Source organism: Sarcophilus harrisii, chromosome X, assembly GCF_902635505.1.
Source record: "Sarcophilus harrisii chromosome X, mSarHar1.11, whole genome shotgun sequence".
In the NCBI taxonomy this organism is placed as follows: Eukaryota; Metazoa; Chordata; class Mammalia; order Dasyuromorphia; family Dasyuridae; genus Sarcophilus; species Sarcophilus harrisii.
This window is the reverse complement of record NC_045432.1, coordinates 23,198,855-23,270,943: the sequence shown is the minus strand read 5'-3', so window position 1 is coordinate 23,270,943 and position 72,089 is coordinate 23,198,855. Positions and strand designations below refer to the sequence as shown.

Genomic DNA, 72,089 nt, shown 5'->3' with positions numbered 1-72,089 from the left:
TCTTTTACCAATTTTTCTTTAACTTCTCTTATTTTATTTTTAAATTCTTTTGTTTTCCAGCTCTTCCAGGAGGACTTTTTGTGCCTGAAACTAACTCATATTTCTCTTTGAGATTTTGGTGTTTTGACATTGTTGTTCTCTTCTGAGTTTATGTCTTGATCTCTGTTGTTGCCATAGCAGTTTTTTTTGGTTTTATGGACAGGGTTCTGCTCCCCCCCTTTTTTCATTTCCAGCCTATTTTGTGACTTTTAAAATTTAACTCTGTGCTTTAGGTATAGAAAGCATTGTCCCAATCTTATTACACCTAGGGCTAGGTCCACTATGCTGAAGATTCTGGGGCTGACAAGTTGCCTGTTGCACTGGGGAATATTTAGGGGTAGCAAATCACCTACTACAGTTTGGAGATGGAGGCCTCATAGCTGGCTCACTGTGTTCTGGTCTGCTGGGCCTGTACCAAGAAGCACAAGTCACTGATCTGTGCTCAGGCTAGGAGCTTCCTACTGGCTTCCCTAAATATTGCCCACACTAGCTCATGCTCTCTTTTTATCCATGTTAGGTAAACCTTCCCTGAAGTTATTCTAAGTTATCTTGATCTGAAAAAGTCTTTGGCTCTATCTTTTTGTGGATTATGTCCCTCCTAAATTCACTTAGAGCCTTGATTTAAACTTGTTTCTAGGGAAGATGGGAGAGCTCAGGCAAGTTCCTGCTTTTTCCACTTCTATATAAATACTATTGACTATGAATGAAAGAAATTTAGCATTTATTCCTATTATTTTCTTCTTCTTCTTCTTCTTCTCCTTCATCTTCTTTTTTTTCATAAAAATATTGTATATTTTTCTCAAATTCCTTATGATTTTCAAAAATTTGGAAGCATAACAGATTATTTCCAATAAGGCTAAGGATAAAACAAGGATATTTTTGATAACACTATTATTTAATTGAGTAATAGAAATGCTAGGTGTATCTATTAGACAAGAGGTAAGAAAGAGGAAATGAGCATAGGTAAAGAAGAAACAAAATTATTACTTTTACAGTTGATGCAGTTGATGTGATATTTTTTAGACCACTAGTCAACTGAAATAGTAAAGGAAATAAGTAAAATCTTTGGTAAAGTAGCAAAACCCAGCAGAGATGCAACAAACAAACCCATTCAAAACAATGAATTAGAAAAGATGTGGACATCTATCGACAAAGCAATACTCAGGAATTATATTAATACAACCATAAAACCTGAATTAAAAAAATAAAGGATGACTCAAATAATTTTAGACAAAGAAATTGTTCAAGATTTTGATATGCTAAGGACATACTAGAGACTGTACCTGTGATTTCATTGTTATAGAGAAAGTAAGAATTATTGCTTCTAGGTCTGTCACCTTCTCTGAAATGTAGACTCTTAGTAAAGATTTCAGTGACTTGTTCAGGGTTATACAGTCAATGAGAGTCAAGAGAAAGGATTTTAACTTGGCTGGGTCTTCAGACCTTTAAAGCTGGATCTTTATTCACTAAGCTATATGACTTCCCACGGACCAAGCTTATCTAATAAAAATGACATGACAACATTAAATAAGTCGTAAATTTAGCACCATATCAAAGACCTACTAAAATTCATCTAGAAGTTCACATAATCAAAAATCTCTAGGGAAAAATGGGAAGTAAGTGGGGTAGCCATATCACATCTCAAATGATCTTACAAAGCAATAATAATTGAAGCAATTTATCACTAGTTTTTTAAAAAAGAAAAGTTGATCAGTGCAACAGATTAAGTATATAAAATCCCAAAGTCATTGAATGTAATAGCACAGGATTTGAGAAACTGAAGACCACTGGGTATCTAACATATAATGGGAGAAGTTAAACTTGGATGAATAGATCACATTATATAAAACAATAAACTTCAAATGATTGTGTCTCAGAATGAAATGTCAGATCATTAAGAAATTAGAGAATCAAAGGAAATACCTTTACAGCTGAAGAAGGAATGATTTTTTTAACCTAACAACTGTTAGGCTTACAGGTGATATCCCTGATTATATAAAACTGAAAAGCCTTTGTACAAACAAGATCAAAGAGCTCAGAATCAAACATAAAACAGTGAACTGAGGGTGGAAGGGGATGTCTGCAGTAAATTTTTCTAATAAAGATCTAGTGCCCAACACATATAGGGAATTAACATATAAAACACAAAAAAGAATCATTCCCTAAATTGGACAAATGAAATGAACAGGAAGAAGAAGAAGAAGAAGAAGAAGAAGAACAACAACAACAACAACAAGGAGAACAAGAACAAGAACAAGAACAAGAACAAGAAGGACAAGAACAAGAAGAACAAGAAGAAGGACAAGAACAAGAAAACGAACAAAAACAAGAAGCACAAGAACAAGAGCAAGAAGAACAAGAGCAAGAAGAAGAAACAAAAAGAAAAGAAGATGAAGAAGAGAAGAAAAGAAAAAAGAAACAAAGAAGAAAAGAAGAAACAAAGAAGAAAAAGAAGAAACAAATAATAAGAAGAAAAGAAGACAAAGAAAAGAAGAAGAAGCAAAGAAGAAATGAAGAAGAAGAAAAACAAGAACAAGAAGGAATGAGAACTGGAAGTTACTAAAGAGGACATTCTCAGCTACACTGATGGGAAATCTGGTTCTGAAGCAGAAGAACAGAAACTCTGATGAGAACAGCTACACATCCTCCTAGCCAACTTACCTCTATTTCTCTGGAAAGCTGACATCATCTGAAACAAGTCCCATCACTTTGGTTCTGAAAATTCTGCTAGCTATTAGAGGCATCATGGAAACCTATTGTCATAATCTTAAAAATATGGGGAGATAGTGTCTCAAAATTTCTGATGCCCGTCTACATTTCACTTCTTCATTCTGAGTTAGTTTACCTGCCGGGAGGCCCCCATCTTAACTGGATAAAATAGCTCATCTAGAGTAAAGGGAACATCTACTACTTGGTTACAAGTTAACTGGTTCCCTGGGAGCTTTTGGAATCCACAGAATCATAAAAATATACCTCTTTTTTGTCTATAAATCAATGTATTTTCAACATTAATCATAAATATTTGTTAAATTCTTATTTTGTGACAGGCACTTATTTTTGTGACAGTGCTAGGTGCTAAAAATACAAAAAGGCACCACCCTCAAGGAGTTCACAACCGAATGTGGGGGATAGAGACACAGAGACAGAGAGACAGAGACAGAGAGGTAGAGAGGCAGAGAGAGACAGAGACAGAAACACAGAAAGACACTCAGAGAGACAGACAGAGACAGACAGAGAGACAGAGACAGAGAGAAAGACACTCAGAGAGACAGACAGACAGACAGACAGAGAGACAGAGAGAGAAGATTCAGAGAGGGAGAAGGAGAATCCCAGCAAGAGATAAATTCATATGGAAGCTAGCTGCAGAACAATATGTATAAAAGATATACAAGTCAGCTCTGGCTATAAGTGAGTCAGAAGGAAGAAGAATCATGACACATCACTGCATTCCAGGACAGAGTGAGGGCCTCCTAACCGTGTGCCCCCAGGAATGGTTTGATGCATATCACAAGTGCTTTCAGGATTATAATTCATTTTTCAATTGCACATTCAAATTCCATAAGCCACCCTGGAAGGTTCTCACCATAATTTTTGAGACCAACCAACATTCTTTCCAGCCAGGACATTTCCCTTCTCTGGGTCTCTATTCCTGGGCTATCTGGGCAACGAATATCATAATACTTGCACATTTTACTTCAAAATTATGGTGAGAACCTGCTGAGGAGTTGGGGGAGGAGTACTAAGTGTTTTAAATATTAATGTGCCCTTCTCTTGTCAATTGATTCTAATTTTACCATATCCTGATTATTTATATTTTTGTCCTGTAAAGATGGAGGGCAGGGGAATGATGGCAAAGTCTTTTGGAGTCCAAAATGGACTCTGGGCTGCAGCCCCTCCCTTCGGGCTGGGAGGCCCTGCTGAGGAACAATTGTGTTGTTGAAAGCTGCATCAGCTGGGCCCCATCTCTGGTTGCCATAGCGACTTGTCTGTTACCAAGGAAATCTGATATCCTGAGTTGTGGGCTCTGATAATAGCTCCTTATTAGGCTGGTATTATCATGATCCCTCAGCCAAGAGAAGGGGGCTTTCTTTCCCACTTTACCCTGAACAGCCAACAGGGCACAGCCCTAAATCCCTGGCTACTACAGCCCAATAGGAACTAACAAATAGATCTTAAGTCTTAGATTGCATACGTACATACATATATATATATATATATATCTATATATGCACTTGTGTGCACGCGCACACACACACACACACACATGCGCATGTGTGTTTTACAGAGAGGGGAGGGCTAATAGAAGAGGCTATGCAGACTAGGTGTGGCTACCAGAAGTGAGGGAGGAGAAGGAACAAACATGGAATCCATTATTTCCTTCTAGGGCTCAAGGATCACCTCCTAGCCAGGTGCCCAGAAGTCTGTCCCGAGACCAAATATATGCCTGAAATCTTGAATTTCCCAAGAGAATCTCTGAATATTAAGGAATACTCTGTAGATCACATGGGCTTCAAGAGTTACAAAGAACCTTTCCCATGCCCCTTTTGATCTTCACAAGACTCCTGTAAGAGCTCTCACTCGAATTCCACAATGGAGAGTGCAAGTCTTGTGATGCTCTTTGTGAGATGGAGAAAAAGAGGCCCAGAGAAGGGAAATGACCTGCCTGGAAAGGGAGTTGCTATGGGGATGGCCTTTGGGGTGGGGTTAAGTCACCCAGCTAACAAATGCTTCTCTTCCCCCATCTCAGCACTCACTCCCCTAAACTCCACAGAAAATACCTTCGAAGACTTCATCCTTACCCTGTTAGAACCCTTCTCCCTGCCCAGCCTCCTGGGTGAGTAAGCACAAATTCACCTAATCCACCACATTTAGCCAGCCCCGTACAGCCATGCTGCTCCTCCTCTGCAGGCAGATCATTTAGCCATCACATTGACGGCTTTTCTGGGAAGATAGCAGCCAAAGTTGAGGACCTTTCCCCTGAGATCCTTACATAGTTCTCTGCCAACTAAGTATTCACAGGAAATGCTAAAATTTTCAGTTACATTTATTATTTGGTTGATTGTCTAACGTTAAAGAACTGATGTAAAAATCTTAATTTAAAAAATGAAACCAAAACATGTTTGACAGGTTTCACACATATACCACACACACACACACACACACACACACACAGTCAGTTGATAACTATATAGCAGCACACCTCAAAAGTCATTTCATCTCTCCACCTTCTGAACTGTAAAATGGGCTAAAGAAAAGTGCACTAAGGCTGTTGTGAGTAAAGTGATTCCCAATCCTTATTCCTCTAGGACACCGATTGATATGATTTAGCTCTTTACAACTAGTAAAAACATCCTTTATATGTAATACTAAATGTGGATTACATCGGTCAAGTAATCTCTCTATCCCATACAATCCATCAGGTAAGAATTCATGTAAATTGAATGAGAAATCCAGAAGTGGGAGCTAGATGGGAACCAGACCTGGGCATTATCTCTGGCACTTTTACTGAGTGTGGCAGGAGTGCATCCAGATTGGATGAAGGACATGGTCAAGTCCCTGGCAGGTTTGAGAAACCCAGAGCCAGTTTTGTCTCAGGGCAATTCATTTTCCAGCAATTCGTTGGTAGAAGCCTCTAGCCAAGTCCTTCAGAAGGAATCACTTGAGGAGGGGGTTAAAAGGAGCATCCTCTCAGTCTCATCTCTTCTCTTAAACAAAATAGAACCTTGTAAACTGTATAGGACCAGAAGATTTGGGTTTTTCAGTAGTATCCTAGCAGTGTCCCCACAGAGATCAGGGAGTGATCATATAGTAGGAGAGGGCAGATTACACATAATGAAGACAAGCAGAAGTAAAACTTTATTAGGAGCCCAGCAGAAAAGCGACACCTTAAGTAGAATATCTTGAGGACTCCAGCAAAAGAACTTCAGGGAACTAGGTGTTAACCCTTTTCTACCTGCGTTCTCTACTCTTGAATTCACTTTCTCCTGGCCTTTATGGGTACTAGAAGGTGACTCTGGGGGTTGGAGTTTGTTTTGTACCAATTCTACCTCTGCATTAAATACACATCTCTAAAAACTAAGATCAGGTAGGCTAAATGATATCACCTGATGTTCATGGGAAAAAACCTGTTTTTTAAAGTCATGACACAATCCTTAAGCCCTTGGGGCTAAATTCAGTGACATATCCCCTGCTGCTCAGAGATGGGATTTGAACCCATGTTTCCTCAAACCTCATATGGTCATTTATCACTTTCAACTATAACATATTATACCTTTCCTTTTCCTTAAACAGTATTTTTCTGTCAATCATTTTATAATATTCTCCTACTAAATTCGACTATTAGAATGACTGAAAATTTGCTCAAGCATGGTGGCCCAGCACCCCTGCAAGCCTTGCTGCGTCATCTTGAGTTCTGAGCTCCAATGAGCTGCACTAACTTAGTGTCTGAACAAGGTAACAATTTTGGAAAGTATAATTGTGCAGACATTTTTATGACTGAAATTTCTCCCAATATCTCTTTTTTCTCCTCCTCAAAGGGAGACATCCCATATAACAACATTTTTATATTAAAAAAGAAGAAAAGGTCACAATATTCATCAATACATCCAAAATGTCTGATAATATGTGCACTGTCCCACAATAATGGACCTGCCATGTCTGTAGAAGATGACTGGGAGAATGTCTTATTGTATCTCTTCTCTGGAACTGTACCAGGATTATATAATATTACAATATTCCCTTTTGATTGCTTTGTGATTATTCTTTATGTTTACATAATAAGAGTCACTTTCTTTCTGTTTTTAGATGAAAGTTAATTGTTACTGTTCCACTGCTCTTTAATCTTTACCTTCATCATGTCATCTGTGGAAGGATCAAGAGGTAAGAGATGATTTTGATAGTGAAGCTTTAGCCTGTACTCCTATTTATAGTGAAGGAATCCATTACTTGTTTTACTTCATAAATGGAGTATTTCATTTAGAGATCTTCTGCCTCCCTTAAATAACTAGTGAATTATTTCATGTGTTAAAATCTTATCAAAAGATACTTTGGAAGAAATCTGAATGGAATACTACCATTTGGAAGGTGTTAATGACAAACTGTAATGTCTGAGTTTGCTCCAAGAAGAAAAGATGTGGTCAAAATTTTCAATAATCTGCAGCATTCTTTGTGGACTCTAGATGTCAATGAAGACCATGCTATTTTCATAAAAGACCCCCCTTTTTGCTTTCTGTAAGTACCTAGGAATGGTCAGACATTGCTCTGAGTGTTGGGGATACAAAAACAAATTGAAAAAGGCTCTCAAGCTGAAAAAACTTTAATCATATTGGCAGAAAGAGCTGCAATTGATGCCAATTTTTTCACAATAACAAATAATATCTATGCAGGAGCTGATTGAACTGTGCACTGGCTTTGTTGAGTAATCAGAACTCAGAAATTCCTGAAAACTTAGTAATTAGCTCTTGGAAGCCTGTGCGAGGCTGAGAAAACTTTTGCACCACTGCCTCATTTGGGTGTTTATTACAGAAAATGTCTTCCAAGTTGATATATCAGCCATTTTCTTGTATTTCTTTCCTCCAAATTTTGCTTTTGTGAATGGACATTAATACTTCACTCAGGAACCAGGTACACTGTTGTGTGGAGCTTGCTCAATGCTGCCCCCACTGCTATGATGCCTTAACCTGCATCATATCCCCCATTTTAGGATTAAAATGAGAAGAGGCCATTTTAATGATGATGATTTTAGTCTGAATTCCAATTTAAGCTGCAGGATGTGTTATTTGCTTCACTTCACAGATGGAAGATGTTCTTTAATCTGTTCTGCCTTCCCTAACAACAAGTGAGTTCTTACATGTGCCAAAATACAGTACAAAAAGGGTATGGAAAGGACCAGACCAGAATCCAAACTGGAGACACAAAGACAAAGATGAAAGTAGAACTTGAATTTCTATCTTGATATATCCTATTGTATATTATAGATATTATATTATCTATCTATTTACCTACCTACATATATCTGTATATACAGTATATCAACAAAAAGCAAGGTATTGGAGTAGTGTTTTTAATAAGTAGAGAGGGAGCTGGAAAGGGTTCAAGTAAGAAACTCTGAAAGAAATTAAGGTTTTAACTTGTAGCTCTGAGGAGGTAATTCATTCCAGGAATAGGAAACAGACTTTGCAAAGGCATCAAAGTGAGGAAGTATTATGGGTGAAGGGCAACAAGAAGACAAATTTATTTGGACCATAGACCCCCCCAGAAGGGGAATCATACATGATAAGGCAAGAAAGATGGATTATAGCCAGCTTATAAATATAATTCAATAACCAAAAGAGTTTGTATTTTATTCCAAAAGTTCAAAGTGGAGTCAGGGGGCAGGTGAACTACAATTTATTGGACATGGGATTCACAAAAGCAGACATGAAATCTAGGATGTTTTGAAAAGCTGAGGGAGGTGTGTGGATTACAGATCCCTCCTTTAGTCAAGGAGACTAATTAAATGGAAGTCTATTTCCCAGGTGGGAAAAGATGGGGTTGTATGAGTCAATCAATAAGTCCTAATTAAGTACTTCCTGTTCTGTTAGAAGTGTGCTAATCATGGGATTATAAATGCAAGTAGAAAAAACCAGTCCCTTCTAAGGGAGATGACAGCACAAAAAAGGAAGTTGAAAAGCTATAGAAATGGGGGAGAGAGAAAGGGATAGGTTGTTATAAAAATGGAAGTCTGCAGAATAGTCCATGGCTTGTCTGAATCCCTTCTTCAATGTAGGTTCTGGGAGAACCCATTCAAGCAGAAGGGAGGGTACTTCCAAGGTAGGAATTCAGGATGAAGAGCTCAAGGAAGCATAGTAGTCCAAAATGAAAAGAACACTGGGCAACCAATTACATGACATCTGGGGGCTGAGAGAGAATGAGGAACGTTAGATAGACAGAAAGACAATCAACAAGCATTCATTACCTACCAACTATTTGCCAAGCACAGGTTAAGTGGTTGAGATGCAAAGAAAGCTACCTGCTCTCAAATACCTTACAGTCTAATTTCAGAGAGAATTAGCAAAAAAAAGAAAGTATGCACAAACAAGATATTACAGAGATAATTCAGAGGGTAAAGGGCAATCAAAGGTAGATGAAGCAGGAATAGTCTCTTATTGAAGATGGGATTTTGATTGAGACTTCAAGGAAGCCAGGAAAGCTAGGAAGTAGAGATGAGGAGGGACAAAGTTCCAGGTATAAGGGGTAGCAAATGAAAATGACTAGATTTGGGAGATGGAGCATCTAGTCCAAGGGCATCAGGGAAGGCAGTTTTACTGGATCAAAGAGTCCAAGTAGTAAGGAGGAGGGTGGGATGGGAGGGGGGGAGGAGGAGAGATACAGAGAGAGACAGAGCGAACAAAGACAGAGAGAGAGAGAGAGAGAGAAGAAGAAGAAGAAGAAGAAGAAGAAGAAGAAGAAGAAGAAGAAGAAGAAGAAGAAGAAGAAGAAGAAGAGGGATTGAGGGAGAGGGAGAGAAAGAGACAAAGAAAAGAACACTTAATAATTTGTCTACTAAGTACCAGGAACTGCAAGAAACAAGACAGTTCTTGCCTTCAATGAGCTTCCATTTGAATGGGAGGGAAATCACATAAATGGGAGTTGGAAGAGATGAAGAAATGGTTTAAAGCTAGTAGTCCTCACTTACTGAGTAGTGAAAAAGTAGATAAAATATGTGGTGATTAGTCTATCAAAGATCACAATATAAATGAACAGATTCAGTGAATTTTTATGTCCCATGTTGATAAACCTGAAAACATAAATTATTTGGGAATTTAGTTTCTATTTGATAAATACTATTGGGATAACTAGAAAGCAGTCTGGTAGAAATTTGGCTTAGAACAACATATGAATGTGTGGAGAGGTGAGTCTCCTTTAGAGGGCAGATTTTTATCCTATTTCCTATAGATAAAAACAGCACCAAGGAGATGCTCCTTCCTTGGGATATAAATGTGAAGTACCAAAAAGAGTCTTCAAAATATGCCTCCCTGAATCAATCATTAAATAAAGGGATTACCCCAATGCCACCTGGTTCAGAAGCTTCAATATTTCAATGCCTTAGGTGAGCCCAAACCTTGTTTGAGTAAATGGGTCAAAAAATGGATTCCCTGCACCAGCTGGAATGTCGAGGCTTAATGCCAGTTGATATAAAAATTGTGGGAAAGGTGTTTCTAGGTCTTTTTAAAAATACTTAAATTCTTCTATAAAATGCTTAAATAAAATTGATGTAAGATTGTGTACTCTCTTATTTAAACATTTCTTATTATTGGATTCTCTGCTTCATGGTGCTTTTGCCTCCAAAGAAATGTTTACCGCTAATTTGATCAGGTCCTCCTCCTTCCTGAGGGGCCTGTCCTGTGCTGAATGCCTTTGTCTATTGGTTAATTTCAAATTTCTCTTGGTCTGAGCCATCAATGAGAAGGAGTTCAGAGATAGTACTTCCTGCTTTCAAAGGTCTTTTATATGAATTTTTGTTAATATTTTTAAATGTATAAAATAATTTACTGGTAGTTTGAATGGTATGGCACTGAATAAGTAAAGTAAACTTAGGTAGAATTGTCCTTTTTATTATATTGGCTTGGCCTATCCATGAGCAACAAATATTTTTCTAACTTTTTAGGTCTGTCTTTATGTAAAAAGTGTTTTGTTTTGTAATTGAGTTCACATAGTTCCTAGGTTTGTTTTGCAAATACATTCCCAAATATTTTGAATTGAATTATTATTTTAAGTGGTATTTCTATTTCTATTTATTCCAGCTGATTTTTTGGGTGTTTGTGTGAGGGAGTAAAATATATAAATGCTTATGATTTATGTGGATTTATTTTGTATTCTGAAACACTGCTAAAGTTGTTCATTGTTTCAACTAGTTTTTGAGTTGATTATCTAAGATTCTCTGAGTGTACCATCAGATCTTCTACAAAGAATGATAGTTTAGTTTTTCTCATCACCTACACCTATTTAATTTCTTTTTATTGTCTGCTGTTATCTGGCATATATAGTATAATATTGAATGATAGTGATGATAATGGATATGCTTGCTTCACCCCTGATCTTATTATTGGGCATGCTTCTAGCTTATCCCAATTAGATACAATGCTTGCTGATGGTTTTAGATAAATGCTACTTATTATTTTAAGGAAAACTCCATTTATTCTATGATCTCTAGTGTTTTTAAAAGAAATATGTGTTGTATTTTTATCAAATGCTTTTTCTGCATCTATTCAGATGACTTCTGTTAGTTTGGTTCTTTATGTGATAAATATGTATGTATCTATCTGCTTCAAATGCGTTTGAAGTAAACAACATATTGTTGGATTCTGGTTTTTAATCCACTCTTCTATCTATTTACATTTTATGGGAGAGTTCATCAAATTCCCATTCACAGTTAAGATTACTTACCTCATCTGTTAATCTGGGCACTCTATTTTTTGGAATATTTTATATTTTTATGTAAAATTATATTTATATATTTTAATTTTATATTTTTATAATATAGATAAGTTAGGATCACCTCTGGTTATCTTTGAGCTAGGGGCCAGGTGACCCTCCTTCCCAGGACCTTCTACCCTTGTGGGGCATGAGACCTTCCCACTTCCCCTAGTCCAAGCTCACTCCTCACTCACATGGGAGTTTGGTTTTTTTTTTTGCCTCCCTGAGTAGATGGAAGAACTCTGCACCCTGTGCCCCTTTCACTCCAACAATGAGTTCATCCAGAGTGGTGAGTTGAGCTGCCAAAACTTGTTTCTGTGAAATTTTCCCAAATTATTACTTCCCTTCTAATCTTGTCTGCACTAGTTTTGTTTGTACAAAAGCTTTTTAACTTAATATAATCAAAATTGTCTATTTTGTGATCAATAATGATCTCTAGTTCTTCTTTGGGCACAAATTCCTTCCTCCTCTATAAGTCTGAGAGGTAAACTATCCTATATTCTTCTAATTTATTTATAATCTCGTTCTTTATGCCTAAATCATGAACCCATTTTGATCTTATCTTGGTGTATGGTGTTAAATGTGGGTCCATGCCTAGTTTCTGCCATACTAATTTCCAGTTTTCCCAGCAGTTTTTGTCAAATAGTGAATTCTTATCCCAAAATTGGGGTCTTTGGGTTCGTCAAACACTAAATTGCTATAGTTATTGACTATTTTGTCCTGTGAACCTAACTTATTCCACTGATCAACTAGTCTATTTCTTAGCCAATACCAAATGGTTTTGGTGACCGCTGCTTTATAATATAGTTTTAGATCAGGTACAGCTAGGTCACCTTCAATTGATTTTTTTTTATTAGTTCCCTTGACATTCTTGACCTTTTGTTCTTCCATATGAATTTTGTTGTTATTTTTTCTAGGTCATTAAGATAGTTTCTTTGGAATCTGATTGGTATAGCACTAAATAAATAGATTAGTTTAGGTAGTATTGATATTTTTATTATATTTGCTCAATCTATCCAAGAGCACTTAATATATTAATTAATATAATGGAAATATATTTAAAGCATGAATTTGATGTCATACAAGCATTTACTTAAACCTATGTAGTCTAGTTTTTGTGTAAGAAAATGTATATTTGAATAATTTGTAGTGGCCAAAATTTTTGAGAGGGATAGCCAAAATTTGGGGGTTAGTTGGAACTTGAGTAGCAAATAAATCCCACTCCTTACCATTCTGTATTTTTAACCCTAGATTATAGTGGTTCCTATTAATCTTTTTTTTTTTGCCATGATCACACAAGCAACATCAATATTTATTTTTTCTTCTTGTTATCTTCATATTTTGGTAGTCATCTCCTTTATTTCAGCTTTCTCATATTTTGCCCATCTTTTTTTCCTGGGTATAAGCAGCATAACAATGCCAGCTACAAGTGCTACAACTACAACTACTATGACACCAATAACACTAGCTTTTAGTCCTTCCATTGAAAAATTCAGTTAAAAACTCAAACACTAAACTTAAATTTCTAAAAATAAAAGGAAAGATTAATATAGGTGAAAGTAAAAAAAAACTATTGAATTAATAAATAAAACTAAGAGTTGGTTCTATGGGGGAAAAAACCAACAAAACAGATAAACCTTTGGTAAATTTGATTAGAAAAAGGAAAGAAGAAAATAAAATTGTTAAGTCTTAAAAATGAAAAGGGAGAACTTGCCACTAATGAAGAAGAAATTAGCACAATAATTAGGACTTACTTTGCCCAACTTTATGCCAATAAATTCGATAACTTAAATGAAATGGAAGAATACCTTCAAAAATACAGCTTGCCCAGATTAACAGAAGAAGAAGTAAATTGGTTAAATAGTCCCGTTTTAAAAAAAGAAATACAACAAGCTATTAATCAACTCCCTAAGAAAAAATCCCCAGGACCAGATGGATTTACATGTGAATTCTACCAAACCTTTAAAGAATAATTAACTCCAATGCTCTATAAACTATTTGAAAAAATAGGGAATGAAGGAATCCTACCAAATTCCTTTTATGACACAGACATGGTACTGATACCTAAACCAGGTAAGTTGAAAACAGAGAAAGAAAATTATAGACCAATCTCCCGAATGAATATTGATGCTAAAATCTTAAATAAGATATTAGCAAAAAGATTACAGAAAATCATCCCCAGGATAATACGCCATGACCACATAGGGTTTATACCAGGAATGCAGGGCTGGTCCAATATTAGGAAAACTATTACCATAATTGATTATATCAATAATTCAAATTAACAAAAACCATATGATCATCTCAATAGATGCAGAAAAAGCATTTAATAAAATCCAACACCCATTCCTATTAACAACACTAGAGATTATAGGAATAAATGGACTTTTCCTTAAAATAATCAGTAGCATCTATTTAAAACCATCAGTAAGCATCATATGTAATGGGGATAAACTGGAATCATTCCCAGTAAGATCAGGAGTGAAATAAGGTTGCCCACTATCACCATTATTATTCAGTATTGTATTAGAAATGCTAGCTTCGGCAAAAAGAGTTGAGAAAGAGATTAAAGGAATTAGAGTAGGTAATGAGGAAACCAAATTATCACTCTTTGCAGATGATAGAATGGTATACTTAGAGAACCCCAGAGATTCTTCTAAAAACTATTAGAAATAATCCACACCTTTAGCAAAGTTGCAAGATACAGAATAAACCCACATAAGTCATCAGCATTCTTATATATCACTAACAAAATCTAACAGTTAGAGTTACAAAGAGAAATTCCATTTAAAGTAACTACCGATAGTATAAAATATTTGGGAATCTACATGACAAGGGAAAATCAGGAACTATATGAGCAAAACTACAAAACACTTTCCACACAGATAAAGTTAGATCTAACCAAATGGAAAAATATTGGGAAAATATTTTTACAGTTAAAGGGTCTGATAAAGGCCTCATTTCCAAAATATATAGAGAATTAACTCTAATTTATAAGAAATCAAGCCATTCTCCAATTGATAAATGGTCAAAGTATATGAACAGACAATTTTCAGATGATGAAATTGAAACTATTTCTACTCATATGAAAGGGTGTTCCAAATCACTACTGATCAGAGAAATGCAAATTAAGACCACTCTGAGATACCACTACACACCTGTCAGAGTAGCTAAGATGACAGGAAAAGATAATAATGAATGTTGGGGGGGATGCTGGAAAACTGGGACACTGATGCATTGCTGGTGGAGTTGTGAACAAATCCAACCATTCTGGAAAGTAATTTGGAACTATACTCAAAAGTTATGAAACTGTGCATACTCTTTGATCCAGCAGTGATACTACTGGGCTTATATCCCAAAGAGATTTTAAAGAAGGGAAAGGGATCTGTATGTGCCAAAATATTTGTGGCAGCCCTTTTTGTAGTGGCTAGAAACTGGAAATTGAATGGATGCCCATCAATTGGAGAATGGCTGAACAAATTGTGGTATATGAATGTTATGGAATATTGTTCTGTAGGAACAATCAACAGGATGAACAGAGAGGCTTGGAGAGACTTACATGAACTGATGCTAAGTGATATGAGCAGGACCAGGAGACCATTATACACTTCAACAAAATTACTGTATGAGGATCAATTCTGATGGAAGTGGGTATCTTCGACAATGAGAAGATACAATTTAGTTCCAATTGATCAGTGATGAACAGAACCAGCTACACCCAGAGAAAGAACACTGGGAAATGAATGTGGACTGCTTGCATTTTTGATTTTCTTCCCAGGTTATTTTTACCTTTTTAAACCCAATTTTTCTTGTGCAACAAGAGAACTTTATAAATATGTACATATATATTGTATTTAAGATATACTTTAACATGTTTAACATGTATCAGACTGCATGTCATTTAGGGGAAGGGGTGGAGGGAAGGAGGGGAAAAGTTGGAACAGAAATGATTGCAAGGGACAATGTTGAAAAATTACCCATGCATATGTTCTGTCAATAAAAAGCTATAATAAAAAAATTCAGGTGGTTTTTCATCCAGATATTAGATTAAAGTTTGAGTAGGATCCACATTAAGCATTTCTCTGTTTATTTTAAGATTAAATTTACTGATATAAAAGATAGATTCCTCTTTTATATCTTTCTCAAAATAATAAACCACATCAGCTATGTCCATGTCATTATCATTAAGATTCTTCCTGATATCATTTTGCATCAGTTCAATAGTGATAACATCATCCTCATACATAATTCTTTTGATGTATTTCTGGTTCAGTTGATAACTATGCTCAAATTTTTGCTTGAGGACATTTTAAAAGATAATATTATTAAAAAGGCTTTTCTCTTGTTTCATGTTTCACTTCAATGCCAATCCAATATGTTCTTATTAGTTTACCGCATGAACTTCCAATATCCTTATCTGTTCTTACTCCAGTTGTATTCACACACTAACTGGTGAGGTTTAAAGTAACCATGTACATCACAATCAGGATCATATATTCCATCATTATTTCAAAAAACTCCTTCAGGTTTCTTTCTCCACAAACTCTTTGAATTAATCATTTCTGCTTTCATCATCAAACATTTTGTAGCCAGTTTTGAAGAGGTGACTATATTTGGTGAAGCCAGAGCCTGACATTGGCACTCATTGGGTGATATTTCAGTGCAGTTTTTAACTTATTTGTTTCACCGAAAAGACAAGTTGTCAAGAATAACAAGAAAAGCATTTTTTAATGTGAAGAAAGGCTCTACAAATGTTCACAGAAAATAAAATTTAAAATTTTTTATTGAATAAAATTGAAAAGGCTTTTGCAGAAATAAATCTAATGCAAATAAAATTAGAAGGGAAACATTAATAGAAAAAGTTGTAGCAAATTTCTCTATTAATGGATATATATGTATATACATATATATGTAATTGATTCAAATCCATCAGTCTAAGAACCATTTTCCATTAAATAGCCAAAAGTTATGAAGAAGAGATTGGCTTCAAAGGAAAAAATCCCAGCAAACAACCACCATATTATAAAAAGCTCCAAGTTACTAATAATTAGAGAAATATGAATTAAAGTGACTTTTAAGTTCCATCTCCCACCCATGCGACTGTCTGACAAGAATGAAAAATAAAAATAAAATCATGCACATTTGCATACATTTACCTCCTACACATACAGGACTACCAAGAGGGATCAAGCAGGCAGAAGATCTGGGGGCTGGAAGTGGACAGAGCTTGAGCTCCTGGCAGATCCTTTCAGCTGAATGTGCAAAATCTCAGCCCAGGTGAACACCACAGAAAGAGGACATGATTCTGCCAAGAACTGAAAATAAGAAATATATAGGACAAATCAGAAAAAGAAGATATCATCTCTTAGAATAAACTGATTAAATGACAAAACATACCAAAATTTTCAGAATTCTAGCAAAGCAATCCTTATAAACAATTTATCTTTTCAAATACATTAATGAATTTTAAAAAACTGAAAAATTTAAAAGAAAAAACATGGAAAAGAAACAAATAGGAGAAATAACTGCTCATAAAGAAAACTTCTGAAAATAAAAGAAGAAATGAACAAAATTTGGGCAAAAAAGAGAAAAACAACTATTGATTCCCTTTTAAAGAATATCCAAATTGCCAGGATCTTTTTAATAGAAAAAAGGATGAAGATCAGTCAATTAACTTTTAAAAAGTGTCTACTATATGTCAGATACTGTGCTAAGTACTGGAGATTTGAATAGGGGCAGAATATAGCTCCTGCCCTGCCCCCAAGAGGCTCACAGTCTGAAGGGGAAAGGAGACAATAACAAACAGGCCGTCTATAGGATGAATAGGAAATAATTAACAGAAGAAAAGAATTCAGAATGGTTCCTGTAAAAGATTGGATTTTCGATGGGATTTTAAGGAAGCCAGGGAAGCCAAGAAGCAAAAATGAGGAGGGAGAGCATTTCAGGCATGGAGGAAAGTGAGACAAAATGCTCAAATCCAGAGATAGAATGTCTTGGTGGTGGAACAGTCAGGAGAACAATGTCACTGAAGAATACATGGAAGAGAGTAAGGTGTAAGAAGAATGGAAAGGTAGTAGGGGTGAATTTATAAATGCCAAACAAAGGATTTTGTGTTTGATCCTGAAGGCAATAGGGAGTCATTGAAATTTATAAGTGTATGTGTGTATATGAGGCAGAGGAGGCCAGTGGTTAGGAGAGGCCAGGTTGGTATAGTCAGACCTGTGCTTTAGGATAATCATTGGTGGCTTAATGGAGGATGGATTAGCATGGGGAGAGACTTGAGTGCTTTGTAACTGTTCATATAGTTACTGAGTTTGTCTGGGCAGGCAGACTCTTAAGTGTTTTATATTGTCTACAGTGATAAGGGAATTTCTCTGTCTCTTGATATTGAACTTAACTGGTAATATATAGAAATGATGATGATTTCTGTGGGTTAATTTTGCATCCTGTAATAGAAGAGGAAATAAATTACTTAAATAGTCCCATTTTACAAAAAGCAATTAAACAAGCCATTAATGAACTCCCTAAGAAAAAATCTCTAGGGCAAGATGGATTCACAAGTGAATTCTACCAAACATTTAAACAATTTACTCCAATACTATGTAAACTATTTGGAAAATAGGTAAAGAAGGAGTCCTGCCAAATTCTTCTATGACACAAATATGGTACTGATACCTAAACCAGGAAGAGTGAAAACAGAGAAAAAATTACAGCCCAATCTTCCTAATGAATATTGATGCAAAAATTTTAAATAAAACATTAGCAAAGAGATTACAGCAATTTATTAGCAAGATAATACATTATGACCAAGTGGAATTTATACCAGGAATTCGGAGCTGGTTCAGTATTAGGAAAACTATTACTATAATCAACCAGATCAATAACAAAACCAACAGAAATCATATGGTAATCTCAATAGATGCAGAAAAAGCTTCTGACAAAATACAGCACTTATTCCCATTAAAAACACTAGAGAGCATAGGGACAAAGGAGCTTTCTTTAAAATAATAAGCAGTATCTATCTAAAACCAATAGCAAGCATTATTTGTGATGGATAGAAGCTGGATGTATTCCTAATAAGATCAGGGGTGAAACAAAGATGCCCATTATCACCACTATTCAACACTGTATTAGAAATGTTGGTTTTAGCAATAAAAAAAGAAAAAAGAAATGAAAGGAATTAGAATAGGCAATGAAGAAATAAAACTATCAGTCTTTGCAGATGATATGATGATATACTTAGAGAATCCTAGAAAATCCTCAAAAAACCTACTCAAAACAATTCACAGCTTTAGCAAAGTTGCAGGATACAAAACAAAACCACACAAGTCATCAACATTTCTGTGTATCACTTACAAAGCCCATCAGCCAGAGATAGAAAGAGAATTTCTATTTAAAATAACTGTAGACAAAATCAAATATTTGGGAGTCTACTTGCTAAGACAAACCTAAGAACTATATGAACACAACTACAAAACATTCTCACACAAATAAAGTCAGATCTAAACAATTGGAAAAATATCAATTGCTCATGGGTAGGTAGAGCTAAATTAATAAAAATGACAATTCTGACTAAATTGGTCTACTTGTTCACTTCCATACCAATCAAATTGCCAAAAATTATTTTACAGAACTAGAAAAAATAATAACAAAATTCATTTGGAAGATCAAAAAGTCAAGAATATCAAGGGAATTAATGAAAAAAATACAAAGGATGGTGGCTTACCAGTACCAAACCTAAAACTACATTATAAAGCAGCAATCAAAACCATTTGGTATTGGCTAAGAAATAGAGAGGTGGATCAGTGGAATAGACTAGATACACACAACACAATAATCAAGGCCTATAGTAATCTAATACTTGATGAATCTTGAACTACAGCTTCTGGAATGAGAACTCAGTATTTCACAAAAAATTGCTGGGAAAACTGGAAAATAATATGTCAGAAACTCAGCATAGACCTACATCTCACACCCCGTACCAAAATAAGGTCAAAATGAGTATATGATTTGGGCATAAAGGATGATACCATAAACAAATTAGAAGAACAAGGGATAATTTAGCTATCAGATCTTTGGATAAGGGAGGAATGTATGATGAAAGAAGATCTATAGAACATTATGAAAGGCAAAATGGACAATTTTGATTACAATAAATTTAAAAAGGGTTTTGCACAAACAAAACCAACAGAAACGAGATTAAAATGGAAGTACAAAGCTGGGAAAAAATCTCTACAGCCAATGTTTCTGATAAAGTTCTCATTTCTAAAATATATAAAGACCTGTCAAATTCTTGAACTGTGTCAAATTTATATATAAATTATAAAGAACTGTGTCAAATCTATAAGAATACAAGTCATTCCCCAATTGAAAAATGGTCAAAGGATATGAACAATGATTTTTAGATGACAAAATTAAAGCCATCTGTAGAAAAAATGCTTTAAATCATTGGTTGGAGAAATGCAAATTAAAACAATTCTGAGGTACCATCTCACACCTCTTAGATTGGCAAGATGACAGGAAAAGATAATGTTGGAGGGAATGTGGGAAAACTGGGACACATGCATTGTTGGTGAAGTTGTGAAATGATCCAACCAGTCTAGAGAGCAATTTGGAACTATGCTCAAAGGGCTATCAAACTTGCATACCCTTTGATCCAGCAGTGTCTCTACTGAGGTGTAAACCAAAGAAATAATCAAGAAGTGAAAAGGACCCATATGTGCAAAAATGGTTGTAGCAGTTCTTTTTCTGGTAGTAAAAAATTGGGAAATGAATAGATGCCCACCAATTGGAGATTGACTAAATAAATTAAGGTATAGGAAGATAATGAATATTATTGTTGATCTATAAAAATGATGAATAAGCTGATTTTAGAAAGACTTGCAAAAATTTACACAAAAATTGATTCTGAGCAAAGCAAGCAAAACCAGGAATACAATGTATACAACAATAACCAGAATGTGTGATGATCAGCTATCAAAGACTTGGTTCATCTCAATGGATCAGTAATCCAAAACAATTCCAATAGGCTTTGGGCAGAAAATGCCATCTGCAGCCAGGAAAGGAACTATGGAGATTAAATATAAATCAACACATATTATGCTCACTTCTTTTTTCTGTTTGTTTGTAATTTTTTGCCTCTCCCATGGTTTTTCCCCTTTGCTCTGATTTTCTCTCCCAACATGATTTATAAAACAATGTATATTTTTAAAAAATAAATTTTTAAAATAAAAAAATTGTCCTACAACTTTACTAAAATTATTAATCATTTTAAAGTAGTTTTTAGTTAATTCTTTAGGATGCTCTATGTATACCATCATATCATCTGTAAAGAGTGATAGTTTACATGAACTGATGCTGAGTGAAATGAGTAGGACCAGGAGATCATTATATACTTCAACAACAATACTATATGATGATCAATTCTGATGGACATGGCCCTCTTCGACAATGAGATGAGCCAAATCCGTTTCAATAGAGCAGTAATGAATTGAGCCAGCTACACCCAGAAAAAGAACTTTGGAAAATGAGTGTGAACTACTACATAGAATTCCAAATCCCTCTATTTTTGTCCACCTGCATTTTTTATTTCCTTCACAGGTTAATTGTACATTATTTCAAAGTCCAATTCTTCTTGTGCAGCAAAATAACCATATGGGCATGTAGACATATATTGTACTTAACATATACTTTAACATATTTAATATGTATTGGTCTACCTGCCATCTGGGGGAGGGGGTGGGGGGAAGGAGGGGAAAAATTGGAACAAAAGATTTTGCAATTTGTTTCCTCATTACCAGTTCTAATAACTTCAATTTCACTTTCCTCTATTATTGCCCTACCTAACATTTCTAGTACAACATTGAATAATAATATCTAGTATAATAGGCATCCTTGCTTAATCCCTTAGTAACAAGGCTTCTTCTTAATCTCTATTATACATAATGCCTGCTGATGGTTTTACATAAATATTATTTCATCATTTTAAGGTAAGTTCCATTTATTCTTGTGATTTCTAATGTTTTTGATAATAGAAATGGGTGCTGTATTTTGTCAAAACTTTTTTCTGCATCTATTAAGATAATCATATAATTTCTGTTGGTTTTGTTATTTATATGGTCATTTGTATTGATTCTTTTCCTAGTATTGAACCAGCCCTACATTACTTGTCTAAATCCCACCTGGTCATACTGTATGATGCTGGTAATATATTCTGTAATTTCCTTGCTGGTACTGTATTTAAAGTTTTTGTATCAATATTTATGAGGGGATTTAGTTTATAGTTTTCTTTCTCTGTTTTGGTTCTTCCTTGTTTAAGTATAAGAATCATATTTGTATCATTTAAAAGAATTTGCTAAAACTCCTTCACCTATTTCTCTAAATAGTTTATATAGTATTGGAATGAATTGCTACTTAAAAGTTTGATATAAAAACTGTGCATCCACTTTGACCCAGATATGTTTCTATTGGGCTTATATCACAAAGAGATCTTAGAGAAGGAAAAAGGATCCACATGTGCAAGAATGTTTGTGGTAGCCCTCTTTGTAGTGGCAAGAAACTGGAAACTGAGTGGATGCCCAGCAGTTGGAGACTGGCTGAATAATTTATGGCATACAAATGTTATGGAATAGTATTGTTCTGTAAGAAAAGACAAGCAGAATGATTTCAGAAAGTCCTGGAGAGACTTACATGAACTGATGCTAAGTAAAATGAACAGAACCAGGAGATCATTTTACATGGCAACAAGATTATATGATGATCAATTCTGATGGACGTGGCTCTCTTCAATAATGAGATGATTCAGATCAGTTCCAATGATTTTGTGATGAAGAGAGTCATCTACACCCAGAGAGAGGACTGTAGGAACTAAATGTGGATCACAACATAACATTCTCACTCTTTTTGTTGTTGTTTGCTTGCAATTTGTTTTCTTAATCATTTACTTTCTTTTTTTAATCTGATTTCTCTTGTGCAGCAAGATAATTGTATAAATATGTATGCATATATTGGATTTAGCATATATTTCTACCATGTTTAACACATATTGAATTGTCTCATCTAGGAGAGATGGTGGGAGAAGGGGAGGGAAAATTGGAACACAAGGTTTTGCAAGGGTTAATGTTGAAAAATTATCCATGCATATGTTTTGAAAAATAAGAAGCTTTAATTTAAAAAAATAAAAGTTTGATTGAATTTACTTGTAAATCCATCTGACTTTGAGAATTTTTATTTCTCCTGTTGATATGTACAATTAACATTTTTGTAAATATTCATCCATTTAACTTAAACTATCAGATTTATTGACATACGATTGGGCAAAATATTTCCTAAATATTGCTTTAATTTGCTCATCATTGGTAGTGATTTCACCCCTTTCCCTTTTGATACTTTTGTTTTCTTCTTTTAAATCAAATTAACTATTGATTTATCTGCATCAATTTCCCCCTATAAAAGCAGCTGTTAGTTTTATTTCAATGGTACTCTGTCCTGGTTGCAAGTTGGTGATCTAGCAGATTTGCTATAAAAGGCAAATTGTAAACCACTGAGCCCCAGAAAGAACACTTTACCTAGCCACCAGTACCCAGAACTAGAAATCAATCACCAGAATTGCCTCAGGGCAAATTAAAGCAGCTGTCACTCCTTTGTATTGAGCAGACCTCAAGCCTCAAAAAATGAATAAAAAAACAAAAAGAAGTCTCAGGATAGACAGCTTTTATGGAGAGAGAGAACAGACCACAAATCCTGAGGTTCCTAAAGGAAAAGCAATTCCATATGAAGCCCCAAAAGGAGACATAATCCGGTCCCCATTTCACAAGTTTTCTTGAAAGATTGCATAAAAGATCTTAAAAGAGAGTTAGAAGAAAAATGGGGAAATCAAATGAGATCATTGCAAGAAGGAATGCAAAAATCATATAATGCCCTACAAAAGAGATATGAAAAAGACACCAATTCACTGAAAAAGAAAATTTGTGAAATGGAAAAAGAATGCAATGAACAAAACAATTCAATTGGCCAATTACAAAAGGAGCTAAAAAAGATAACTGAAGAAAATAATACACCAAAACAAATGGAAGTGAATAACTCAAGACTTCAAGAATCAAACAAAAACAAAAAAATGCAAAAAATAGGAGAAAATATGAAATATCTCCTAGGAAAAACAATTGAACTGGAAAATAGATCGAGAAGAGATAATCGAAGGATTATTAAACTTCTTAAAAGCCATGATGAAAAAAGAACCTAGACATTATTTTACAGGAAGTCATAAAAGAAAACTGCCCTGGTATTTTAGAATCATAAGGTAAAATAGCCATCAAAAGAATAAACTGATCACCTCCTGTAAGAGATCCAAAAATTAAATCCTCAAAGAATATCATGGTTAAATTTTAGAACTATTGCACCAAGGAAAAGATATTGCAAGCAGCCTGAAAGAAACAATTTAAATACTGAGGAGCCACAATTGGGATTATCCAGAATCTAGCAGCTTTCATCTTAAAGGTTTGAAGGGGTTGGAATCTGATATTACAAAAGGCAAAGGAACTTGGATTACAGCCAAGAATAAGCTATCTGGCTACACTGAACATTATCTTTCAGGGAAGAAGATGGACATTCAATAACACAGGTGAATTTCATTATTTCTAATGAAAAAACCAGAACTGAACAAACATTTGATCTCCAAACACAGAACTCAAGAGAAGCATAAAATGGTAAAAAGGAAAGAAATCTTGAGAATTATATTTCTGTTATGGGTATACTTAGAGAATGTGGGTATAATTTGATTTTATTATGATAACATGAAAAAACCTGGATTTGGAAAGGGGATTGTTATGGAAAAAGAGGGAAAAGATGGTAAAATAAGGGAAATTACATCTCATGAAGAGGCAAAGAAAACCTATTATAATTGAAGGAAAAAATGGAGGGGGATGAGCATTTTGTGTATCTTACTCTCATCAGATTTGGCTCTAAGAAAAAATGTCAGACAAATTTCTTTTCACAGAGAAACTTGTCTCACTTTATAGGGAAGTGGGAGGGAAAGGGAGAAAAGAAAGGGTAATAGAAGGGAAAACATAACTATTAGGGAAAAGGTGTAAAAGGGGGGAAGGGCTCTAAAGGGGGACAACTGTTTGCAGGAGGTGGTGATTAAAAGCAAAATACTGGGGAGGAGAGAAGGGGGAAAGGAAAGAGAAAATCATAACTCAGGATAAATAAGATGGCAGGAAATACAGAATTAGTTATTTTAACTGTGAATGTGAATGGGGTGAACTCTCCCATAAAATGGAAGCAGATACCAGACTGAATTAAAAGCCACAATATGTTGTTTACAAGGAACACATTTAAAGCATATATACAGAGTGAAGGTAAAGGTCTGGAGCAGAATCTATTATGCTTCAGGTGAAGTAACAAAAGCAGGGATAGCAATCTTGATCGCAGATCAAGCAAAAGCAAAGATTAATCTCATTAAAAGAGACAGGGAAGGAAACTCTATTTTACTAAAGGGTACCATAGATAATGAAGCAATATCAATACTAAACATATATGAACCAAGTAGTATAGCATCCAAATTCCTAGAGGAGAAGTTAAGAGAGATGCAAGAAGAAATAGAAAGGAAAACTATACTAGTGGGGGATCTCAACCTTGCTCTCTCAGAACTAGATAAATCAAACCACAAAAATAAATAAGAAAGAAGCTAAGAAGGCAAACAAAATGTTAGAAAAGTTAGGTATGATAGATCTTTGGAGAAAATTGAATGGATACAGAAAGGAGTTTATTTTTTTTTCAGAAGTTCATGGAGTTTACATAAAAAGTGACCATATGTAAGGGCATAAAAACCTCAAAATCAAATGCTGAAAGGCACAAATAGTAAATGCATTTTTTTTCAGATCATGATGCAATAAAAATCACATGTAATATAAAGCCAGGAGAAAATAGACCAAAAGCTAATTGGAAATTAAATAATATAATCCAAAAAAATGAATGGATGAAATAGCAAATCATAGACATAATCAATAATTTGTTCCAAGAGAATGACAATAATGAGACAATAAAACAAAATTTGTGGGATACAGTCAAAGCGGTAATAAGGGGAAATTTTATATCTGTAGATGCTTATTTGCATAAAACAGAGAAAGAGAAGATCATTGAATTGGGCTTACAACTAAAAAAGCTAGAAAAAGAACAAATTAAAATCCCTCAATTAAATACCAAATTTGAAATTCTGAAAACAAAAGGGGAAATTAATAAAATTGAAAATAAGAAAACTTTAAATTAATAAATAAAACTAAGAGTTGGTTTTATGAAAAAAAAAACAACAAAATAGATAAACCTTTAGTTAATTTGATTAGAAAAAGGAAAGAAGAAAATTAAATTGTTAGCCTCAAAAATGAAAAGGGAGAAATGTCCACCAATGAAGATGAAATTAGGGCAATAATTAGGAGTTATTCTGCCTAAATATATGCCAGTAAATTTGATAATCTAAATGAAATGAAGGAATATCTACAAAATATAGATTGCCCAGGTTAACAGATGAGGAAATAAATTATTTAAATAGTCCCATCTTAGAAAAAGAAATAGAGCAAGCTATTAATCAACTCCCTAAGAAAAAAATTTCCAGGGCCAGATGGATTTACATGTGAATTCTACCAAACATTTAAATGACAATTAATTCCAATACTATATAAACTATTTGAAAAAATAGGGAAATGTAATATTCTTCTCTAAAATGTAATCTTCACTTTGGGAGATGACTACAAACCACTACATAGAATTCCCAATACCTCTATTTTTGTCCACCTGCATTTTTGATTTCCTTCACAGGCTAACTGTACACTACTTCAAAGTCCAACTCTTTTTATAGCAAAATAACTGTTTGGACATGTATACATATATTGTATTTAACTTATACTTTAACATATTTAACATGTATCGGTCAACCTGCCATCTGGGGGAAGGGTGGGGAGAAGGAGGGAAAAAGTTGGAACAAAAGGATTTGCAACTGTCAATGCTAAAAAATTACCTATGCATATATCTTGTAAATAAAAAGCTATAATAATAAAAAAAATACTGTAGGAAAGTTGTAAAAAATAAAAATAAATGAAAAAAATAACCAAAAAAAATTTTAAAAATAAAATGTAATCTTCTCTGGGAGCAGGTTTCTTGGGGGCTTCTGAGGGCAGCCTTCCTTTTAGTTCAGTAATCACAAGTGCAGCCAGGGACTAAAGTCCAAATACTTTATTGTCTCCTTCAAAGTCTTGTCTCCTTCACTTAGGGCTCATCTAGTTTTTTCTTAGAGGCCTTCTGTAGTCTTGGTTTCGAGAGCTTAAGCTGCCTTCTCTGGCTTCTGAATCTCCTTGATTGAATCCTGGCTGAGGCTCCAAGAGCTTCTAGTGGTCTTGTCCTTTCTGGCCCTGACAGCTCCTCCTTATATATTCCACACTGAGTATACACCAATCATTATATGACTAGGAAAACATTATTTGTGGTAGGATTAAATCAACGCTAAACTAGATTTAACCACTGTCTCCTCAATTCCATTTACTTAGCACCTTGTTTCAAGTTCTGGCCCATAACAGGGAAAAGAGTTCTACCAAATTCCTTTTATGCCACAGATATATGGTGCTGATACCTAAACCACATAGGGTGGAAACAGAGAAAGAAAATGATAGGCCAGTACACCAAGATAAGGTCAAAATGGATTCATGACCTAGGCATAAAGAATAAAATTATTAATAAATTAGAGGAACATAGGATAGTTTACCTCTCAGACCTGTGGAAGGGGAAGGTCTTTATGACCAAAGTAGAACTAGAGGTCATTACTGATCACAAAATAGAAAATTTCGATTATACCAAACTGAAAAGTTTTTGCACAAACAAAACTAATGCAGACAAGATTAGAAGGGAAGCAATAAACTGGGAAAATATTTTTACAGTCAAAGGTTCTGATAAAGGCCTCATCTCCAAAATTTATAGAGAATTAACTCTAATTTATAAAAAATCAAGCCATTCTCCAATTGAAAAATGGTCAAAGGATATGAACAGACAATTCTCAGATGAAGAAATTGAAACTATTTCTAGTCATATGAAAAGATGCTCCAAGTCATTATTAATCAGAGAAATGCAAATTAAGACAACTCTAAGATACCACTACACACCTGTCAGATTGGCTAAGATGACAGGAAAAAATAATGATGATTGTTGGAGGGGATGTGGGAAAACTGGGACATTGATGCATTGTTGGTGGAGTTGTGAACGAATCCAACCATTTTGGAGAGTAGTTTGGAACTATGCTCAAAAAGTTATCAAACTGTGCATACCCTTTGATCCAGCAGTGTTACTACTGGGATTATATCCCAAAGAGATTATAAAGAAGGGAAAGGGACCTGTATGTGCACGAATGTTTGTGGCAGCCCTTTTTGTAGTGGCTAGAAACTGGAAACTGAATGGATGTCCATCAGTTGGAGAATGGCTGAATAAATTGTGGTATATGAAAATTATGGAATATTACTGTTCTGTAAGAAATGACCAACAGGATGATTTCAGAAAGGCCTGGAGAGACTTACACGAACTGATGCTGAGTGAAATGAGCAGGACCAGGAGATCATTATATACTTCAACAACAATACTATATGATGACCAGTTCTGATGGACCTGGCCATCCTCAGCAACGAGATCAACCAAATCATTTCTAATGGAGCAGTAATGAACTGAACTAGCTATACCCAGAAAAAGAACTCTGGGAGATGACTAAAAACCATTACATTGAATTCCCAATCCCTATATTTATGCACACCTGCATTTTTTTATTTCCTTCACAAGCTAATTGTACAATAATTCAGAGTCTGATTCTTTTTGTACAGCAAAATAATGTTTTGGTCATGTATACTTATTGTGTATCTAAGTTATATTTTAATATATTTAACATCTACTGGTCATCCTGCCATCTAGGGGAGGGGGGGGTAAGAGGTGAAAAATTGAAACAAGAGGTTTGGCAATTGTTAATCCTGTAAAGTTACCCATGCATATATCCTGTAAATAAAAGGCTATTAAATAAATAAAAAAAAGAAAAAAAAAAGAAAATGATAGGCCAATTTCCCTAATGAATATTGATGCTAAAATCTTAAATAAAATATTAGCAAAGAGATTATAGCAAGTTATCCCCAGGATAATACACTGTGACCAAGTAGGATTTATACCAGGAATGCAGAGCTGGTTCAATATTAGGAAAACTATTAGCATAATCAACTATATCAATAACCAAATAACAAAATTCATATGATTATCTCAATAGATGCAGAAAAGGCATTTGAAAAAAATCCAACACCCATTCCTATTAATAACACTAAAGAGTATAGGAATAAATGAACTTTTCCTTAAAATGATCAGTACCATCTGTTTAAAACCATCAGCAAGCATCATATGTAATGGAGACAAACTAGAACCATTTCCAGTAAGATCAGGAGTGAAACAAGGCTGCCCACAATCATCATTACTATTCAATATTGTATTAGATAGAAAAGAAAAAAGATTAAAGGAATTAGAGTAGGTCATGAAGAAACCAAATTATCACTCTTTGCAGATGATATGATGGCATACTTAGTGAACCATAGAGCTAAAACACTAGTAGAAACTATCCACAATTTTAGCAAACTTGCAGGATACAAAATAAATCCACGTAAGTCATCAGCATTTTTATACATCACTAACAAAATCCAACAGCAAGAGATACAAAGAGAAATTCCAGTTAAAATAACTCAATAGTACAAAATATTTGGGAGTCTATCTCCAAGGGAAAGTCAGGAACTATATGAACACAACTACAAAACACTTTTCACACAAATAATCAGATCTAATCAGTTGGAAAAATATCAAGTGCTCATGGGTAGGCCAAGTAAAAATAAGGAAAATGACCATACTAACTAAATTATTCTACTTATTTAGTGCCATACCAATCCAACTCCCAAGAAATTATTTTACAGATCTAGAAAAAAATAGTGACAAAGTTCATCTGTAAGAACAAAAGGTCAAGAATTTCAAGAGAATTAATGAAAAAAATGGTAATGAAAGTGGCCTAGCTGTACCAGACCTAAAACTATATTATAAAGTAGTAGTCATCAAAACCATTTGGTACTGGCTAAGAAATAGAGTAGTTGATCAGTGGAATAGGTTAGAATCATAGGACAAAACAAGCAATAACTATAGCAATCTAGTGTTTGACAAACCAAAAGACCCCAGATTTTGGGATCAGAACTCACTATTTGAGAAAAACAGCTGGGAAAATTGGAAACTAATATGGAAGAATTAGGGCTTGATCTACACCTAACATCACACAACAAGATAAGATCTAAATGGGGTCATGATTTAGACATAAAGAGTGATATTATAAGCAAATTAGAAGAGCATAGCCTCATTTGGAAACCATAAAGAGAATTGACTCAAATATATAAGAATCCAAGCCATTCTCCACTTGATTAGATGGTCCAAGGATATGGACAGACAATTTTCAGATAAAGAAATTAAAACTATTTCTAATCATATGAGAAGGTGCTCTAAATCATTATTGATCAGAGAAATGCAAATTAAGACAACTCTGAGGTACCACTACACACCTCTCAGATTGGCTAAGATGACAGGAAAGGACAAGGACAAATGTTCTAGGATGTGTGTGAAAACTGGGACATTAATTCATTGTTGATTGAGTTGTGAATGAATCCAGCCATTCTGGAGAGCAATTTGGAACTATGTTCAAAAAGTTATCAAACTGTGCATCCCCTTTGACCCAGCAGTGTTTCTATTGGGCTTATATCCCAAAGAGATCTTAAAAGAAAGGAAGGGACCCACATGTACCAAAAATGTTTATGACAGCCCTTTTCATAGTGGCAAGAAACGAAACTGAGTGGATACACATCAGTTGGAGAATGACTGAATAAGTTATGATATATGAATTTAGAGGGCCAGAACTCTGAAAAGGTATACTTGAATCAAGGACAGCAGGATGCTTATAGTTAACTGCCTACTCAGTGTGAGATAATAGTTCTCCAAACATATATTTAATGTGATATGGGGATGTAATGGTTGCACATGCTCAGTTGCTGTAGTGATGTAATCATACTGAAGTATTTAAGGGTTAGGAGGACTGGGAACAATCCTCTCAGCCACAGAGACAGAAGAGTCCCAGCCACAGACACAGAGAAGACTTGACCAGCCTTGTGGTTGCTCTCCTGTCTTCATCACTTCTCCACCTAAAAATCAAGTCCTGTCCAGAGATCCTCCAGAAAGCTAGCCCAGACATTACATATGAATATTATAGAATATTATTGTTCTATAAGAAATGATCAGAAGGATGATTTTAGAAAGACCTGGAGAGACTTATATGAACTGATAATGAGTGAAATGAGCAGAAATAAAAGTTCATTGTACATGACAACATCAATATCATATGATGATCAATTACAATAAATGTGACTTTTTCCAACGAGATGACTGATACCAGTTTCAATGATCTTGTGATGAAGACAGCCATCTACACCCAGAAGGAGGACTGTGGGAACTGAATGTGGATCACAACATAACATTCTCATTCTCATTCTTTTTGTTGTTGTTCACTTGCATTTTGTTTTATTACTCATTTTCTTTCCTTTTTTATCTGATTTTTCTTATGCAGTAACATAATTGTATAAATATGTTTACATATATTGGATTTAACATATATTTTAACATGTATAACATATATTGGATTGCTTGTCATGTAGCTGAGGGGTTGGGAGGAAGGAGGGAAAATTTTGGAACACAAGGCTATGCAAGAGTAAATGTTAAAAAAATTATCCATGCATATGTTTTGAAAATAAAATCTTAAAAAAAAACGGCCTGACTTTAGGCAAAGGAACCAAAAGACATGGGGCCACATCCACTGCCCAGCAAGTGAGAATTGCTACTGAACATAAAGCAGAGCCATAAGCTCTTTGGTAGCCCCAGAGGAAGAAAGGCAATGTATCACCTTGTGCTGAGCTCCTCAAGGTAAGCCCAGTTTGCTCCCTTTCCCGGCCTCAGCTTCCCTCTCTGCACAAAAGGCAACTAGATATAACAGCAGATAAGCTTGGTCTCAGAGCAATGGTGCAGTAATAAATATTTAACAACCGTATTTCTGGAAAAAAAATAAAGGAGTCAGTGGTGTACTTTAAAAATAAAGAATTGCAAATTAAAACTTTTGTGTAATGGCCTCATAGCCATGAGATTGGTAAAGAGGACAAAGGGATAAAAATAGCAATTGTTTTAAGTGGCTATGAGGACAAGAACCCTTGGCAGAAGTGAGAATTGATCCAAAATTACTGAATTGTGCATAACCTTTTTTTAATTAAACCTTTTTATTTTCAAAATATATACATGTATAATTTTCAACATTCACTGTTATAAAATCTTGTATTCTAATTTTTTCCTTCCCTTCCCTCCACTCCCTCCCCTAGATGGCAAATAATCTAATATATGATAAACATGTGCGATACTTCTATACATCTTTCCACAAATACCATGTTGCACAAGAAAATAAGATCAAAAAGGAAAAAGAAAACAAAATATAAGCAAACAATAACAAAAGAAGTGAAAATGCTATGTTGTAATCCACACTGAATCCCCAGAGCCCTCTCTCTGGGTGCAGATGGATCTCTTCATCACAAGACCACTGGAACTGGACTGAATCATCTTGTTGAAAAGTGCCACATCTATCAGAATTGATCATCATATAATCTTGCTGTTTTGTGTATAACCTTTGATCCAGTAATCCTACTACTAGGTGAATATTCCAAAAAGAACAAAGACAGAATAAAAAGACCCATATCTGAACATTTTGTTATAGTAAGGTTCTGGAAACAAAGTAGATACCCATCATTTGGGGGGAATGCCTAAATAAATGTTGGGATATGGATGTAATAGAATGTTATGGTACTATAAGAAATGAAAGATGTGTATGTTCATACACATTATTCAGAGAAAATTTGAACAAAAATAACTTAGATTTTTAAAATAGCTAATCAATACAATAATTAACAAAAATTCCATAGAATACTGTTCCCTGTGAGTAGCTAGATCATTTAAATGGTCCAACAAATACAATATATTCTTCAAAGACTCTATGTGCCAGTGTGACCAGTCATCAAGACTTTATAGAGAAAAAAAGACTGAGGACAATGAGGATCTTCAATTCTGGCATTGTGATTTACCATTATCACATGTGTTTCCTACATATATGTCTCACTATCAATATACTTGATTTGTATTTGTGCTCACATTTTCTCTTCCCAAATTCTGTGTGTATTTATTTAAGACTGACCCCGTGGTGTTAGAAAGAATACTTTGAAACTATTCTTATTGCCATCCCTTTCATTATCTTTGCTGTAGAATTGTGTCTACTGATTGATTGTTATAGGAAAACACAGTGATTGGGGCCAGTGAGATAGTATTGTAGAATGGCTATTCCTGAATACAGAAACAGGCACACTGGAGACCAACTGCCAGTGCCACTGTGAATTGGGCAAATGAGATCTATGAATGTTATGGTCTTCTGATTTCTGCATTATATTTGAGAGACAAGTGAGTCCATTGTAATTGGGAGACAAGTGGTTCATAAGTGACAGCTGCCTTTTCCCTTACTTGCCTGTTTTAATACTATACTAGATACAAACTCAGGCACAAAGCTTCAGGCTATCCATCTTTTTGTCTTTTATCTCCTATCAAAACAAGAGGACAGCAAATCCTTAGATTCACCAACTGAAGGATAAGAAAAAATCCTACTAGTGGTGAGGATGCTTGGGAACATGGAATAATTAGTTAAAGGTCCCAAGTCCAAAAAATAAAACTTGACTCAAGCTATGTGGATAAACTCTGCTTCCTCCCACCCCTTTATGATGTAGGAGTTGGTCTTCACAGGGAATTGTGGCTAAATACATACTACAGAGATAATATTGCAGAGTGGATAAAAAGTTGACTCACTTTCAGGTACGACTTCCGACACATATTGGCTGTATGATCCTGGGCAATTCACTTAAGTTCTTAGTACCCTAGACAAAACTTGAAGAAGTTCTTTATCACAATCTTGATGGCCATTGAAGTATAGGAGCAAAGGAAGACTGAATAGTGGTGTTGCCATGATGGTGTTCATGTTTATTGATAATTGTTAAGTTCATAGCAAAAAGAAAATATAAAAGAAGATATCACCCTTCCTGGGATCATGACAAATTCCTGTTCCTCATCACTGTGTCCTCACTTTTTCATGGCAAAACAATATTTTATCCTTGATTCATTAACCATTCTATTTTCCTAAGTGTATTTTTAAAATACTGGCCATTTTCTTTTCTCTTTTCTCGCTAAACCAGCTCCATTTCTCCTGTAGTACATCTCCCCTCAAACTCTCAACTAAGAACTTCGTCTCATACTTTTGAAGTAAATTGAGACCATTCCCTATGAGATTCCTCTTTTTCTACCTCAACATTCAATTGAATTCTTCTCTCTGAAATACCCAAGGATGAACAAAATCAAATTTACAAGAATAAGAGTAATTCCTCAATTGATAAATTCCTCAATTCACTAAAATTGGTGAAATACACATTAAAATAACCCAAAACACTTAGAAAGCAACCTTAAAACACCTCACTCCTGTCAACTTGGATAAAAAGACAAAAATGGAATAAAACAAATGCCAAATAGGATATGGAAAAATGAGCCCATCAATTGGGGAATGGCTGAACAAGTTATAGTAAATATATGTGAATACTATTGTGCTATAAGAAAAGATGAAAGAAATACTTACAGAAAATCTGGGAAGACTTGTATGAACCAATCCAAATTGATGTGGGGGAAATTGGAAACCAATCTACACAGCAAGAGCAGTATTGTTAAGATAATTAACTTTGATTATTTTTAAATGACCTTTGTTGCTTTGTATCCACTTAGGTAATACACATTATGGGTCCCCCACATGGGTCCTCTTCTTGCTCTATATAATCTCACTTGGTTAATTTTTCACCTCCCATGGTTCAATGATCATCTCTACAGATGATTTTCAAATCGATGTATTCAGCCCTAAAATCTTTCCTGACCTTCAGCCTCAAATCACAGGATTAGGTTCAACAAAGGACCAGTATTTCACAGATTATTGATACCTAATAAGATAGATAGGGATGTGAACCCACTTCACATATGGTCATTCAGAAATACACAAAATGGGGGTGAAAGAATAACTTAAAGCAAGAAGGCCAAATTGGCTTCATATAGCAGGTATTAGTGAAATTTGTTGGGGTGGGGATTTTGTGCAGGAAGATATAACACTTTCTTCAAGAGGAACAGAAAGCCTCTTGGCCCTTCAACCAACAAAACTTCAGATTAAATATTTTATCCAGACCCTGCTAACTCCTCATACAACAAAGAGGGACCATGCACCAGATGTAGTGCAATTATACTCTAATCTGAAGAACAGAAAGAAAATTTTAACAAGGCAGAATTTAGGTGAATTAACAGTGGAAGAGCACAAAAATTCTCTCATTAAAACCCACATTAATGGGGCTCAAGCTCAGTTAAATGCCCAGAACTTTGTGCAAGGATTTAGGTGGCTGAAGGGGAAAAGAGGAGAGGCAGAACAAGAGGAGGATTTAGGAGCTTTTAGTTTATTCTGTAGTTTAAAATTGGTAGTGTTGTTAAATAAGTAAAAATAAAAATAAAATAGCATTTTAAAATGAAAAAAAAAAAACAAAAATTCTCTCATTCAGCACACATCCTTTACTCCCCTTTTCCTCCAAGGACTCCAAGGACAACTGATGTCTGTGCTTACTATTCCCTTGAGATTTCCTTCCTTTTTTTCAAAGATTGCCATCATAAGGCAGAGCCAAGATGATGAGAGGACACAAACTTCTTTCTGAGCTCCCCTGCTACCCTCAAACTATTTTAAAAATTCAGTCACTGAATTAGTGCTCTATTGTCAGAACCCACAAATATCAGGTTCTGGGACAAGACATTACCAACAGAAGATAATCTTGAAAATCGAAGATCACTAGAAAAGGTCTGTTTGGGTTGGGTGCAGCCATGGGAGGAGACCAGGCCAGGTGCAGGCACAGGCAAGCAGGCAAAGCACTGAGGCCAAAACATGATGAGTAGACCTTGGGTGGGGTGTGGTCTCCAGAAGCAGAAAATTTTCAGGGAGGACTCTACCACAGTGTTGGCCACTCTGCTCTGGTTGCAAGCCAGTAGATCTGCAGAGAAGTTATAAAACTTCCCACACACAGAGAGTAAAGAGTGTACCCCAAAGTGCTGTAGTCTCAGAAGACCTGGCCACACCCACCCAGCATCGAGAGTGACTCAGAGTGATCTCATCACAGCTGATCCCAGGGAAGCTGCTGCGGTTTCACTGCTACTTCCTGCTGCCTGTTGAGGAAGCTTGGAAAGCCCTCATTGCCCCAAAAGCAGACCCCAACTTTTAAAAAAATGAGTAAAAAAGCAAAGCGAGCTCTAACTGTAGATAGCTTTTATAGTGAAAGAGAATAGATTTCAAACCCTGAGGAGAATAAAAGCAGATTGTTTCTAGATGAAGCCCCAAAGGGGGATATAACCTGGTCCCCGTCATACAAGGTTCTCCTAGGAGAAATTAAAAGGGATCTTAAAAGAGATCTAGAAGAAGAATGGGGAAAGGAAAGGAAAAACAGAATTTGTGAATTAGAAAAAGAAGATAACTCCTTAAAAAAATGGTGAAATGGAAAAAAATTCCATAGAATGAATTAACTCATTTAAAAACTCAACTGGATGAATACAAAAAGAAATTAAAAAGTAAATGAAGAAAATTCATTAAAAATCAGTTCTGAACAAATAGAAATGAATGACTCAAGGAGACAAAGAATCAGTCAAGCAAAAGCAAAAACATGAAAAATAGAAAAAAAGTTAAATACCTACATTGAAAATACGTACTAGAAATAGATCTAGGAGAGACAATCTAAGGATAATTGGACTCCCGAAAACCATAATGAAAAAAAGATCTTAGACACTATTTTTCAGGAAAGCATCAAAGAAATCTGCCCAGATGTCATAGAACAATATATTGTTTACAGGAAACACATTTAAAGTGGAGTGATATAAACAGAATGAAGGCTAGAGCAGAATCTATTATACTTCAGGTGAAGTTAAAAAAAAAAGCAGGGGTAGCCATCCTGATCTCAGTTCAAGGGAAAACAAAAAATGACCTAACTAAAAGAGATACAGAAGGAAACTATATTTTACTAAAGGGTACCATAGATAATGAAGCAATATCAATATTAAACATATATGCACCAAGTGCTATAGCATCTAACTTCCTAAAGGAGAAGTTAAGAGAGCTGCAAGAAGAAATAGACAGGAAAGTTAAAAAATGGGAGATCTCAGCCTTACACTCTCAGAACTAGATAAATCAAACCACAAAACAAATAAGAAAGAAATTAAAGAGGTAAATAGAATTAGAAAAAAATAGGTATGATAGATCTTTGGAGAAAACTGAATGGAGACAGAATGGAATACACTTTCTTTCCAGCAGTTCATGGAACCTATGCAAAAACTGACCATATATTAGGACATAAAGACCTAAAATTCAAATGTAGAAAGGCAGAAATAGTAAATGCATTCTTTTCAGATCACAATGCAATAAAAATTACATTCAATAAAAAGCCAGGGGGGAACTAGACCAGAAAGTAATTGGAAATTCAATAATCTCATCCTAAAGAATGAATGGATGAAATAGTAAATCATAGACACAATTAATAATTTCACCCAAGAGAATGACAATAATGAGACAACATACCAAAATTTGTGGGATGCAGCCAAAGCGGTAATAAGGGGAAATTTTATAACTTTAGAGGTTTACTTGCATAAAATAGAGAAAGAGAAAGAATTTGTCAATGAGTTAGGCTTGCAACTAAAAAAGTTAGAAAAAATGCAAATTTAAACCCTGCAATCAAACATTAACTTAAAATTCTAAAAATAAAATGAGAGAATAATAAAATTGAAAGCAAAAAAACTATTGAATTAATAAATAAAACTAAGATTTGGTTTTATGAAACAAGCAACAAAATAGATAAACCCTTGGTAAATTTGATTAGAAAAAGGAAAGGAAAATCAAATTGTTAGTCTTAAAAATGAAAAGGGAGAACACTAATGAAGAAGAAATTAGAGCAATAATTAGGAGTTACTTTGCCCAGCTTTATACCAATAAATTTGATAACCTGAGTGAAATGGATGAATAACTTCAAAAATCTAGGCTGCTCAGATTAACAGAGGAGGAAAAAATTGCTTAAACAGTCCCATTTTAGAAAACAAAATAGAACAAGGTATTGATCAGTTCCCTAAGAAAAAAATCCCCAGGACCAGATGGATTTACATGTGAATTCTACCAAACATTTAAGGAACAATTAACTCTAATACTATATAAACTATTTGAAAAAATAGGGAAAGAAGGAGTCCTACCAAATTCCTTTTATGACACAGATAATGGTGCTGATAGCTAAACTAGGTAGGGTGAAAAGAGAGAAAGAAAATTGTAGACCAATTTCCCTAATAAATGTTGAGGCAAAGATATTACAGAAAATCATTCCCAGGATAATACACCATGACCAAGCAAGATTTATACCATGAATGCACGGCTGTTTCAATATTAGGAATATATATATATATATATATATATATATATATATATATATATTATGCTATATCAATAACCAAATTAAGAAAAACCATATGATCATTTCAATAGATGCAGAAGAATCATTTGATAAAATCCAACACCTATCCCTATTAAAAACACTAGAGAGTATAGGAATTAATGGATCTTTCCTTAAAATAGTCAGTAGCATCTATTTAAAACCATCAGTAAGCATCATATGTAATTGGGATAAATTGGAACAATAAGATCAGGGGTGAAACAAGGTTGCCCATTATCACCATTACTATTCAATATTGTATTAGAAATGCTAGCTTCAGTAATAAGAGATGAAAAAGAGATAAAGGAATTAGAAGGTAACAAGGAAACTAAATTATCACTTTTTGCAGATGATATTATGGTATACTTAGAGAACCCCAGAGAATCTACTGTAAAGCTATTAGAAATAATCCACAACTTTAGCAAAGTTGCAGGATACAAAATAAATCCACATAAATCCTCAACATTTTTATATATCACCAACAAAATCCAACAGCAAGAGATACAAAGAGAAATTCCATTTAAAATAATTGTCGATAGTATGAAATGTTTGGGAATCTATCTCCCAAGGTAAAATCAGGAACTATATGAGCAAAACTACAAAACACATTACACACAAATAAAGTCAGATCTAAACAATTGGAAAAATATTAAGTGCTCTTGGATAGGCTGAGAGAATATAATAAAGATGACAATACTACCTAAACTATCTATTTATTTAGTGCTATACAAATCAGACTCCCAAGAAACTATTTTACTGGACTAGAAAAAATAACAAAATTCATCTGGAAGAACAAAAAGGTCAAGAATTTCAAGGGAACTAATGAAAAAAAAATCAAATGAAGGTGGCCTAGATGTACCAGATCTAAAACTATATTATAAAGCAGCAGTCATCAAAACCATTTGGTATTGGCTAAAAATAGACTAGTTGATCAGTGGAATAGGTTAGATGCACAGGCATGGCATTAGGTAGTTTTTATTTGCAGGGTGGTTTATCAGCAGGGCGGGAGCCTGGGGGACGCCAATAAAACAGCAGAGTTACATAACCAGATTGAATGATGTTTCAACCTGACACCAACTAGGATGATTGCAGCATGTGTGTTTATTTCCAAATTATAGTCAATATTTCCAAAAATAGTCAGTAACAATAGTAATCAAGTGTTTGACAAACCCAAAGACCCCAGCTTTCGGGATAAGAATTCACAATTTGACAAAAACTGCTGGGAAAATTTGAAACTGGTATGGCAGAAACTAGGCATTGACCCACACATAACACCATACACCAAGATAACGTCAAAATGGGTTCATGATCTAGACATGAAGAATGAGATTATAAATAAATTAGAAGAACATTGGATAGTTTATCTCTCAGATTTGTGGAGGAGGAAAGAATTTGTGACCAAAGAAGAACTAGAGATCATTATTGATCACAAAATAGAAAATTTTGATTATATGAAATTGAAAAGCTTTTGTACAAACAAAACTAATGCAGACAAGATTAGAAGGAAATCAATAAACTGATTCCCCAATAAATTGGGAAAACATTTTTACAGTCAAAGGTTCTGATAAAGGCCTCATTTTCAAAATACATAGAGAATTGACACAAATTTATAAGAAATTAAGCCATTCTCCAATTGATAAATGGTCAAAGGATAGGCAATTTTTGGATGATTAAATTGAAACTATTTCTAGTCATATGAAAAGGTGCTCCAAATCATTATTGATCAGAGAAATGCAAATTTAGACAACTCTGAGATACTGCTACATACCTGTCAGATTGGCTAAGATGACAGGAAAAGATAATGAAGAATGTCGGAAGGAGTATGGGAAAACTGAGACACTGATACATTGTTGGTGGAATCGTGAATGGATCCAATCATTCTGGAGAGCAATTTGGAACTATGCTCAAAAAGCTATCAAATGGTGCATACCCTTTGATCCAGCAGTGTTATTACTGGGCTTATATCCCAAAGAGATATTAAAGAAGGGAAAGAGACTCATATGTGCAAAAAGGTTTGTGGCATTCGTAGTGGCTAGAAACTGGAAATTGAATGGATGCCCACCAATTAGAGAATGGCTAAATAAATGGTGGTATATAAATGTTGTTCTATAAGAAATGACCAGCAGGATGAATACAGAGAGGCCTGGAGAGATTTACATGAATGAACTGATGCTGAATGAAATGAGCAGAACCAGGAGATCATTGTACACTTCAATAACAATACTACATGAGGATCAATTCTGATGGACGTGGCCCTCTTCAACAATGACATGATTCAAACCAGTTGCAATTGTTCAGTAATGAAGTAAATCAGCTACACCCAGAGAGAGAACTATGGGAAATGAGTATGGACCACAACATAGCATTTCCACTCTTTCTGTTATTGTTTGCTTGCATTTTTGTTTTCCTTCTCAGGTTTTCTTACTTTCTTTCTAGATCCAATTTTTCTTGCGCAACAAGATAACTATATAAATATGTATACATATATTGTATTTAACATATACTTTAACATATTTAACATGCATTGGACTACCTGCCATCTAGGGGAGGGGATAGGGGGAAGGAGGGGAAAAGTTGAAACAGCAGGTTTTGCAAGGGTCAATGTTGAAAAATTACCCATGCATATGTTTTGTAAACAAAAAGCTATAATAATAATAATTTTAAAAAAAGATTGCCAACATATTGTCCCTCGCTCTACTCTTCTACCCCTCTGCAACAAGAATCAGACACTAATTTATTTTTTTGAAAGTTACTTGATAACTTTATTATAAATTTAAAAGCAAGAACAAGTTGTACATAATAGATTTGCAGTCTCATGGGCAATCATCTTTTATTCTTTTTTTTTTTTAATTTAATAGCCTTTTATTTACAGGTTATATGCATTGGTAACTTTACAGCATTAACAATTGCCAAACCTCTTGTTCCAATTTTTCACCTCTTACCCCCTCCCCCCTCCCCTAGATGGCAGGATGACCAGTAGATGTTAAATACATTAAAATATAAATTAGATACACAATAAGTATACATGACCAAAACGTTATTTTGCTGTACAGAAAGAATCAGACTCTGAAATATTGTACAATTAGCTTGTGAAGGAAATCAAAAATGCAGGTGGGCAAAAATATAGGATTGGGAATTCAATGTAATGGTTTTTAGTCATTACCCAAAGTTCTTTCTCTGGGCATAGCTGGTTCAGTTCATTACTGCTCCATTGGAAATGATTTGGTTGATCTCATTGCTGAAGATGGCCAGGTCTATCAGAACTGGTCATCATATAGTATTGTTGTTGAAGTATATAATGAATCATCTTTTATTCTATCATGTTATGAAAATGCTTGTGTCCATAAATGAATTTGTTTTAAATTATTGATGTTCTAGGTTTGTAGCCAATAATTATGAGGTCATTATTTTGGTAACTTAGGACCCTAAGGAAGGAATGAAAATTTACAGGCTCATATCTGCCATACAAGAAATAATAAAATATGAATAAGAACAATAAATTCTCATTATCATTACTAGGCATTGGGTCCTAAACCAAAAGGATCTGATTATGATATGAAAATATTGCTATCATAAATAATTGTCACCCAACAGAAATGACATTTGCCATGTTAGAAATTAAGGTAAGTCAAAGTTACTGGTGGTGGCTAATCATTATAATAAGAAGGTAGAGGCTTTTACCTGCTACTTGAAATAAACAGTAAGTTTATTTACTGTCTTTGTTAGCAAAATGACCATGACAGAGAATGTAGAGTGGATATTTCTGTAGGCAACTCTAGACTATAAGTTGCAAAGAAAACACTTTCACATACTGTTAGATGGCACCTAACTCTATTTCTATAGAACTTTGCTAATGTTAATGATAAACATTTTATCTTCAACTAATTAAATGATTTGCTCATAGTTTCATTATAATGTGGCATAGGTGACATTCAAACATACTTCTCATTGGATTTGAAGTTCACCGTTCTACAAGCTTTCCCCCGTCCAACAACCGAAGATTCTTTTCCCCTCTAATCAGCTCCCTACAAGCAAAACCTTTCTTCCAATCAACTTAAAAACTGCAAATACTGTTTTTCTTCATTCTGGTCAATGGAATAGTGAAAAGGAAGAACTGCAGGTTATTCTCTCAATTCTCATTTTAAATGTTTTTTTTAAATTTCTATTTATCATAAAAAACAGAATAGAAAAAAAGAAAAGCAGAAAAGAAAAACAAAGCAGAACATCATCATGTGCCCAGCAGAACATCAAGGGAGATTCAAAATATATAACAGTAAATTTCAAGGAGTATAAAATCAAAGTAAAATCCATAAAGGATTATATTCAGGAGTGTCCATCTTTTCTTTGCTTCCTTGTAGGTTGTTCTTTTGTTCTGTGCTGCACATTATTTTTTTTTACTTTATTCTTTTTCCCCCTTTCATCTCACCTACCTCCTCTGTAGAGGGCCCAAACTATGAAGAAGTATACTTGAAATAAGGATACATATAACAAGATGTTAACTCAGTGGAATTGATGAAATGATGGTTCTTTAGTATATATATACACACACTTAGTACTTATCATGGTGATGTAATGGTTCTCTAGTTCACACATACTCAGTATGCTCTAATGATGTAATTAAATAAATAGGGTATTTAAGGGCTGAGAGGACTGGAAATAAAACATTCCATTTTTGACCATCCTCCTGGTGGCTGTCCTGCCTTCATCACTTCTCCACTTAAAGACCAAGTTCCATCCAAGGACCTCCAGAAAGCTAGCCTGAACATTACACTCCCCCAAGCAGACTATAATGAAGCACGGATACAATTTATATATACATATATAGATATATACATATACACAAACCACCCTGGCCTCCCCCCTCATATATATACATATACATACACATTCACACCCATCTATAGACCCACACATACATGCATATATCATATATAGAGAGCAACATGCATATATATATATATATGTACACATACTCAGACACATACATATATGTATGCATTTATCCATATGTAAACATTCATCTAAAACAATATTAGTATGGCTGACATATAATATAGATTTTTCCCTTGATTAAATCTTTAAGTCTAACTTTGTCTAAAATGAATGATTAGTAGCCATATTTTTTTTCCTAAAACTTCGACTTTGATCCTTGTTATAGTGTTTGTATACATCTCTTCTTTTCTATCCCTAACTCTCCTACCTTAATTCTGCTTCTTAACTTGTTTTGCTATTACTTAATCTCCTTCCACCTATGGACCTATCACTTGTCTTCTTCTCCCATCCTTTACTTCTTCTTCCATTCATCCCTTTCCCCTTGTTTCTTTATGAATTTTGGAGGGTGCTATACCCTTCATCTGTAGCCATGCCTATTTAACCCATTCCTGATGTGAGTGGGTTTTCAGAACTATGAGCCCCATTCCCCCCCTAAAGTCTCTGTGTCTATTCTTCCTCTAAACTTTATTTGTATAAAAGCTTTCTTTTGAGCTACACAATTACCGATGCCAATCTTAAACATATTTCTATGTAAAAAACATAAACAACTTGTCCATGTTAAGTTGCTTGAAATTAATCTTGGATAGTGGTTCTTATATGGTAAATTTTCTTTGGAGTTCGAATTTGGTTGAAAGTCCTGAAAATCTGCAAATTCTTTGAAGGTCCATTTTTTTTTCATTCAATATTATGGATAATTTTTCTAGATATGATATTTTTGGTCACAGGCCTAATTCTTTTGATTGCCAGTGTATATAATTCTAGGACCTGCAGTCTTTTATTGTGGCTGCAGATAAATCTTGTATGATTCTAATAGTAGCTCCAGCATATTCAAACTCTTCTTTTCTAGTTTCTTGCAAAATTTTCTCTTTGATCTGGCAGTTTCAAAATGTGGCAATAATATTCCTGTATGTTTTCTACAAAGGATCTGTTTCAGGTGGTGATAGATGAATTTTTTTCTGTCCCTACTTTCCCCTCATGTTCTATCACTCCAGGGCAATTTTCTTAGATTATTCTTTTTTTTATTTTTAAAAGAGCACATTTTATTCACAACAATCTTCTCATGTGAGGAATACAAATATTGCTGTCTCCATTCTACAGATGAGGAAACTGAGGTTTCAGGGGTGATGGAACTATATCATGAAACTAGTAAATTTCAGAGCCAAGATGGAACCCAAGTCTTCCATCTCCAAATTCTTAGATTATTCTTGCATTGTTGTATCAAGGTTCTCTTTTTTTGGTCAAAGATTTCAGGTATTCTCTTCTTGATCCATTCTCCAGATCTGTTGTTTTTCTTATAAAGTGCTTCACATTCTCTTCTATTCTTTCATGCTTTTTTAAAAATAGCTTTTTTATATACAAAACATATGCATGGGTAATTTTTCAACACTGACCTTTGCAAAAACTTCTGTTTCAACTTTTCCCCTGCTTCCCTCTACCCCCTCCCCTAGATGGCAGGTAGTCCCATACATGTTAAAAATGTTTAAGTATATGTTAAATACAATATATGTATACATATTTATACACTTATCTTGTTGCACAATAAAAATCAGATTTAGAAAGAAGGTAAAAATAACCTGAGAAGAAAAAAAACAAAAATGCAAACAAACAGGAAGAGTGGAAATGTTATGTTGTGGTACATACTCATTTCCCAGTGTTCTTTCTCTGGGTGTAGCTGGTTCTGTTCATTACAGATCAATTGGAACTGATTTGGATCTTCTCATTGTTGAAGAGAGCCATGTCCATCAGAATTGATCATCATGTAGTATTGCTGTTGAAATGTACAATGATCTCCTAGTTCTGCTCATTTCACTTAGCATCAATTCATGTAAGTGTCTCCAGGCCTCTCTGTATTCATCCTGCTGGTCATTTCTTATAGAACAATAATATTCCATAACATTCATATGCCACAATTTATTCAGCCATTCTCCAATTGATGGGCATCCATTCAATTTCCAGTTTCTAGCCACTACGAAAAGGAATGCCACAAACCTTTTTTGCACATATGGGTCCCTTTCTCTTCTTTAAGATCTCGTTGGGATATAAGCCCAGTAGTAACACTGTTGGGTCAAAGGATATGCAGAGTTTAATAACTTTTTCAGCATAGTTCCAAATTGCTCTCCAGAATGGCTGGACGTATTCACAATTCCACCAACAATGCATCAGTGTCTCAGTTTTCCCACATCCCTTCCAACATTCGTCATTATCTTTTTCTGTCATCTTAGCCAATCTGACAGATATGTAGTGGTATCTCAGAGTTGTCTTAATTTACATTTCTCTGATCAATAATGATTTGGAACACCTTTTCATATGATTAGAAATTATTTCAATTTCTCCATCTGAAAATTCTGTTCATATCCTTTCACCATTTATCAATTGGAGAATGGCTTGATTTCTTACAAATTAGAGTCAATTCTCTCTATATATTTGGAGATGAGGCCTTTATCAGAACCTTTAACTGTAAAAATGTTTTCCCTGTTTATTGCTTTCCTTCTAATCCTGTCCACATTAGTTTTATTTGTACAAAAGCTTTTTAACTTAATATAATCAAATTTTTCTATTTCGTGATCAATAATGACATCTAGTTCTTCTTTGGTCACAAATTTCTTCCTCCTTCACAGGTCTGAGAGGTAAACTACCCAATCTTCTTCTAATTAATTTATAATCTCATTCTTTATGCCTAGATCATGAATCCATCTTGATCTTATCTTGGTATATGATGTTAAGTATAGGTCAATGTAGGCATTGTAGTATTAGTAGCCATACTAATTTCTAATTTTCCCAGCAACTTTTGTCAAATAATGAATTCTTAACCCAAAAGCTGGGGTCTTTGGGTTCAAACACTAGATTGCTATAGTTATTGACCATTTTGTCCTATAAACCTAACCTATTCCATTGATCAATTAGTCTATTTCTTAGATAGCAAAACTATAATAGTGGGAGATCTCAACCTTGTACTCTCAGAATTAGATAAATCAAATCACAAAATAAATAAGAAAGAAGTCAAAGAGGTAAATAGAATACTAGAAAAGTTAGATATGATAGACCTCTGGAGAAAACGAAATGGAGACAGAAAGGAGTACACTTTCTTTTCAGCAGTTCATGGAACCTATACAAAAATAGACCATATATTAGGACATAAAACACACAAACTCAAATGCAGTAAGGCAGAAATAATAAATGCATCCTTTTCAGACCACGATGCAATAAAAATTACACTCAACAAAAAGCCAGGGGAAAGTAGACCAAAAAATAATTGGAAACTAAATAATCTCATACTAAAGAATGATTGGGTGAAACAGCAAATCATAGACATAATTAATAACTTCGCCGAAGAAAATGACAATAATGAGACATCATATCAAAATGTGTGGGATGCAGCCAAAGCGGTAATAAGGGAAATTTCATATCTCTAGAGGCTTACTTGCATAAAGCAGAGAAAGAGAAGGTCAACGAATTGCGCTTACAACTAAATGCTAGAAAAGGAACAAATTAAAAACCCCCAGTCAAACACTAAACTTGAAATTCTAAAATAAAAGGAGAGATCAATAAAATTGAAAGTAAAAAAACTATTGAATTAATTAATAAAACTAAGAGTTGGTTCTATGAAAAAACCAACAAAATAGACAAACCCTTAGTAAATCTGATTAAAAAAAGGAAAGAAGAAAATCAAATTGTTAGTCTTAAAAATGAAAAGGGAGAACTCGCCACTAATGAAGAGGAAATTAGAGCAATAATTAGGAATTACTTTGCCCAACTTTATGGCAATAAATTCGACAACTTAAATGAAATGGAAGAATACCTTCAAAAATATAGCTTGCCCAGATTAACAGAGGAAGAAGTAAATATCCTAAACAGTCCCATCTTAGAAAAAGAAATAGAACAAGCTATTAACTAACTCCCTAAGAAAAAATCCCCAGGACAGATGGATTTACATGTGAATTCTACCAAACATTTAAAGAACAATTAACCCCAATGCTATATAAACTATTTGAAAAATAGGGACTGAAGGAGTCCTACCAAACTCCTTTTACGACACAGACATGGTACTGATACCTAAACCAGGTAGGCTGAAAACAGAGAAAGAAAATTATAGACCAATCTCTCTAATGAACATCGATGCTAAAATCTTAAATAAAATATTAGCAAAAAGATTACAGAAAATCATCCACAGGATAATACACTATGATCAAGTAGGATTTATACCAGGAATGCAGGGCTGGTTCAATATTAGGAAAACTATTAGCATAATTGACTATATCAATAAGCAAACTAACAAAAACCATATGATCATCTCAATAGATGCAGAAAAAGCATTTGATAAAATCCAACATCCATTCCTAATAAAAACACTTGAGAGTATAGGAATAAATGGACTTTTTCTTAAAATAGTCAGGAGCATATATTTAAACCATCAGTAAGCATCATATGCAATGGCGAAAACTGGAATCTTTCCCAGTAAGATCTGGAGTGAAGCAAGGTTGCCCACTGTCACCATTACTATTCAATATTGTATTAGAAACACTAGCCTCGGCAATAAGAGTCGAGAAAGAGATTAAAGGAATCAGAATAGGCAGTGAGAAACCAAACTATCATCTTTGCAGATGATATGATGGTATACTTAGAGAACCCTAGAGATTCTACAAAAAAGCTATTAGAAATAATCCATAACTTTAGCTAAAGTTGCAGGTTATAAAATAAATCCCATAAATCCCTCAGCATTTTATACATCACCAAGAAAATCCAACAGCAAGAGATACAAAGAAAATTCCATTCAGAATAACTAGTCGACAGCATAAAATATTTGGGAATCTATCTACCAAAGGAAAGTCAGGAATTATATGAGCTAAATTACAAAAAACTTTCCACGCAAATAAAGTCAGACTTAAACAATTGGAAAAATATCAAGTGCTCCTGGATAGGACAAGCAAATATAATAAAGATGACAATACTCCCTAAACTAATCTATTTATTTAGTGCTATACCAATCAGACTTCCAAGAAAATATTTTAATGATCTAGAAAAATAACAACAAAATTCATATGGAATAATAAAAGGTCAAGAATCTCAAAAGAATTAATGAAAAAAAAATCAAATGAAGGTGGCCTAGCTGTACCTGACCTAAAACCATATTATAAAGCAGCAGTCACCAAAACCATTTGGTATTGGCTAAGAAATAGATTAGTTGATCAGTGAAACAGGTTAGGTTCACCATACAGAATAGTCAACTATAGCAATTTAGTGTTTGACGAACCCAAAGATCCTCACTTTTGGGATAAGAATTCATTATTTGACAAAACTGCTGGATAACTGAAATTAGTATGGCAGAAATTAGGCATGGGCCCACACTTAACACCATATACCAAGATAAGATCAAAATGGGTCCATGATTTGAGACATAAAGAACAAGATTATAAACAAATTGGAGGAACATAGGATAGTTTATCTCTCGTAGACTTGTGGAAGAGGAAGAAATTTGTGACTAAAGATGAACTAGAGACCATTATTGATCACAAAATAGAAAATTTTGATTACATCAAATTAAAAAGCTTCTGTACAAACAAAACTAATGTAAACAAGATTAGAAGGAAGAACAAACTGGGAAAACATCTTCACAGTTAAAGGTTCTGATAAAGGCCTCATTTCCAAAATATATAGAGAGCTGACTTAATTTATAAGAAATCAAGCCATTCTCCAATTGATAAATGTCAAAGGATATGAACAGACGATTTTCAGATGATGAAATTAAAATCATTACCACTCATATGAAAGAGTGTTCCAAATCACTATTAATCAGAGAAATGCAAATTAAGACAACTCTGAGATACCACTACACACCTGTCAGATTGGCTAAGATGACAGGAAAAAATAATGATGAGTGTTGAGGGATGTGGGAAAACTGGTTACACTGATACATTGTTGGTGGAGCTGTGGAACGAATCCAACCATTCTGAGAGAGCAACCTGGAATTATGCCCAAAAAGTTATCAAACTGTGTATACCCTTTGACCCAGCAGTGTTTCTACTGGGCTTATACTAAGGAGATACTAAAGAAGGAAAGGACCTGTATATGCTTAAAATGTTTGTGCAGCCTCTGTTTGTAGTGGCTAGAAGCTGGAAACTGAGTGGCTGCCTATCAATTGAGAATGGTTGGGCAAATTGTGGTATATGAATGTTATGGAATATTATTGTTCTTAAGAAATACCAGCAGGATGAATACAGAGGGGCTTGAGAGAATTACATGAACTGATGCTAAGTGAAATGAGCAGAACTAAGAGATCATTATATCGTAACAACGATACTGTATGAAGATGTAATTTGATGGAAGTGGATTTCTTTGACAAAGAGACCTAATTCTGAGTTTCAATTGATCAATGATGGACAGAAGCAGCTACACCCAAAGAAAAAACACTGGGAAATGAATGTAAACTGTTTGCATTTTTGTTTTTCTTCCTGGTTACTTCTACCTTCTGAATCAATTCTCCTGTGCAACAAGAAAACTGTTTGGATCTGCACACATACATTGTATCTAGGATATACTAGGACATATTCAATATATATAGGACTGCTTGCCATCTAGGGAGGGTGGAGGTGGGAGGAAAAATCGGAACAGAAGTGAGTGCAAGGGATAATGTTGTAAAAAAAAAATTACCCAGGCATGGATTCTGTCAATAAAAAGTTACTATAATAAAAAAATAAAACACACACACACACACACACACACACACACACAAAAGATCAATTAGTCTACTTCTTAGCCAATAACAAATGGTTTTGGCAACCACTGCTTTCTAATAGAGTTTTAGATCAGGTCCAGCTAGGCCACCTTCATTTGATTTTTTTTTATTTGTTCCCTTGAAATCCTTGACTTTTTGTTCTTCCAGATGAATTTTATTATTATTTTTTCTAGGTCATTAAAATAGTTTCTTGGGAGTCTGATTGGTATAGCACTAAATAAATAGATTAGTTTAGGTAATGTTGTAATTCATATTATATTCGATCAACCTATCCAGGAGCATTTAATATATTTCCAGTTGTTTAGATATGACTTTATTTGTATGGAAAGTGTTTTGTAGTTTTGTTCAAATACTTCCTGACTTTCTCTTGGCAGAGAGATTCCCAAATATTTAATGCTATCGACAGTTATTTTAAATGGAATTTCTCTTTGTATTTCTTGCTGTTGGATTTTATTAGTGATATATACATATATATATATATATATATATATATATATATATTCTTTCATTCTTTATATTATTTTGTTATTTCGTGATCTCTTATAGCTTCACTGGCTTTGCTTTGTCCAATCCTAATTTTCAAAGTATTATTTTCAACTCTGTATTTCCTTTTCTAGTTGGATAACTTTTTTCCCTTAATCTTGTTTTTCTTGGATAGCTTTTATTTTCATTTTACTTTTCCCTCAGTGTCTCACATTTGATTTTTAAATTCTTTTTTGAGTTATTTAATAAATTATCTCTGGGCAAGAAGCTATTTAACTTTTGGGGTAAAAACTTTTTTTTTACTTCCATGTCCTCCTCTGAACATGAACCCTGGTCTTTCCTAGTTCCATAATAACTTTCTATGATTGGGCTCTTTCTTCTTTGCCAATTCATATTTTTTATGAGAATCATTACTGTAAGTACCTCTAATTGTGTGTATGTGTGTGTGTGTGAGGGGGGGAAATGGTGCCTCTAGCGTCACTTCAGCTCTTCCCTCTGACCTGGAAGCCCAAATTAAAAAGGTTCACCCTCCTACAAGTACCTACAGGCAGTAGTGTCCCTGCCCCATTGCTTTTGCACTATCAGTTTGTTGGTTCCTTCTCACCCAGGATTGTGTCCCTGAAGCATAGCTGGGCCTGGTATTCTAAATCAGCTGAGGTTCCCTCTGTCTTCCAGGACTCAGACTACCAACTCCATTTGCTGTCCTGCGAAACTCAGCTATCCCAGGGTTCATCCTTGCTGTTTCTGTAGAGATAGCCTGGAGGTGTTTGCATTTCATATTGATTAATGTTCATCCTGGGGTTGTTCTTCATATCTTTTTGGGTTGTGCCAGAGGAATTTCTCTTCTAGTCCAAGTTATCTTGATTTCTTACCAGTCTATGTTCACCCTGAGGCTCTGGAGAGCTTGAAATTTACTGACTTGATAAGAGTCGGGAGGCGCATTTAGGGTTTCTGTCACCTTCCCAGAATTCTCCCCTTATAGACAGTAATTTCTGCTCAATTGTTCAAAAAGAAAGGGAGATCAAAATACGCTATTTTCTCCCTAGGGCAGGCCCTAGTTTAGGCACTCTCAAATTTGAAGAGACTTCCTGGACTATCTTCCCTTTACCCAATAGTAGATACTACTATAGCTCAAACCCAAAAAGATGAGTGCCAAGGAAGGAAAAGGTTGAGGGGCTACATGTTGACTCCAAATTCAAAAGATGTTTGCACCACAGTGAGGAGAATTTACCATTCAGGGTGCTGAACCAAAAAGGACCCTGTAAGTTTCTCATGAGAACCTGAATTTAGCCTCACACACTAGCTAGATCAAAGTGAAACGCATGACTATAGAGGGATCTTGCCTATTTCTGTTCTTCTGCTTACTTGGGCATTATACCTGTGAGGTTCTTCTACAGATAAAATCAGTTTTGTTTCCCAAAAATACTGACCTGCAAAGGTCTCCTTAAGCCCCTTCTCATCACTGTATACATCCTAAGCCCATTCCCCTCATTGTATGCATCCTGTTACTGTCACTATTCTATACATCCCAAAACCATTCCTATCATTGTATACATACTGGTATTACTTCAGGCTGTGAGAAATATAATTTTTTGTATACTAGCTGCTTGATGACCTAACTGCATTCTTTTTGCTTCTGTATTACCTGCTTACTTTGCTATATAAAATGCTATTTGCCAATCACTCTGGACCAAATGATTTTTGAACATGGGTTGATTCGATTGGCTAGCCTAAACTCTCCACCATTAAAAGATTAAAAACCAATCTCTGTCGTGCTTCATTTTCTCTGGCATTACAAGTGGGGATAAGGGAGATTTCTCTGCAGTCAAGTTTCACAGACTGATACATTTTCTGCCTACATTAAAGGTCGGCCCTATAAAAAAGCTTCACTGTTGCCTATGTCAGGGTTCGTCTACTGCAAAAGCATTTCATTTCCCACGCAATGCCTGCTTCAGCAGTGAGCGTGGACCCCCTTGTGTTCTTACACCAGTGGGGACGGGCTGCCCTGAGCCATCCCCATCTTCCCCTCTGACATGGCCTATCAGAGCTGCAGGTCAGACTGGCAACTCTGAGAGATGCTTCCTATTTCTTGGCTCCCGTGAGAAGGGCTGGTTCAATTCTTTGTGCTTGCACCCCAGTGCCTGGGACACACGAGGCACTGGGGAAATGCTGATCCATGTGCAATGGGTGGGACTGGAAACCATTCTCTGCTGGGTGGCCCCTTTTCCTAAGGAGGATCAGCTCCTGGCCACCAGATGGCAGTAGAGCGTCACTGGCACTCAACAGATGCCCCCAAGCTCTCTGGTGGCAGGATGCTAAATCAGGAGCGGCCTTTCCATCAAGGAGCCAAACACTTCGAGAAGGACCAGGCCAAAACAAAGGCCTACGAGAATAATAAAGCTGACAATCACTTTCATCCCTATAGACCAGTGGTTCTCAAAGGGTGCTGCAGTGAGTCCTGGAGGGTCTCTGCAATCCTTTCAGAAGGGTCTACAAATGAAAATTACCTTTTCTATTTATGATAAATGTCCATCATGTAACCCCTAGAAACAAAAGCTCTTTGGACAGATTCTCAATCGTTTTAATACCGGAAAGATACTGAGAAAAAGAGTTTGAGAACCACTGCTATAGACTGTGAGGTCTGCAATGCCCTTTACCCCACAACAGTAGGGGTCATAGACTCTACTTACCACTGAGGGCTTTCTCCTTGCTGCCAGGGAACCTCAACCCTTGGAAAGTAGAGCTGTGAAAGGGAAGAAGGGCTGTCTTGAGTATTAGGGACCCAATGCATCTAACAGGCATTTATCAGTCTACCCACTTAGTGCCATGCTCTATACTGAAGCACAAATCCTTTGAACTTCACATTGTCCATCAGGTGAAATAAAGGCCATTGTGGTTTTAAGGTTGTTACACTTATTGGGAACTAGTCTGGTATTTTTTATTTATTTATTTTGGACCCCTAGACAGATGCCTAGGTTCTGATATTTCTTGGGGAACCATATGAAGAAGAAGGCTCCCCGTGAGGCAGAATTACCCAGAAGGAAGAACCAGTCTTGCCTCTCAGGTGTGGGACCTGGATAACCAGTTGCCCTTTCTGAGCTTCATTTACCTCACTTGGAATATGAGGGAGTGGACTCCCCAGCCCTGAGTCCTTTTAGCTTCAGCTCTAAGGTCCTCTGTTAAGCCTTCTCAAGGGCAGGCTGAAGCTGGCTCACTGAGGGGTGATTTTCTTTCACTATATTTATTCACTCAGAAAGATCAGACCCTTGAAATGTACCAATATCGACAGGTATTCCTCCTCTTTGTACAAGAGAGAGACTAAAAGCTCAGACTGCGTTGCTGGGTCTCTGGACTTCTTTCTCCACCATCACCAGCAACTTTCTCCCTGGAACATGCCTCACTCCTTCCTCTGGTTGATCAGCTCCTGCCTGCACTTCCACTTTAAGGAAGGGCCTAAGGCAACTTCATTTCCTCCTTCATTCTTCTCAGTCAGGACTTTCTTTTCCACCATGCTCCCACACCTTCTCCCTAACTCCTTCCCTCCTCTCTCTGTCCTCCTTACACCTTCTTCTGGGGTGCTGACTTTCCCCATTAAAATGTAAGCTCCTGGAGGGCAGGGACTTTGACTTCTATTCCCAGAGCTTAGACTGTGTCCACTCTCACAGATAGCATCTCATAAATGCTTCTTTGTGCCTCGACTGCATCTAGAACATGGAAAATAAGGCTCAGATTCTCTCCTTCCCAAGGGTCTTGTAGGATGAATGAAGCCTGAAAAGTGCTTTGTACACATGAAAGCCCTCGTGATTGCACAGCATGCCATGAACAGTTCAGAGACTGTCTTGGGAAGGGCAAGATTTCGGTTATGGATTCAGGCTGGCACCTGGCTAGGAGATGCCCTGGGATTTTGGATGGAATCATGATTGGCTCTTTGGTTACTTCTCCTGTCTCAAGTCTTGCAGCCCCAGCTGCTTTCTATATCGTCTTAGCTATGTGTCCCCTTCTGTATTCCTCCATCTCTGTCTATCCCTGGCTTTGCCCATTTCCCTCAGTATGCATAGAAGGCTTTATGAAGTACCTAAGTGCTCACACACGTATCTCCTGGGGCCCTAAGTAAGTACTCGTGTGCCTACCTGGCTGTCCAGAGCCAAGGGGGAAAGAAGCCCACCTCTGCTTATGGCTTAGAGAACATAACACAGTCTCCATACAGAACAGACATGAGGGTCAGCAACTCAGGAGTGGCAGTATCCTTGGAGACAGACCAGTCACCATGGCAACTAGTGGTCTGATCAGCCAAACAAGCTTCAGGCCTTATAAGAACAAAGACCCCCTCAGACAAGAGAGGTTTTTGTTAAATGCAGGGAGGGACTCAGCAGCAGGATAAAGAAGCCAAGGACGGGCACTTGGTTTAAGGACCCCTTCCCTGGCCCCCTCATCCCCTTCAACTACCTTTGGGGGGAGAATGGGATAGCGAATATTCACATTATGTGAGTTAGATCTGGAAGGGACGTTAGAATATAAAATGTCGCAACAACAAGGGGACTTTAGAGATCAACCAGCCCAACCCCTTCTTCTTAAACATGAGGAAACTGAGGCTTCAGGAGATTTTACTTCTAACGGTCATGGACGTTAGAATTTGAAGTCAAGCCTAATTCTCAAGCCATTTCTTCCTGCTGTCCCGGTCAATTTTTTTTTTTTTTAGGTTTGGAACTCAAACACACAAAAAAGAAAAAAAAAAGAGAATCCTAAGTGACATACAAAGCTTCCGTTATATATAGATTTTCCTATTTATTAAAGAAGTTGTGCAATTTGGGGGAGTACCTGGAATCCTTCACAAGAAATCTGAAGGAAATCTTCCCTGATTTCAGTGCATGGAGGGAGGAAAGGGTGCTGGATCTTACAATTTTAGGATATCAAAGCTGAAGAAAACATGGAGATCAATGACTATAATCCCATTATTTTCTTTCTATAAATGATTTTGCAGAAAATTATTTTTTTCTAAAATCCAAGCCAAACACTTGCACTGAATAAATTTTTATTAAAGTACAACTATACAAATGTTTTCTATTTCTATTCTATTTTGGATATTGCAATATTTTTTATTTTTTCTGGATGTGAAATTCAGAATAAAGCAAAATAAAATGTAAACATTTTTAATGAAGAATCATTTATTACAGGTTTTAATTGAGCTTCTTTTCTTATGAAAAACCTTTACAAGTCTCATTAAAATCAGGGGGGAAATTGCTGAAGCCCCCACTTATACCAGCTTATACCAGCTGGACAGAACCAATTGCGAAATTTTCAGTGTAACCATTTATACCACAAAAATTGACAATCAGTGCTTGACTTAATGTTTTGTTAATTGTCTACTCATAAGAAAGTGATGAAAAAATGTTAATCGTTTATATTTTGATTGCATTGAATTGGAAGGTTTTGTGAACTTATAACAAATATGGGCAAGATCAAAAGGAAAGCAGAAAATTTGGGAAATAATTCCTAGATAGTTTATCAGAAAAAGGTCTCATATCTAAAATACATAAAGTAATTTGTTAAATCTATAAGAATAAGAATCATTCCCCAATTGACCAATGGTCAAAGGATATGAACAGGTAGAATTCCAATGAAAAAATCAAAACAATTCATAGTCATATTAAAAAATGGTCTAAATCATTGATTACAAAAATTCTAATTAAAATAACTTTGAGATATTATTTTACATCTAGAAGATTGGCTAAAATGATAGAAGGGAAAAATGATAAATTTTAGAGAGAATATGGAAAAATTGGGACAGTACAAAGAATAATTAAGCTACCTAGGCTTTTTGACCCAGCAATACTAGCACTTGGTCTTTTTCCAAAAATAATTATGGAAAAGGGGAAAGAACCTATGTGATCTAAAGTATTTCTTTGTGATGGCAAAAATTTGGAGACTGCAGATCTACTCTTCAATTGGGGAATAGCTGTACGGGATGTAGTGTATGATTGTGATTAAACTGTACTGTGGTATAAGAAATGATGAGCTCAATAATTTTAGAAAAGATGGAAAACCTTGCACAAAATAATGAAAGTTGAAGTGAGGAGAACCAGGGGAATCTAGGATACAGTAACAGCAATATGTTTTAATAAGATTTTGAACAGATAAGTTATGTTGACTATTATAAAAAGCCAAATTAACAATGAAGGACATGTGAAGGAAGACAAAATTTTCATTTAGATAAAGATTTGATATGTAGAAGCAGATTTATAATAGTATGTATATACACACTATACACACACACACACACACACACATATATATATGTAATACACACATATTCCTATTTGTATCTAAAGTCTGTGATCTCTAGGGCAGGGGTGGAGAGCAGAGGGAAGAAAAAGGAAAGAAATTTACATGGCAATTTTGTTGTATATTTGAAAGAAACAGCAAGTGAATAGCAGATTTGCAGTTTCATAGGCAATCATCTTTTTATTGTACTATGTTATAGAAATGCTTATTTTATTCCATAAAATAAAATAAGACTTCAAAAAGATTAAATTTATTTTTAAAGTGTTTTATTTTCAAAACATATGTATAGATAGCTTTCAACATTCACCCTTTAAAACCTTGTGTTCCAATTTTTTTCTCCCTCTTTTCCCACTCCCATGCCAAATAATCTTATATATGTTAAATATGTCCAATTCTTCTATACATATTTCCACAATTATCATGCTGCACAAGAAAAAACAGATCAAAAAGGAAAAAATGAGAAAGAAAACAAAATGCAACCATATAACAACAAAAAGAGTGAAAATACTATGTTATGTTCTCCATACTTTCCTCTCTTCATACTGATGGCTTTTTACATCTCAATAGTCTTGAAATTTCCTAGAATCACCTCATTGCAGAAAAGAGCCAAGTCCAGGTTATCCCGCATCCTCTCAAACATTCATTATATTTTTCTGTCATCTTAGCCAATCTGAGAGGTATATCATGGTACCACAGTGTTGTCTTAGTTGGCATTTTCTGATCAATAATAATTTAGAACATTTTTTCATATGATTATATATGCTTTAATTTCATCATCTGAAAATTTTCTATGTCATTTGACCTTTTATCAATTAGCGAATGGCTTGGATTCTTATAAATTTGAGTCAGTTCTCTATATATTTTAGAAATGAAGCCTTCACTAGAAACCTTGAATGTAAAAATTTTTTCCCAGTTTATTGCTCCCCTTCTAATCTTGTCTGCATTGGTTTTGTTTGTACAAAAACTTTTTAATTAATATAATCAAAATTAAGTATTCTGTATTCCATAATGTACTCTTGTTCTTCTTTGGCAACAAATTCCTTCCTTCTTCACAGATCTGAGAGGTAGACTATCCTTTGCTCTTCTAATTTACTTACAACTTCATTCTTTATGTCTAAATGATCAACCCATTTCAACCATATCTTCATATATGGTAGTTAGCTATGGGTCAATGCATAGTTTCTGTTACACTAATTTCCAATTTTCCCAACAATATCAGTCAGATAGTGAGTTTTTATGTCAGAAGCTGGAGTCTTTGTGTTTATCAAAGACCAGATTGCTATAGTCATTGGCTATTATATTTTGTGAACCTAACCTATTTCACTGATTCACTACACTTTTTCTTAGCCAGTACCAAATGCTTTTGCTTTATAATATAGTTTTAGGTCTGGTAGAGATCTCTAATTTAATTTCTTGGGACTTTGATTGGGACGGTACTGAATAAGTAGATTAATTTAGGTAGCATTGTCATTTTTATTATATTTGCTTGACCAACCTATGAGCACGTGATAATTTTCCAAAGATTAGATCTGATTGTATTTGGGTGAAACGTGTTTTGTAATTGTATTCAAATAGCTCCTGACTTTGCCTTGGCAGGTAAATTCCCAAATGTTTTATAGTATCAACAGTTATTTCACATGGAATTTCTCTTTGTACCTCTTGCTGTTGGACTTTGTGGATAATATATAAAAATGCTGATGATTTGTGAATTTTATTTTGTATCCTGCAACTTTGCTTAACTTGTGAATTGTTTCTAGTATTTTTTTAGTTGGTTGTCTAGGGTTCTCTAAGTATACCATCATATCATCTGCAAAGAGTGATGATTTGGTTTCCACATTACCTACTCTAATTCCTTTCATCTCTTTTGCTTCTCTTATTGCCAAAGCTAACATCTCTAATACAATATGGAACAGTAACTGTGATAGTGGGATACTTTGTTTTATCCCTGATGTTTTGGGGAATAGTTCTACTTTGTTCCCATTACATATGATGCTTGCTGGTAATTTTAAATAGATGCTATTGATTATTCTAAGATAAATTACATTTAGTGCTATACTCTATAGTGTTTTTAATAGGAATGGTGTTGGATTTTGTCAGATACTTTTACTTCATCTATTGAGATAATTATATGATTTGTGTTAGTTTAGTTAATGATATAGTCAATTATGCTAAGAGGTTTCTTAATATTGAACCAACCCTGCATTCCTGGTATGAATCCTACCTGATCATGGTGTATTACCTTGAGGATAACTTGCTGTAATCTCTGCTAATATTTTGTTTAGGATTTTTGCATCAATATTTGTTAGGGAAATTGGTGTACAACTTTCTTTTTCTGTCTTGACCCTACCTGGCTTAGGTATAAGCGCCATATCTTTGTCATAAAAGAAATTTGATAAAGCACCTTCTTTCCTTATTTTTACAAATAATGTGTATAGTATTGGAATTCATTGTTCTTTAATTATTTGGTACAATTCACATGTAAATCCATCTGGCCCTTGAGATTTTGTCTTAGGGAGTTGATTACTATCTTGTTCAATTTCTTTTTCTAAAATGGGACTATTTAAGTAATTTGTTTCCTCCTCTGTTAATCTGGGCAATCTATATTTTTATAAGTATTCATCCATTTCACATAGTTTATCATATTTATTGGCATATGCTTAAGCAAAATAGCTCCTAATTATTGATCTAATTTCCTCTTCATTGGTGGAAAGTTCACCATTTCAATTTTGATACTAACAATTTGATTTTCTTCTTTCCTTTTGACAATCAAATTAAGTAAAGGTTTATCTAGTTTGTTGAATTTTTTTCATAAAACCAACTCTTAGTTTTGCTTACTAGTTCAATAATCTTCTTACTTTCAATTTTATTAATCTCCTTTTTAATTTTCAGAATTTAAAATTTGATATTTAATTTGGGGTTTTTACTTTGTTCTTTTTCTACCTTACTTAGCTGCATGCCAATTCATTGAACTTCTCTATCTCTATTTTATGCGAGTAAGCATCTAGTGACGTAAAATTTCTCCAAAAAAGTGCTTTGGCTGCATCCCGTAAATATTGGTATGTCATCTCATTATTGTCATTCTCTTGGGTGAAATTATCGATTGCTTCTGTGGTTTATTTGTTTCACCATCTCATTCTTTAGGATTAGATTATTTCATTTCCTAGGTCCATAGCCCTTTTTTACATGTAATTTTTATTGCATCATGATCTGAAAAGAATGCAGTTACTATTTCTGCCTTTCTGTATTTGACTGTGAAGTTTTTATGCCCTGATATGATCAATTTTGTGTAGGTTCCATGTACAGCTGAGAAAAGGTATATTCCTTTCTATCCCCTTTCAATTTTCCCCAAAAGTCTATCAGACAAATCTTTTCTAAAATTCTATTCACCTCCTTAATAGTTTTCTTATTTATTTTATGGTTAGATTTGTCCATTTCTGACAGAGGGAGGCTGAGATCCCCCACTTGTATAGTTTTGCTGTCTATTTCTTGTTGAAACTCACTTAACTTCTCCTCTAGGAATCTGGATGCTATGCTACCTGGTGCATATGTTTAGTATTGATATTACTTCATTCATTATCTATGCTACCCTTCAGTAAGATATAGTTTCCTTCCTTTTCTCTTTTAATTAGATCTATTTTTGCTTAATCTGAGATGAAGAACACTACCCCTGCTTTTTTTTTTTACTTCAGCTGAAGCATAATAAGATTCCATTCTAGCCTTTTAACTTTAAATACATAACTTTCTGGGTCAAATGTGTTTCTTGTAAACAACATGTTGTAGGATTCTGGCTTTTCAGGATGGGCATTTTAAATGAAAAAGTTTACAGATATATCACCAAACATAGACAGCCTTTCTATAAGATATGGCAATGCTTTATATCTGGCAATCATTCAGAGATCTCTCTAACCTACCAGTGAACGCTTCTTTACTTTACTTTTACCTAAAGGAAAGCTCTAACCTCAAGGAAACAACAAATGCCAAAGCAGACCTTCATAAAATTGCCTGAATGTTTTCTATTCTGTAATAGACTTCACCTTTTCTTTTGCTAATCCTTGTAATTAAACAAATCATAGCTATTCATGTTCATAATACAATGCCTTAAGCATCTCTGTAAGACTCCAGATTTCAGAGCAGGAGCCTTAGAAGAAATTATACATCTGGTTAAAACATATTCATAATTACAATAATTCCCATAGTCATAGAACTTTCACAGTTCTGAAATACTGGCTTCAAAATAATTTTGTAAATCAATGTAAATAGCATTTTCCTTTCATCAAATAAGAGCAAACCGGACCCCTGAGTAGGAAGGTGATTTGTCCAAGAACATGTTCAAAATGAAGGAGACAGAGAAAATGTGAATTCATGGAACAATGAGTAAAAAATAAGTGAAAAGAACTAAAATGAAGTTAAAATATAAGTATATACTACCATAAACACCTGACCCGCCACTACAAGGTCTGTATCCCAAAGAGATCATAAAAATGGAAAAGGACAACAATATAAAAGGTTTATGGCAGCTCTTTTTGTGGTGGCAAAGAACTGGAATCTGAGGAGATGCCCATCATTTGGGAAATGGCTGAACAAATTATGGAATATGCATAATGGAATATGATTGTGTTATAGCAAATGATAAGCAGGCAAATTTTAGAAAAGCCTGGAATGACTTACATGAGCTGATGTTGAGTGAAGTGAGCAGAACCAGGAGAACATTGTCCTTGTATTGCTGGCCCCATAGCTGAATCATGAGGCTGAGGAACAGAACCCTGATGACAGCAGCACCACACCCTCCTAACCAGCTTACCTCAATATCTCCTGATACCTGGAATCAGCAAAAACAAGGGTTATCATTTTGGCCCCCAAAACACTGCAGGCTGTCAGAACCACCATGGAAACCTAGTACCATCATCTAAATACAATGGTAAGTCTATGTACGCCCAAATCCCTACCCCATCCCTCTTCACTTTTTATTCTGAGCAAGTTTCCCTCTTGGGAGACCCGGTCATACTGAATCAGAAAAGTTCCTGTAGGGGAAATGGAACATTTACTTCTTCTTGATTATGTGCTGCAACTTCTTGAAATACACAAAATCATAAAAAACGCCTATTTTTGTCAGTAAAATCAATATTTTTATATTAATCAATTGATCAAAGAACAATGATTAAGTTCCTTTATGACAATCACAGTGCTGAGTGCTGAAAATTAAAAAGATGTAAAAGACAATCAAGTGAGCTATTCAAGTAGCTCACAATCTAAGAAATGAGAGGAAGGAGAAAAAGCAAGAGACAAGCAGACAAGAGACAGACAGAAATAGACATATACGGGGAGACAGAGAGACAGACAGAGACAGAGAGACAGAGACTGAGAGACACACAGAGAGAAAATCAAGGATGAGATAAATTCATATAGAAGCTAGCTGGAGAGCAATATGTATGAAAAGGCATACAAACCAGTTCTGGATGCAAGAACTGAGTCAGGAAGAGGAAGAGTCATGATACCCATCATTCTATTCCAGGAGTCTGATGACCTAAACGGGTGCACATAAGTTTGTCCACAATCCTGAAATCTTGAATTTTCTAAGAAAATATCTGAATGTTAAGGAATATTCTATAGATCAGAAGAATTTTCATGGCTATAATTCACCTTTTACATGCCACATTCAACCTTTACCAGCCTCCTGGGAGGGTTCTCACTTTAACTTCTAGATAAAAAGTCAAACTATTATGATGTTCATTGCCCAGGTGAAGGTACAGAAACCCAGAAAACAGAACTGTCTTGCCTGGAAAGAATGTTGTTTTGGGGATGGCCAGGGGGCTAAGGCCGGGTCACACAGCCAGATGATGCTTCATTTCATGCCTATCTCATCACTCACCCTCCTAATGTAATGCCGGAGAAACTGAGGCAGGAGAGAGATTAGAGAGCTTTTTAATATTTTATTAATTGGAGAGTATAATTGACTGGACAGGACTCTCATCTCAAATTATCCAGTCAGACAGAGATAAAGATGTACTGGGACCAAGGAATTCATGTTGGTCCCAGGGCTGGAGGAGACTGTCATCTCAAAGAATCCAGCATGCTGCATGCAGCAGCCAGCCTCCAGCAATGAATGGGAGAAACCCAACTTCTTAAATACCTTTTAGAAACCAAAAAGGGGTAAGAAGCACGGGAAAATTTCTGTCAGGATGAGGGGAGACCATAAATCCTAAAAACCCAGAGACGGGATGTCTGAATACACAGAGATAAAGATATCAGTGAAGTATCCTGGAACATTTTAGAGGGATATTGTAAATTCTTGAGGACAGAAAGAGTCAGGAGGTCTACTCTCTTCTTTTTCTTGCTAACAATGTATAATCTTAGAGTAAATGGTCCTTAGTCTTAATGGACCAGAAGGGGGGTTTACAACTAAGGGGGAATAGTTAGGGAGACTGAGATAAGGGAAACTCATAGAACAGTTCAAAAGAGACTGTGGCATAACACTGACTCCAGAGAGGACTTAATCCTTGTAGTTTGGGGATCTCTCCCCACCCATCACCTTGAGCTGCCCTCCTTGGTGGATGAGCACAAATTCACTTAGACCACTGTAGCTGACCAGCCCCACCCCAAGCCATGTTCCTCCTGCTGTCACCCTGCAAATTCCACTTGTTCATTGTGACTCAGAGGAAAGGTCCTTGCTTTTGGGCTTCAATCAATAAATCAATAAACATTTATTAAACACCTCCTATGTACCAAGCATTGGCCTAAGCACTGGGACGACAGGGCAACAAGCATGGCATCCTACTCAGGTCCTTCCTTGATACACTTTCCCTTCTCTGTCCTGGTTGAATGAAGACCTGCCATCTTTTATGGTCATTGAAGGAACTGAATTACTTTTTCAGAGTCTCTGTAAACCCAGTAATCCCTAACCTAGGACTGGTCCCAAACACAAAGGAGCATGCTTTCAATGGCCACCTCCCACCTTTTCTTTCTGAAGTGATTCTACAGAAGCCATGTCTGCTGCTAATTGAAGGGAGATGTGACAAAGTCTCTACAGCAAGGAAGAAGTCAACATAGGTCTTAGGAAGCCATAGGTCACTTGGTGGACCTCTCCTTTCTGGGAATGTGGATGCTTGTGGGGGAGGAGGACTAAGGGGGTACTTTAAAGATGAATTTGCTCCTCCTGTGTCAATTCATCCTGATTTTATTTTATTCTAATTCTCTTTTTGTTGTTCTGTAGAATGGAGGGCAGGGGAATGCTGGCAAAGGCAAAGTCTTGGAGGAGGACAGAATCTCAAAATGGACTCTCTGCTGCAGCCCCTCCCTTCTGGCTCTGAGACCCTGCAGAGGAATAATTGTGTTGTTGAAAGCTGCATCAGCTGGGCCCCATCTCTGGTTGTCATGGCGATTTGTCTGTTACCAAGGAAATCTGATATCTTGAGTTAGTCACTCTCTGCAGAGACTTGACCTCTCTCAAACATACTGATTTGAGAGAATTTAATTATGGGGAATTAATCTACACTTGTGAAATCATAGGAAATGGGGGAAAAATAAAGCATTTGTGAGTGTCTCAGCTAAAACCTCACCTTCTGAAAAAAAGCCTTTCTCAGTTCCCCTTAATGTTTAATGGCTTCATTTTGTAACTGTATTCCAATTTATCCTACATCTAGATCTTGTTTGTACATAGCTGTTTGCATGTTGTCTCCCCCATTGATCAGGTGGGTCTCATAGCACCCTCATAGCAGTGCCATTAGTGGGTCTGTATCCCAAAGAAAACATAAAAGAAGGAAAAGGACCCACATGTGCGAAAATGTTTGTGGCATCTCTTTTAGTGGCAGCAAAAAATTGTAAACTGAGTGCATGTCCATCAATTCAAGGATGGCCAAATAAGTTATGGTATATGAAAATAATGGAATATTATTGATGAACAGGCTGATTTTAGAAAGGTCTGGTAAGATTTACATGAATTGATGCTGAGCAAAGTAAACAGAGACAGGAAAAAATTGCACATGACCACCAACAAGCTTGTGCAATGATTGACTATAAGATTTGGTTCTTCTGAGAAGTTAAGTGATCTAAGGCAATCCCAATAAAATATGGATGGAAAATACCATCAGCATCCAGAAAGAGAACTATGGAGTCTGAATGTAAATCCACACATGCTATATTCACTTTTTTTCTTGTCAGTTTTTTATTTTAATTCTGATTTTTCTTTCCCAATATGATTTATATGGAAATATATAAAAAACAAATGGACATGTATAAGCAAAAAAATATTGTTTTACATGGAACTAGGGGAAATGAAATTTTTTCAAAAGGGTAAAAGAATATTCCCTGTGTCTAAGAAATCATTTACATCATAAAAAGGTGAATTCATTTCTGACCTGCACCTGACTAGATGATTTCAAATTATTCAAGAAATGGATCATGCATTTTAAATAAATTAGAGAAAGAACTAAAAATTTGAAAATAATAGTATTATTTTATAAGAAATAATGAATAGGCAGATTTATGAAATGCCTAGAGGGACTTGAGCAGAACCAGGAGAACATTATACACAGTTACAGCAAGATTGTGTTATGATCAAATAGCTCTTCTAAGTAAGGTGATGATCCAAGACTATTTCAATAAACTAGGGAAGGAAAGAGCCATTCGTATTCAGAGAGAGAACTATGGAGATTGAATGTGGATTGAATTTTCAGTTTTTGTTTGTTTGCTTGCTTTTTTTTTCTTAGGCTTTTTTCTCTTTTGGTCACATTTTTTTGCACAACATAAGAAATAATGAAATATGTTTAAAAGGATCAGACATGTTTAACCTGTAGCAGATTGCACACTGTTTTGAGGATGATTGAGATAAGGGAAAGAGGGGCAAAAATTAGAACAGAACATCTTACAAAAATGAATATTGAAAACTATCTTTAAATAAATAAATACCTGGATAAAAAACTGAAAAAAAAACAATTTAGTAGTGTTATTGGTATGAATTATCTTCCCCAGTCAGGAAAAAGCCCAAATCCTATTTGAATAGAATAATGTGAAGTTCGAGTCTATTGTTAATTCATTCATCATGTATTCAATCTAGTTAGCATTTTTAAAGACATTTACAAGAACCATTGAGGTACTAATTAGCATCCCATTTAGATAGGTCTGGGACCTGGCCTTTCTGATTCATTCCATCTAGCTCCTCAACCCCTCCCTCTGAGCTACCAAATTCTTCCCTGGTTTCCCTTAGAAACCCCTAAGGTTTTATTTCCCCTATAAAAGATGTGCCCACTTTGCTAAGTCATTTTTAGGACAGCCTGCTATGAGGGTCAGCTAGTAAGAATTTAGAGCTGGATTTTCACTCAGATATTCCCAACTCCAGGTCCATCAATTTATCCATTTCATCATCCACCTGATCAATGGGGGAGACAACATGCAAACAGCTATGTACAAACAAGATCTAGATGCAGGATAAATTGGAATACAGTTACAAAATGAAGCCATTAAACATTAAGGGGAACTGAGAAAGGCTTTTTTTCAGAAGGTGAGGTTTTAGCTGAGACACTCACAAATGCTTTATTTTCCCCCCTTTCCTATGATTTCACAAGTGTAGATTAATTCCCCATAATTAAATTCTCTCAAATCAGTATGTTTGAGAGAGGTCAAGTCTCTGCAGAGAGTGACTAACTCAAGATATCAGATTTCCTTGGTAACAGACAAGTCGCCATGACAACCAGAGATGGGGCCCAGCTGATGCAGTTTTCAACAACACAATTGTTCCTCTGCAGGGTCTCAGAGCCAGAAGGGAGGGGCTGCAGCAGAGAGTCCATTTTGAGATTCTGTCCTCCTCCAAGACTTTGCCTTTGCCAGCATACCCCTGCCCTCCATTCCTACAGGACAAAAAAAAGAGAATTAGAATAAAGTAAAATCAGGATGAATTGACACAGGAGGAGCACATTCATCTTTAAAGTACCCCCTTAGCCCTCCTCCCCCACAAGCATCCACATTCCCAGAAAGGAGAGGTCCACCAAGTGACCTATGGCTTCCTAAGACCTATTTGACTTCTTCCTTGCTGTAGAGACTTTGTCACATCTCCCTTCAATTAGCAGCAGACATGGCTTCTGTAGAATCACTTCAGAAAAAAAAGGTGGGAGGTGGCCATTGAAAGCATGCTCCTTTGTGTTTGGGACCAGTCCTAGGTTAGGGATTACTGGGTTTACAGAGACTCTGAAAAAGTAATTCAGTTCCTTCAATGACCATAAAAGATGGCAGATCTTCATTCAACCAGGACAGAGAAGGGAAAGTGTATCAAGGAAGGACCTGAGTAGGATGCCATGCTTGTTGCTCTGTCGTCCCGGTGCTTAGGCCAATGCTTGGTACATAGGAGGTGTTTAATAAATGTTTATTGATTTATTGATTGAAGCCCAAAAGCAAGGACCTTTCCTCTGAGTCACAATGAACAAGTGGAATTTGCAGGGTGACAGCAGGAGGAACATGGCTTGGGGTGGGGCTGGCCAGCTACAGTGGTCTCAGTGAATTTGTGCTCATCCACCAAGGAGGGCAGCTCAAGGTGATGGGTGGGGAGAGATCCCTAAGCTACAAGGATTAAGTCCTCTCTGGAGGTCAGGAGGGTGAGTGATGAGATAGGCATGAAATGAAGCTTCATCTGGCTGTGTGACCCGGCCTTAGCCCCCTGGCCATCCCCAAAACAACATTCTTTCCAGGCAAGACAGTTCTGTTTTCTGGGTCTCTGTTCCTTCACCTGGGCAATGAACATCATAATAGTTTGACTTTTTATCTAGGAGTTAGGGTGAGAACCCTCCCAGGAGGCTAGTAAAGGTTGAATGTGGCATGTAAAAGGTGAATTATTGCCATGAAAATTCTTCTGATCTATAGAATATTCCTTAACATTCCGATATTTTCTTAGAAAATTCAAGATTTCAGGATTGTGGACAAACTTATGTGCACCTGGTTAGGTCATCAGACTCCTGGAATAGAATGATGGGTATCATGACTCTTCCTCTTCCTGACTCAGTTCTTGCATCCAGAACTGGTTTGTATGCTTTTTCATACATATTGCTCTCCAGCTAGCTTCTATATGAATTTATCTCATCCTTGGTTTTCTCTCTGTGTGTCTCTAGGTCTCTGTCTCTCTGTCTCTGTCTCTCTCTGTCTCCCTGTATGTGTCTATTTCTGTCTGTTTCTTGTCTGCTTGTCTCTTGCTTTTTTTCCTTCCTCTCATCTGTTAGATTGTGAGCTACTTGAATAGCTCACTTGACTGTCTTTTAAATTTTTAAAATTTTCCGCACTCAGCACTGTGCCCGTCAAGAAGGAACTTAATCAATGGTTTTTGATTGATTGATTAATATAAAAATATTGATTTTACTGACAAAAATAGGTGTATTTTATGATTCTGTGGATTTCAAGAAGTCGCAGCACATAATCAAGAAGAAGTAAATGTTTCATTTCCTCTATAAGAACCTTTCTGATTCAGTACAGTCCAGGCCTACCAGGAGGGAAAGCTACTCAGAATAAAAAGGGAAAAGGGATGGGGTAGGGATTTGGGGGTACATAGTCCTACCATTCTATTTAGATGATGGCATTAGGCTTCCATGGAGGTTCTGACAGCCAGCAGTGTTTTGGGGACCAAAATGAAGACTCTTGATTTTGCTGATGCCAGGTATCAGGAGATATAGATGTAAGCTGGTTAGGATGGTGTGGAGCTGCTATCATCAGGGTTTCTGTTCTTCAGCCTCATGGCCAGATGACTCAGCTATGGGGCCAGCAATACAAGGACAATATTCTCCTGGTTCTGCTCACTTCACTCAGCATTAGTTCATGTAAGTTATTCCAGGCTTTTCTAAAATCTGCCTGCTCCTGTGGCTTCTTCCCAAGGCAGTTGCACTTCCACTACCCGGGCTCTTCCCAGGGTGATAGCACTTCTGCTGTGCGGGGCTCTTCTCAGGGCAGTCACACTTCCCCAGCTTGACTGCTCTTTGTAGCCTGTTCACAGTACAGCTACTGTCCATCTATCTATCCCTATTCTGTAGAGGAAGCTGACAACCTCCTTGCCCTGAAGGCAGACACCAAGGGCTTTTTAACAAAATGAGTAAAAAGGCAAAATGAATTCTAATATAGATAACTTCTATACAGAAAGAGAGCAGATTTCCAACCCTGAAGAGATTAATAGCACACAGACTCCAGACAAAACCCCAAAGGGGGATATAACTTGGTCCTCGCCACACAAGACTCTCCTAGAAGAAATTATAAAAGATCTTAAAAGAGAGCTAGAAGAAAAAGATGGGGAAAGAAAAGAGAAGCTCTGCAAGAGAGTATGGAAAATGCATATAACTCATTAAAAGAAAGATTTGAATAATAAAACAATACCATGAAATGTGAATTGGAAAAGGTAAAGAACTCTCAGGGAAACACAATGTGTGAATTGGAAAAGATAAAGCACTCCCAGGAAAGTAGGATTTGTGAATTGGAAAAAGAAAATGACTTATTTAAAAAAATCAATGAAATGGGAAAAAAATTCCATAGAGCAAAACAACTCATTTAAAAACTCAATTGGACATATACAAAAAGAAGTAAAAAAAAAAGTTAATGAAAATTCCTCATTAAAAATCAGAACTGAACAAATAGAAATGAATGGTTTGTTGAGATATCAAGAATCAGTTAAGCAAAACCAAAAAGAAAGAAAGAAAGAAAGAAAAAATAGTAAAATACTAAATAGCTACTTGGAAAAACAACAAACCTGGAAAACAGATTTTAGGAGAGATAATTTGAGGATTATTGGACTTCCTGAAATTATGATGAAAAAAAGAGCCTAGACACTATTTTTCAGGAAATCATCAAAGAGAACTGCCCAAATGTAATAGAATCAGAAGGTACAATAGGCATTGAAAGAATTCATCAAACACCTTCAGAAAGAGACCCCAAAATAAAAACTCCATGAATATCGTGGCTAAATTTCAGAACTATCAGACTAAGGAAAAAATATTACAGCTAGAAAAAAAACAATTCAAATGCCAAGGAGCCACAATAAGGATCACTCAGGATCTAGCAGCTTCCACATTAAATGATCAAAGGGCCTGGAATCTGATATTCTTGAAGGCAAAAGAACTTGGAATGCAGCCAAGAATAAACTACCCAGCTAAGACGAGCATTTTCTTCCAGGGAAGAAGATGGACATTCAATGAAACAGGTGAATTCCATTTATTCCTAATTAAAAAAAAAACCAGAACTAAACAAAAAATGTGACCTCCAAATATAGGACTCAAGAGAAACATAAAAGATAAAAAGAACTCTTGAGAACCGTATTTCTGTTATGGGCATACATAAAGAGCATATAATTTGACTTTACTGTTATAATACCCAAAAAAAAGAGAATTAGAAGTGGAAAGGGGATTGTATCAGAAAAAGGGAAAAGGGGAGATAAAAAGAGGGAAATTACATCCCACAAAGAGACAAAGGAAACCTATCATATCTGAAGGAATTAAGGGAGGGGGAGTGAGATTGTGTGAGTTATTGTGTGGACTTTACTCTCATCAGATTTGACTAAAAGAGAAAATTTTAGACATAGTTGATTTACAGAGAAACTTCTCTCACCTCATTAAAAAGTAGAACAGGAAAAGGGAAAAGGGAAAGAGTAGCTTAAATAGAAGGGAATACAGAAAAAATAAAGGAAAGATATAAAAAAGGGGAAGGGACTTAAAGGGAATGGGAGGGACTCTAAAGAGGGAGAGCTGTATGAGACAAGGGGTGCCCATATATTTAATACTGTGGAGGGGGTAAGGGGGGAAAGAAAAAGAAAAGCATAATCTGGGGATAAGAAAATGGCAGGAAATACAGAATTTGTAGTTTTAACTATAAATGTGAATGGGATGAACTCTCCATAAAGCAGAAGCAGATAGCAGACTGGATCAAAAGCCAGAATCCTACAATATGTTGTTTATAGGAAACATTTAAAGCAGGGTGATACATACAGATTAAAGGTAAAAGGCTGGATCAGAATCTATTATGCTTTGGGTGAAGTAAAAAAAGCAGGGGTAGCCATCCTGATCTCAGATCAAGCAAAAGCAAAACTTGATCTAATTAAAAGAGATAAGGAAGGACACTATATCTTGCTAAAGGGTAGCATAGACAATGAAGCAATATCAATACTAAACATATATGCACCAAGTGGTATAGCATCTAACTTCCAAAAGGAGAAGTTAAGAGAGCTGCAAGAAGAAATAGACAGGAAAGTAAAAAATGGGAGATCTCAACCTTACACTTTCAGAACTAGATAAATTAAACCACAAAACAAATAAGAAAGAAATTAAAGAGGTAAATAGAATATTAGAAAAATTAGGTATGATAGATCTTTGGAGAAAACTGAATAGAGGCAGAAAGGAGTACACTTTCTTTCCAGTAGTTCATGGAACCTATGCAAAAACTGACCATATATTAAGACATAAAGACCTCAAAATTAAATGCAGAAAGGCAGAAATAATAAATGCATTCTTTTCAGATCACGATGCAATAAAAACTACATTCAACAAAAAGCTAGGAGTAAATAGACCAAAAAGTAATTGGAAACTAAATAATTTTATCCTAAAGAATGAATGGGTGAAACAGCAAATCATAGACACAATTAATAATTTCATCCAAAAGAATGGCAACAATGAGACAACATACCAAAATTTGTGGGATGCAGCCAAAGCGGTAATAAGGGGAAATTTTATATCTCTAGAGGCTTATTTGTGTAAAATAGAGAAAGAGAAGATCAATGAATTGGGCTTGCAACTTAAAAAGCTACAAAAAAAGAGCAAATTAAAATTCCCCAATCAAATACTAAACTTGAAAATCTAAAATTAAAAGGAGAAATGAATAAAATTGAAAGAAAAAAACTATTGAATTAATAAATAAAACTAAGAGTTGATTTTATGAAACAAGCAACAAAATAGATAAACCTTTGGAAAATTTGATTAGAAAAAGGAAAACGGAAAATCAAATTGTTAATCTTAAAAATGAAAAGGGAGAACTTTCCACCAATGAAGAGGAAATTAGAGCAATAATTAGGAGTTACTTTGCCCAACATTATGCCAATAAATTTGATAACCTAAGTGAAATGGATGACTACCTTCAAAAATATAGGCTGCCCAGATTAACAGAGGAGGAAGTAAATTGCTTAAATATTCCCATTTTAGAAAAAGAAATAGAACAAGCTATTAATCAACTCCCTAAGAAAAAATGCCCAGGACCAGATGGATTTACATGTGAATTCTACCAAACAGTTAAAGAACAATTAACTTCAATGCTATATAAACTATTTGAAAAAATAGGGAATGAAGGACTCGTACCAAATTTCTTTTATGACACAGATATGGTACTGAAGGTATGTATTGGTCTACCTGCCATCTAGGGAAGGGGGTGGGGGGAATGAGGGGAAAAGTTGGAACAAAAGGTTTTGC

The 72,089-nt window shown here is 35.4% G+C and overlaps 1 pseudogene; it reads right to left on the bottom strand.

The window, feature by feature from the left end:
• Positions 1 to 12,830: 12,830 nt before the first annotated feature.
• Positions 12,831 to 53,908, bottom strand: LOC100917294 (annotated as a pseudogene).
• Positions 53,909 to 72,089: the final 18,181 nt, after the last annotated feature.